At 40.7% G+C, this 60948-nt stretch overlaps 2 protein-coding genes across 8 annotated transcripts; both read right to left on the bottom strand.

Annotated features, from left to right (window-relative positions):
• Positions 1–4314: 4314 nt before the first annotated feature.
• On the bottom strand, positions 4315–44700 carry LOC311102646 (uncharacterized protein; the record flags this gene model as incomplete). The annotated part of the gene is made up of 7 exons (XM_084144009.1): positions 44538–44700; positions 17292–17341; positions 14616–14726; positions 14440–14526; positions 14168–14309; positions 13734–13897; positions 4315–13626 (listed from the first exon to the last, which is right to left on the bottom strand). Exons 4-7 carry the CDS (start codon positions 14452–14454, stop codon positions 4315–4317), a joined length of 9633 nt encoding a protein of 3210 aa, XP_084000135.1. The 5' UTR covers positions 14455–14526; positions 14616–14726; positions 17292–17341; positions 44538–44700.
• Positions 44701–51706: 7006 nt separating this feature from the next.
• LOC311103044 (cell division cycle-associated protein 4-like) lies at positions 51707–57414 on the bottom strand. 7 transcript variants are annotated; one of them, XM_084144543.1, is made up of 3 exons: positions 57314–57414; positions 54410–54546; positions 51707–54101 (listed from the first exon to the last, which is right to left on the bottom strand). In XM_084144543.1, the coding sequence occupies exon 3, from the start codon at positions 54090–54092 to the stop codon at positions 53139–53141; it is 954 nt and encodes a 317-aa protein (XP_084000669.1). In that variant the 5' UTR covers positions 54093–54101; positions 54410–54546; positions 57314–57414; the 3' UTR covers positions 51707–53138. The 7 variants fall into 7 exon arrangements, with proteins under 7 accessions (XP_084000669.1, XP_084000670.1, XP_084000667.1 ...); XM_084144544.1 differs by having other exon boundaries at positions 54410–54549; XM_084144541.1 differs by having other exon boundaries at positions 54410–56012.
• Between the last annotated feature and the right edge of the window lie 3534 nt (positions 57415–60948).

The following is a 60948-nucleotide window of genomic DNA, read 5'->3' on the forward strand; positions in this document are numbered from 1 at the left end:
GGAGTGGCCTAGCCAGTCTCCAGACCTGAACCCAATAGAAAATCTTTGGAGGGAGCTGAAAGTCTGTATTGCCCAGCGACAGCCCCGAAACCTGAAGGATCTGGAGAAGGTCTGTATGGAGGAGTGGGCCAAAATCTCTGCTGCAGTGTGTGCAAACCTAGTCAAGACCTACAGGAAATGTATGATCTCTGTAGTTGCAAACAAAGGTTTCTGTACCAAATATTAAGTCCTGCTTTTCTGATGTATCAAATACTTATGTCATGCAATAAAATGCAAATTAATTACTTAAAAATCATACAATGTGATTTTCTGGATTTTTGTTTTAGATTCCGTCTCTCACAGTTGAAGTGTACCTATGATACAAATTGCAGACCTCTACATGTTTTACATTTACATTACATTTTAGTCATTTAGCAGACGCTCTTATCCAGAGCGACTTACAGTTAGCACATACATTATTTTTATCGAACCCACAACCCTGGCGTTGCAAATGCCATGCTCTACCAACTGAGCTACATCCCCTGCCGGCCATTCCCTCCCCTACCCTGGACGACGCTGGGCCAATTGTGCGCCGCCCCATGGGTCTCCCGGTCGCGGCCGGCTACGACAGAGCCTGGATTCGAACCAGGATCTCTAGTGGTTTTGTAAGTAGGAAAACCTGCAAAATCGGCAGTGTATCAAATACTTGTTCTCCCCACTGTACATAGTAGCCTACACTGTGTTGTACCATTCATATTTGTATTACATTATGAAGCTCACTCATTTTCCCTCAAAGCAGGTGAACAGTTAGCTGACAATCTAGCTCCCTCTTTTTATGCAATATAGAAAGAGTAGGATACAGTAGGCTACTGTAGGCCTACAGTTACAACACTTGGATATAGGTTGTGTTTATGTTGTGTGTAGATAGGGCAATTGGAGTACTGGTTAACAGTCAGTGGTTTGTCTGACTGAATCATTGTGGAGCCGCCGATGTAGCTTCGAGATATCACTGTCATCCCTGCTGCCATCCTCTCAGGCACGGACAACTTCACTGACACTGCTCTTACACAGCTGAGTGCCGAGTTCATTCTGAACTGTGTGAGTAGAACACTACCAACCTCTAGTGACAGCATTCAGGTACTACTGCATCAGTTCATTCCATTGCTGCATGCAACATGACTGCAACACTTCAACGCACTTCCTCAAGCACGTCTCCCAAACATACAGCTTTGCAAATGTTCCTACCATCCACATTAAATGGGAGACATTTAGTCATCTTTATTCATTAATAGTTGCAAACCTCTTCTCTCCTAGACATCAAACTAAGCCTGCCTGAGCAAGAGTCTTATGGTAGTTAAAGCCACACTGTAAAATGTGCACACATACCACCAAGAGTGGGCCTACCAATGAAATTATGTTGAATAACTCATAGTCTGTAGCTAGCCAGCCTGCACAATCTACAATAATGGCCCGTAGTCTGCTATAGAAACTAGCTCAATACTAGGTTGCTGGATATGGCATGTCTGTAGAGAAGAAAGCAGACATCTGAGTGATATTAAATGTAGATACATATTGCAGTAAGGACATGCACTTCTTAATATTTTAGAAGATTTATTATGCATAGTTTTGCAAATACATTGATTACATCAGTGGAAAATAAGAGCAACAATCAAATTAACTCAACAATTTAAATTATTAAAATCAACTATTTACATAGGCATTAACATTTTTCTAATTTAAATTTAATCTATTAGGTTTACATTATGGCAAATCAAATCTAGGCATCATTATAATCCAAATATAGTTGCATCAATATATATTTTCAGCTTTTTACTATGATTACATGCATTCAATTTTAGCAACATGTATTTCATGGTAATAAGTGTACAGATTTTAATAGTTCCTTATATGTGTTCTGTTTTTATTCTATTAATGTTGCATGGTTTGTATGTATATCATTACGTATTCATATTTTCAGACTCATAATCATGTATACCTTATATTTACATATGGCTGCCCAAAAGTGGAATAAAGAGCAGACATCAGAGGTCATTCCTAAATGCATATGGCAGTGGATTAACATTCCTCTCCATTATATGTACAGCATAACAATTAGCAGAGATGTCTAAAACCAGCAATGGTCTTAGTGGTGTGCAGTTTCATGGTAACAGAGTGACACTGAGACTCAGATATTTTACTTTCAAATGTATGTCAAACCAAAATCAATGATTGCAAAGTTAAACAAAACATAGAACTCTACTCTATGCACAACGACTACATTTAAAGCTGCATTATGTAACTTTTTGCGCAACCGGACCAAATGCACATAGATATGTTAGTTGTAGATCTGTCATTGTCATTGAAAGCAATTCTAAGAAGCACTAGATATGTTCTATGTGCACTATTTCTATGCTTCCCGTTCTTACGTTTCGTTTCTTATACTTCCAGTTTTGTACACCAGCTTCAAACAGCTAAAAATGCAATATTTTTTGTTAAGGAAATATATTTCACAGCGGTTTAGATGGTACAATGATTCTCTACACTATACAAGCTTATTTTGTCACATAAACTGAAATTAGTCGAACTTTTAGGATTTTAACAAACCAGGAAACAACCACTGAAAATGTTGGTAACAGAATAAGGCACAAACCCTCATTCTGTTACAAAACTTTACATTTGCACTGTTCTTCAAGTAAATGCGTTTTTGTAAAATGTTCAGATTTTATCCGTGGAAAGTAGCCTACGTCGGACACACAGGCCTGATGGGAACAGACATTTTTCGGTAAACATATAATTTTTTTGACAAAACTAAATATGCTAGACAAGGTGTGATCTTTTTGTGTCGGTATAATTAATTTTGTGAGAAATGGCGGTGGAAACACTTTTATGTGCAAATATTTACTGTATATAATTACCATCATATTGAAGTAAATTGGAGTCACTTGATGCTGCAACCTGGACTCAGGGGTAGACATAACATAGTAAATGTAAATCCGATATTCTCCAATTAGTATGAAATGTTACGGTAAGTATTAATTTGTGGATGTTTATCATCCATTTTAAATGATATGTTATGAATTATAATTCGTATATATGTTACGAATTGCAATACATAAAATATGTTACGAATTGCATTTCGTACAATATGTTACAAATTTGCAAAACGTATGATATGTTAAGAATTCCAATTTGTTGTGGCTAACGTTAGCTAGGTGGCTAATGCTAACGTTAGCTAGGTGGCTAACGTTAGCTAGGCTAGGGGTTAAGGGTAGGAGTTAGGTTAAAGGGTTAAGGTTAGGGGAAGGGTTAGCAACATGCTAAGTAGTAGCAAAGTAGCTAAAAAAGTAGTAAGTAGTTGCAAAGTTGCTAGTTAGCTAAAATGCTAAAGTTGTCCATGATGAGATTTGGGTTGCTAGACGTTCCCGTTATACACCCACCCTGACCAGCCACCTTACTTTTGTTTTTGCCTTAAGTAACCTTCTGTCTTATGTAACCATACCATACGTAACATATCATACTAATTTGAGTGTCCTGTATTTATATTTACTATGTTAGGTCTAGTCTATGAGACCAGGTTGAATGATATTGTGTGGTCCACCCACTATGACTTGGGAACAGACAGGTTAACCCTGATACACATCAGTATTGGATGACCATCCATATCTGAGCAAGTTGGGAGATGATGTGTAAAGCATCTGCCAAAGGTTGCATGTTCAAATCCAGCTATAAAAAGTTGTTTTTGATATTTTTGTTTTATGCCTGTCCCAAACCTTAACCCTTACCTTAACCATTTGGAGTTAATGCCTAAACTTAAAGAAAAATTCCACCCAAAAACGATATTTTGGTATTTGTTTCATTAGTCCATTGTTGACATAGTCCCAAAATGTTTTGCTTGTCAGCAATCAAGATTTCAAGATATGTAACTTTAAAAATATAAAAATCATCCATGTATGCTGCAAAGTGCATCATACGGGGATGATTTATGTATTTTGAAAGTTACATATTTTCTTTATATAGATTTTTGAATATTCACATTAAAATCTGACGCCAATTGGTTGGAAACCTAGCTGCGCTCACTCTGTTACTGTGGAATTGCCCTGGTCTCAGTGGTAGTAATTACATTAAAGTGACGAAGTTGGCTTTTACATCGCTACCTGTATCATGGGCTTGTACACCAATTTGTGTACTTATAGTGTACTAAGTAAACACTCAAAACATTGAACTGTATATATTGAAACTCTGTCATAAATTAAAGCACAATTATTAAGAGCACAATAATAATCTGACTGATATTACTCCTCAATGGAGGGATTTATCATACTGTATTCCTCCCAGTCACTCCAATTCAGCCCCATCAAAAAATTTCATTTTCTCAGAGTGCATAGTGTATTTCATCTGTTTGATAGATGAGGCTGTTTCATCTGAGATGGGCTCAGCCCCAAACACATGTGTAACTTTTTGGGTTATGAAAACCGTTTCCCTGTCAGTGCCTGACATTTCCCTAACTACATGCCTCTCAATAACTGTTTGACCATCACTCTGTGTTTTGTTGGTGTCGTCCACTGACCAAGTTGCAGAAGAAACTCCAGCGGTCCCTGTCTGCAATCCACAATCTGTTAAGAGTGTTGCCTTCTGTGTGTCTGGTATTGCTTGTATATTGGATGTGCTGACATGTGTACCAGTCTCCAATTTTAGGGTGTCCACTGATGAGGAGGAAGCTCCGGAGGACATTGGAATGGTGACTTTCTCTGCCAAGTAGGGTTCAAAGGAGATCATTTTTGTGGAGGTAATGACATCACCCTGTACCTCAGTGGCAATAGGGTCAGAGTATTTCACTGTGACTTTGGTTGGAGAGGCCAATGATGGACCAAATTGTTCGCTTGTGACTGTTGAACTGATATCTGCAAAAGCATCAGATGAGTGTACTGAAAAGGTCAAGCTGACGTCCTGTTCCACAGAGTCAGGGCTTTTCTCACTTCCTTCTTTCTCAGAAGTGACTTTTTCTAAAATCTTGGCAGATTCTGAAGGAGAAGATAGTCCAAATGTGGGAAACTTAAACCACCCAAATGTAGATTTTTCTTTGGCTTCTTCCTCTTTATGCACAGACTGGGTTACAACACTGGTTTGAGCATTTAGTTTGGTTTTTCCTGAGGCTGTTATATCTTCCCTTGAGCCAGTGAGCTTCTCTTCCACTTCCTCTAATGTGGGAACATCAAATTCAACATCAATGCTTCTTAATACCTCCCCAAATGTTGTCAAAGTCAACTTTGGTGATTTCTCTGGTCCTTGTGGTTCCACTTGAATCTCATAATTCTCCAAAATAACATTTGGATTTATATCATCATGTTCATTCTCAGGTTTGGATTTTGAAATGCTCAATCTGGGCATTTTGAAGGTTGGAAGTTTGAATTTACTAGGCGAGCCTTGACCTTTGCTGGGTGAGCCTTGACCTTTGCTGGGTGAGCCATGGCCTTTATCATCAATTGTCAGTTTTGAAATTTCAACATCATGAACATCCACATCGGCTATTGCCATTCCTCCTTCAACTGAGGGCCTTTCAGATCCAGCATCATGTAGCTGTACTTCTCTAGATCCTGTAATGTCAACTGTATCCCCGGGTTCTGGTAAATCAACTTGTAATGAAGCTCCTAGTACTTGATCTGGAATTTCTACCCCAGGCACTTTAATATCCTTCTCTTTATCAGAGACATCGACTACCACCTTTGACGTTGCACCAAATGTAGGGAATTTGAATGTTGCCATTTTTAATTCCATCTCTGATGTTTCTAGTTTTCCATCAACTGATAAACCTTTGTGTTTCATTTTAACTTGACTCTCCAGAGCTTTCATATCCACCTCAGGCTCTTTGACCTCCACATTTCCCTCTGGAAGCGAAATGTCCACCTTTGGAAGACTGACATCAACTTCAGGTGCTTTCACTTCTGGTTTGGAAAACCATCCAAATGAAATCCGTGGCATTTTCATTTTCACATCAATTCCTGTAGCAGCTCCCTCTGGCATTTCAACTTCACCAGAAGGCACTTTGAGTTCAACGCTAGGTGGTTGGACCTCCACGCTGGCCTCTGGTAAGGTGACTTCTATGTCTTTCTTCGATACACTTAAATCAATCTCAGGACCTTTTACCTTTGGCAATGACATTCCAAATGTTGGTAGTTTGAATATACCTCCTTGTCCCTCATGTTCAACATCATGTTTCATTTCAACTTGAATCTCTGAACCTTCAATTTCCACCTCTGGCTCTTTGACCTCCACCTTTCCCTCTGGAAGAGAAATGTCCACCTTTGCAAGACTGACATTAACCTTGGGTGCTTTCACTTCTGGTTTTGAAAATCCAAATTTGGGGAATGACATTCGTGGCTTTTTCATTTTCACATCAATATCTTTAGAAACTGCTTCTGGTATTTCAACTTCAACAGAGGGCACTCCGACTTCAACATCAGGTAGTTGAAAATCTGCTCTTCTCTCTGGTAAGTCGACATCTACATCTGTCTTTGACACACTTAAGTCAATTTCAGGACCTTTAACCTTCGGCAATGAGATTCCAAATGTTGGTAGTTTGAACTTACTTCCTTGTCCCTGAAGCTCAATACCATGTTTCATTTCAACTTGAATTTCTGGAGCTTTAATTTCCACCTCTGGCTCTTTGACCTCCACCTTTCCCTCTGGAAGACAAATGTCCACCTTTGGAAGACTGACATCAACCTCCGGTGCTTTCACTTCTGGTTTTGAAAACCATCCAAATGTCATCCGTGGCTTTTTCATTTTCACAACATTCTCTGTAGCAGCGCCCTCAGACATTTCAACTTCACCAGAAGACACTTTGAGTTCAACTCTAGCTGGTTGGACCTCCACGCTGGCCTCTGTTAAAGTGACAATTTCAAGTTTTTTACTCTTCACATCCACTTCCATAGATAGGCCTTTAAGGTCAACACTTGGCTTTTCAATGTCAAATGCTGACATTGTCAGCTTGGGTTGTGGTATTTCAGATCCATGAACCTTGATGTCCTTGTCCACATCAGGTATCTCTACTGTGATGTTTGGAGCACCTGCTCCAAATTTAGGGAATTTTAAAGTTGGCATTTTGAATCTTGAAGGGGAGCCTACGGTATCTTTCACCTCAACTTGAATCTCTGGAGCTTCAATTTCCACCTCAGGCTCTTTGACTTCCACCTTTTCCACTGGAAGAGAAATATCCACCTCTGGAAGACTGACATCAACCTCAGGTGCTTTCACTTCTGGTTTGGAAAACCATCCAAATGACATCCGTGGCATTTTCATTTTCACATCAATTCCTGTAGCAGCTCCCTCTGGCATTTCAACTTCACCAGAAGGCACTTTGAGTTCAACGCTAGGTGGTTGGACCTCCACGCTGGCCTCTGGTAAGGTGACTTCTATGTCTTTCTTCGATACACTTAAATCAATCTCAGGACCTTTTACCTTTGGCAATGACATTCCAAATGTTGGTAGTTTGAATATACCTCCTTGTCCCTCATGTTCAACATCATGTTTCATTTCAACTTGAATCTCTGAACCTTCAATTTCCACCTCAGGCTCTTTGACCTCCACCTTTCCCTCTGGAAGAGAAATGTCCACCTTTGCAAGACTGACATTAACCTTGGGTGCTTTCACTTCTGGTTTTGAAAATCCAAATTTGGGGAATGACATTCGTGGCTTTTTCATTTTCACATCAATATCTTTAGAAACTGCTTCTGGTATTTCAACTTCAACAGAGGGCACTCCGACTTCAACATCAGGTAGTTGAAAATCTGCTCTTCTCTCTGGTAAGTCGACATCTACATCTGTCTTTGACACACTTAAGTCAATTTCAGGACCTTTAACCTTCGGCAATGAGATTCCAAATTTTGGTAGTTTGAACTTACTTCCTTGTCCCTGAAGCTCAATACCATGTTTCATTTCAACTTGAATTTCTGGAGCTTTAATTTCCACCTCTGGCTCTTTGACCTCCACCTTTCCCTCTGGAAGAGAAATGTCCACCTTTGGAAGACTGGCATCAACCTCCGGTGCTTTCACTTCTGGTTTTGAAAACCATCCAAATGTCATTCGTGGCTTTTTCATTTTCACAACATTCTCTGTAGCAGCGCCCTCAGGCATTTCAACTTCACCAGAAGACACATTGAGTTCAACTCTAGCTGGTTGGACCTCCACGCTGGCCTCTGTTAAAGTGACAATTTCAAGTTTTTTACTCGTCACATCCACATCCATAGATAGGCCTTTAAGGTCAACACTTGGCTTTTCAATGTTAATTTCTGACATTGTCAGCTTGGGTTGTGGTATTTCAGATCGATGAACCTTGATGTCCTTGTCCACATCAGGTATCTCTACTGTGATGTTTGGAGCACCTGCTCCAAATTTAGGGAATTTTAAAGTTGGCATTTTGAATCTTGAAGGGGAGCCTACGGTATCTTTCACCTCAACTTGAATCTCTGGAGCTTCAATTTCCACCTCAGGCTCTTTGACTTCCACCTTTTCCACTGGAAGAGAAATATCCACCTCTGGAAGACTGACATTAACCTCAGGTGCTTTCACTTCTGGTTTTGAAAATCCAAATTTGGGGAATGACATTCGGGGCTTTTTCATTTTCACATCAATATCTTTAGAAACTGCTTCTGGTATTTCAACTTCAACAGAGGGCACTCCGACTTCAACATCAGGTAGTTGAAGGTCTGCTCTTCTCTCTGGTAAGTCGACATCTACATCTGTCTTTGACACACTTAAGTCAATTTCAGGACCTTTAACTTTCGGCAATGAGATTCCAAATGTTGGTAGTTTGAACTTACTTCCTTGTCCCTGAAGCTCAATACCATGTTTCATTTCAACTTGAATTTCTGGAGCTTTAATTTCCACCTCTGACTCTTTGACCTCCACCTTTCCTTCTGGAAGAGAAATGTCCACCTTTGGAAAACTGACATCAACCTCCGGTGCTTTCACTTCTGGTTTTGAAAACCATCCAAATGACATCCGTGGCTTTTTCATTTTTACATCCATTTCTGTAGCAACTCCCTCAGGAATTTCATCTTCACCAGAAGGCACTTTGAGTTCAATGCTAGGTGGTTGGACCTCCACGCTGGCCTCTGGTAAAGTGACAATTTCAAGTATTTTACTCTTCCGATCCACATCTATAGATGGGTCTTTAAGGTCAACACTTGGCCTTTCAAAGTTAATTTCTGCTCCAAATTGAGGGAATTTTAACGTTGGCATTTTGAATCTTGAGGGGGAGCCTATGGTATCTTTCACCTCAACTTGAATCTCTGGAGCTTCAATTTCCACCTCAGGCTCTTTGACTTCCACCTTTTCCTCTGGAAGAGAAATATCCACCTCTGGAAGACTGACATCAACATCAGGTGCTTTCACTTCTGGTTTTGAAAATCCAAATTTGGGGAATGACATTCTGGGCTTTTTCATTTTCACATCCATATCTTTAGAAACTGCTTCTGGTATTTCAACTTCAACATCAGGTAGTTGGAGTTCTGCTCTTCTCTCTGGTAAATCGACATCTACATCTGTCTTTGACACACTTAAGTCAATTTCAGGGCCTTTAACTTTCGGCAATGAGATTCCAAATGTTGGTAGTTTGAACTTACTTCCTTGTCCCTGAAGCTCAATACCATGTTTCATTTCAACTTGAATTTCTGGAGCTTTAATTTCCACCTCTGACTCTTTGACCTCCACCTTTCCCTCTGGAAGAGAAATGTCTACCTTTGGAAGACTGACATCAACCTCAGGTGCTTTCACTTCTGAAAATCCAAATTTGGGGAATGACATTCGTGGCTTTTTCATTTTCTCATTAATGTCTTTTGAAACTGCTTCTGGTATTTCAACATCAACAGAGGGCACTTTGACTTCAATATCAGGTAGTTCGACATCTACATCTGTTTTTGACCAACTTAAGTCCATTTCAGGACCTTTAACGTTTGGCAATGAAATTCCAAATGTTGGCAGTTTGAACTTACTTCCTTGTCCATGAAGCTCAATATCATGTTTCACTTCAACTTGACTCTCTTGAGCTTTAAATTCCACTTTTGGCTCTTTGACCTCCACTTTTCCCTCAGGAAGCGAAATGCCCACCTTTGGAAGACTGACATCAACTTCCGGTGCTTTCACTTCTGGTTTTGAAAACCATCCAAATGACATTCGTGGCTTCTTCATTTTCACATCAATCTCTGTAGCAGCTCCCTCTGGCTTTTGAACTTGACCAGAAGGCACTTCGACTTCAACAACAGGTGGTTGGACCTCCACTTTGGCCTCTGGTAAAGTGACATCTATGACTTTCTTTGATACACTTAAATCAATCTCAGGATCTTTTACCTTTGGCATTGAGATTCCAAATTTGGGTAGTTTGAACTTACTTCCTTGTCCCTCAAACTCAATATCATGTTTCACTTCAACTTGAATCTCTGGAGATGTCATTTCCACCTCTGGCTTTTTGACCTCCACATTTCCTTCTGGAAGAGAAATATCTGCCTTTGGAAGACTGACATCAACCTCACGTGCTTTCACTTCTGGTTTTGAAAATCCAAGCCATGGAAATGAAATCCGTGGCTTTTTCACTTTCACATCAATCTCTGTAGCAGCTCCCTCAGGCATTTCAAATTCATCAGAAGACACTTTGAGTTCAACATCAGGTGGTTGGATCTCCACGTTGGTCTCTGGTAAAGTGACATCTATGTCTTTCTTCGATACACCTAAATCAATCTCAGGACCTTTTACTTTTGGTAATGAAATTCCCTGATTTGGCAGTTTAAAATTGCTTCCTTGTCCCTCCAGTTCAAGTCCTTTACGCTTCACATCCACATCTATAGATGGGATCTTAACACTAGGTTTTTTAAAGTCACTATGTTTTTCAACTGCATGTATTTCTCCTGATATTGAGAGCTTGGGTTCTGGTCTTTCAGTTCCATGAAGTTTGATATCCTTGTCCACATCAGGTACCTCTACTGTGACGATTGGAGCAGCTGCTTCAAATGTAGGGAATTTTAAAGTTGGCATTTTAAATCTTGAGGGGGAGCCTACAGTGTCTTTCACTTCCACTTGAATCTCTGGAGCTTCAATTTCCACCTCAGGCAATTTGACCTCCATGTTTCCCTCTGGGAGAGAGATGTCTGGTTTAGGCACACTAACATCAATCTCTGGGGCTTTAACTCCAGACTTGGGGAATGACATCCGTTGTTTTTTCATTTTCATTTTCACATCAATATCTTTATAAACTGTTTCTGGTATTTCAACTTCAACGGAGGGCACTTTGACTTCAACATCAGGTAGTTGGACGTCTGCTCTCCCAACATCAACAGATTGGACATCAATGTCCATACCTGCTCCTTTAATGTCAGCTGAAGGTACCTCTGGCATTGTTTCTGAGCTTAAAGTTCCTATTGTAGGTGTTTGATGGTTTGTCACATGAGTTTTGATAATGGAATATTCAGAATCTGGTACTTTGCTGAGTTTAATTTCAGCCTCTGACATTTTCATTTCAAGGTGCAATGCACTGCTTTCGTCTTTGACCTCATCCTTCTTTTCCACAGAGGTGTCTCTTTTTGGTAGTCCAATCCCAATGTCTGGGAATCTAATATCCGGTTGTGTTATTCCAAACCCAGGCATTGAAATATTTGCTTTCTTTGACTTCTTATCTAATCCTTTAGTGTAAGTGGCAGGTATACGATTTTTCTGCTCAGCTGTGATGGTTGGCCCCTCAGGTACTGGTACTGCCAACTTAGGTTCCAGAATTTCACCAGTCTCTTTTTCCTTTTCCACTTTGTTGGGAGTTCCTTTTTGTTGTATAGTTTCCATTCCAGCTTTCTCTACGTTCTCTCGTTTATGGAGTTCAATTTTGATTTCATCCTCATTGGTCTTTCCAGCTTCCTGTTTTGTTTTTGTATGGTCTATTTCTGTCATAGTAATAGGTTCATAAGCACCTGGATCAGAAAGTTGGTTATTTGGCAATTTGAATGTGGTAACTGAGCTCCTGCTCAACTTTTCTGGTAAAGCATTTATGTCAGTCTTTTTGACATACGTGTCCAACTGTGCCTTTATGTCTGTGATTTTAGACAGGGTGGCATCTACTGTCACATTTACTCTTTCTGCATTCACGTCTGTCATTGTGATTTCTTGATGAGCAGGCAGGCCTGCAATGTCACCCTTCGGCAGCTTGAACCCTGGCAATTTGGAGACAGCCTCTTTAACTCTGTCAACATCTATAACCATCTGTACAGTCTGGATTTCTTCAACAGGAAGCGTGAATGCTGTTTTAGGCTGTTTTATCACTGGGGTCTTGGTGCTAGTTGACGATGCATCTTCCATGCCTGGGATCTCAATATCCTCACGGCTTGGAAGTATCTTCAACCCCTTATCCTCAACTGTAAGGCCTTTCACGTCCATTTCTACAATCTTCATGTCTGTCATTCTTATGGGTTTGTCAGTAACAATGTCAGCAAGATCCACCCTCGGCAGTTTGAACTTGGGAGCAGATCTTGTACCAATTTGTGCTAAAATATCATCAATGCTTCTCTCTGTAGGTAACTTTGAAGCTTGTATTTCCATCTGCGAGTCAGTTTCCATTGTAATACTGATGACCTTAGCATGTATTTCCTGTGCATTCACATCTGTTTTAACATATGTTTCGTTCAAGTGTTGTTCTTGTCCAATCTGAGGGGATTTCCTGATAAGTCCTATATCTGACATGTCAAGGGAGATGTCTACTTTTGGCATGCTCATTTCCATATCAGTGGAGGGTAGAGTTTTCCCTGAACTCTCATTGCTGATTACTCGAGTGTTGATATCAATTGGGAGTTGACACTCCTCCAGCTCAGTATGTGATACTACAGTTGGGCTCAGCAATGTATTGTCATGTCCAGACAGATCAGATGTTATCATATCTGCTCTTGGTGTCTTAAGGCTTTTTAGGGATGATTTTACAGGTATGTCTTGCTTGTGTTTGTCTTTTTTCTCATTTCCCTTGAATGTAAACTTTAGTTCTGACCTCTCTTTATTCTCTTTCTTATTTTTCTCTGGAGATTTCTTGGTTGAGGGACTTTCTTGATCAGCAAGAGCAACTGTTATGTCTGTGGTTTTCAAAGTTTTGTCCAGACTAATGAGTTCTACCTTGTGTTGTTTGGTTTCAGAGCCTATCAGGTCTGGAAGAATGCATTCATTTCTTATCTTGGTGGATTCCATTTTTTCTGATTCTGATTCTAACACATATACTTGAGATGTTTCTACTGATGCGCTCTCTGGACCATCCGGTGAGTATATGTAATCTTGACTCTGTTGGTTTTCCATACCCTCCACACGTTCTACAGTTAGTATGTCTGTGTCCTGGTCCGGCTGTTCAACAGACATGCTCTTGCGGCCCTTAATGCTTGATAACTTTATCTTATGCTTCTTTGTCTTGCCCTTGACAGCCTCCTGAGATTTGATTGGCGACTCTGTGTCACTTGTTGTTGGGCTAAGCTCCAGCTTCCTCTTATCATCTGCCTCTGAGGTACTGTGAGACCTCTTAAAATGGGACTTTTGACTTTTGCTGAAGGAGGGAAACTTGGGCCAAGAGATTCGGTCACCATGCCTTTTTGTCTTTGAATGTCCCCTCATTTCCGGAGAGGAACCTTCTTCCACCTGTAGGATAACAAAAAGTGAATTGTTGATTGATTGCTTAATGAGAAAAAGAGATAAAGGCATAACACTACTCTACATATCCAGAAAAAGATCATAGTGATAGTTACTTGGATGATTTCAAGGGCTGGTTCACTCTCAAGGGTGGATGTCTTTATTGGTTTGCGTTTCAGAAGTAACTCCATCTTGTAAGGGTGGGCATGTTCCAATATCTGTAGGGCATCTTCGTATGTAACATCATCAAAATACACAGTGGCACTGAGTATCTGATCACCTGAATGAACAAAAGGAAGACATAGAAAGACCAATAAATCACCATTTGAACTGTAGAACTCTAGCATATACGATCATTCAAAGCCATAAATGTGGGCGTCTCTTACCCTGGATAGCAAAAACAATCTTGGCTCCATTACTTCACATTTAACCTATTTCACTCCACATTTCACCGATATGTCCTTTGCTTTCAGGTTAACTGTTTGGTCTATAGGCTACTTTTTTTGTTCAGCTTCTGAAAGAACATGGTATGAGCTGGTTGTCTGCTTACCCTCATGCACACTAAGAAGCTTTGAGGCTGGTGACTCTGGCCTCACTTCCTTGATGAAGATTCCCTCCTTCCCTCCGCTCACAATGAGGCCCTCGGCACATGTCTCTTTTGCCATTTTCACAATCACTCCCGACTCTGGGCTCTGAGTTTTCAGGAAAAAAAGAAGGGGAAAAAAACGAAGACATTTTGAAATACCAACATGTTATGTACCACCAATGAAAACCTGAAGCCATGCTTCTCCATGATTTAAAGATAATGCAGACTTGTCTGACCTCCAGTTGACTCATCTTGGCAGGGGAGCGCTTTTCAAACAGGGATCCAAAACCTCTCTTTCCTTTTTTGCCACTCCCACCTCCACCCTAAAATGAATGTTAAAGAAATCAGAGGGTCTGACAAAATTCACACTACAAGTCAACATGATGGCTGGATGAAATATACAGCATTGTACCTGTTTATCAATGTCCTTGTATTTGTCAGTCTCAGGGTATTCATCTACAGGGGAGGATCCTTGAGGGCGAGGTCTCTCCCCCTCTATAAACTCAGATGGCTCTTCACATATCTAGAACAAAAATATGTTAAAAGTAAGTTCCTTTTGTTGCTATATGGAGATTCATTCAAATGAGTTGTGTGTCTTTCCCATAGTTTTTAGTATTCACATGATGTCCACACATGCAAACAATAGGTTTGCCATATCAGTAGAGCCACTCTGTCACGGTCGTCTATGTCGTCTAAGTATGACCAAGGCGCAGCGTGTCCAAGAAACATGACTTTATTAATTAAACGTTATAGAACTACAAAACAAAAGACGACTCAATGAAGTCCACGGTACACTGACCGAAACGGAACAAAAACCCACAATTCCCACAGGAAAACATTCAGATTAAATATGGCTCCCAATCAGAGATAACGAGCCGACAGCTGACACTCGTTACCTCCGATTGGGAGTCATAGACCAAACCTAGAAATGAAGCCAACAGAAAGGCAAACCTAGAAATACACCCAAACCCAACATAACAAAATACACCCTGGCTCAAATACAAAAGTCCCGGAGCCAGAGTGTCACAGTACCCCCCCCTAAAGGTGCGAACTCCGGGCGCACCAGCATACAGTCTAGGGGAGGGTCTGGGTGGGCGTCTGTCCACGGTGGCGGTTCTGGCCCTGGTCGTGGTCCCCACCCCACCTTAGTCACTATCTGCTTCCGTAGCCTCCTCCACATGACCACCCCCCAACTAAACCCCACTGGATTAAGGGGCGGCACCGGACTAAAGGGCAGCACCGGACTAAGGGGCAGCACCAGGATAAGGGGCAGCACCGGGCTAAGGGACAGCACCGGACTCAATGGCGGATCCTGGCTGGCTGGCTCTGGCGGATCCTGGCTGGACGGCTCATGGCTGGCTGAAGGATCTGGCTGCTCCTGGCTGGCTGACGGATCTGGCTGCTCATGGCTGGCTGACGGATCTGGCTGCTCATGGCTGGCCGACGGATCTGGCTGCTCATGGCTGGCCGACGGATCTGGCTGCTCATGGCTGGCTGAAGGATCTGGCTGCTCATGGCTGGCTGACGGATCTGGCTGCTCATGGCCGGCTGACGGATCTGGCTGCTCATGGCTGGCGGAAGACTCTGGCTGATCCTGTCTGGCGGAAGGCTCTGGCTGATCCTGTCTGGCGGAAGGCTCTAGCGGCTCCGGTCTGGCGGACGGCTCTGAAGGCTCATGGCAGACGGGCGGCTTTGCAGGCTCAGTCCAGACGGCCAGTTCAAGCGCCTTTGGGCAGACGGGCAGTTCAGGCCCCGTTGGGCAGACGGCAGACTCTGGCCGTCTGAGGCGCACCGTAGGCCTGGTGCGTGGTGCCGGAACTGGAGGTACCGGGCTGAGGACACGCATCTCAGAGCTAGTGCGGGGAGAAGCAACAGGGCATGCTGGACCCTGGGAACGCACATAAAGCCTAGTGCGGGGAGAAGGAACAGGGCATGCTGGACCCTGGGGACGCACATAAGGCCTAGTGCGGAGAGCAGCAACAGGACGCACAGGACTCGGGGAACACACAGGAGGCTTGGTGCGTGGTGTAGGCACTGGTGGTACTGGGCTGGAGCGGGGAGGTGGCGCCGGAAATACCGGACCGTGCAGGCTTACTGGCCCCCTTGAGCACTGAGCCTGCCCAACCTTACCCGGGTTGATGCTCCCCGTCGCCCGACCAGTACGGGGAGGTGGAATAACCCGCACCGGCCTATGTGGGCGAACCGGGAACACCATGCGTAAGGCTGGTGCCATGTACGCCGGCCCGAGAAGACGCACTGGTAGCCGGATGCGTTGGGCCGGCTTCATGACATCTGGCTCAACGCTCACTCTAACCCGGCCGATACGTGGAGCTGGAATGTACCGAACCGGGCTATGCCTGCGTACAGGAGACACCATGCGCTCTACTGCGTAACACGGTGTCTGCCCGTACTCTCGCTCTCCACGGTAAGTCCAGGGAGTAGGCGCAGGTCTCCTACCTGACTTCGCCACACTCCCTTTAAGCCCCCCCCCAAGAAATTTTTGGGTAGTACCCACGGGCTTCCAGCCTTGACTCCGTGCTGCCTCCTCATACCGCCTCCTCTCGGCTTTAGCTGCCTCCAGCTCTTCACGAGGGCGGCGATATTCTCCCGGTTGTGCCCAAGGACCCTTTCCAGCCAGTATCTCCCCCCATGTCCATGAATCCTTAGGAGCAGGGTCCTGTTGCCGCTTGACACGCTGCTTGGTCCTATGATGGTGGGTTTTTCTGTCACGGTCGTCTATGTTGTCTAAGTATGACCAAGGCGCAGCGTGTCCAAGAAACATGACTTTATTAATTAAACGTTATAGAACTACAAAACAAAAGACGACTCAATGAAGTCCACGGTACACTGACCGAAACGGAACAAAAACCCACAATTCCCACAGGAAAACATTCAGATTAAATATGGCTCCCAATCAGAGATAACGAGCCGACAGCTGACACTCGTTACCTCCGATTGGGAGTCATAGACCAAACCTAGAAATGAAGCCAACAGAAAGGCAAACCTAGAAATACACCCAAACCCAACATAACAAAATACACCCTGGCTCAAATACAAAAGTCCCGGAGCCAGAGTGTCACACACTCACTGAATTATCCACAGTGTCAGGCTCTGGTCCCTTCAGCCTTCGTCCAGACCCTAAAGAATAAAAAGGGGAAAGCAAGAAGAGCATATTTAGTTCAAAAGGTAAACCACTACAGCTCTCAAAAGGTAAAGCCTCAGAATATCTCTCATTAGGTAATCAGGTATTAGAGAGGATTTCAATGTTTTGTTCACATCTATTGTGAATATTATCGGGATATAACATTAACAAAATATTTCAGATGTACATGCATTTGACAAAACCTTTGCACAGGACTGATCGTCCCTCCCTCCCTGTCTGACCAGGGTATCAGAGTTCTTTAGAGATACTGAAGCCCAGGAGGAGATTATTGGACGTTCTTCCTGACAAGAATTCCCAAAGGAACCAGCTTCCGCAGCTGCCTGTTAAGTGATCCACTCTATCGATCTGGAGATTTGACTCGAAATTTGCCGTGAAGTCTACAGTAGGTAAGGGACTGTAATTTTCAAAATGTATCATCCGGATCAATGTGATTTGTTATTATTATCATCTCTGATACACAATCATACTGTGATCATATTTTCCATTGTAAAGTTACCCCTGCCATGATGCCACTTGAGTATCCATTTCTGATAAATAAAACAATTATTCAAAAACAAATAATGCTGTCAATGTTATCATATTAACTGCTGAGTACCCTCATGGTTGGACTGAAGCTTCATATCACAATAGGCCTACTGTAAGTCACTGGTCAGATCATTGCAGCGGTGAAAAGCAGTGGTGTCTCATAAAATTAGATGTTGCAGTAGGCAGAAGTTGCAGTGGGGTTGAATAGACTCTTTTCATGTTGATGTGAAAATTACAGGCGAGACAAGTTCCCCGCTCAGCATTATCCAATGCTGAGTTTACATTCTGAGATGCTGTATGTGATATCGATTGATTTAGGCAAGTAAACATGTTTGATGTGTTCTGGTCGAAACATTGCAAGCAATAAAGTGTGCAGAGCCCAAAACACGTATGAAAACGTTGCGACAATGACTTATCAATGACCCAAGTCCAGCTCATTTAATCCCTACCATTGTGTCGCTGAGTTGTCATAATGATTCAGCAAATGTACATTATCCTAGGGGCGTTGGAAGACACAATGTAAATAACCTAATTTATGTCCCTCTTACTGCCCGGAATGCCTCTGCAGATCCTACAGCAATTGTATGCAGTAATCATATGCCTATGAACCAGAGTAATACTGTTACCACTGAGGTGGTGTGCCCTAGTAGGAAGTCCACTGTGTGCAGCTCACCCTGCACTAATAAAAATAACCAGAGTAACCTCTGCTAAGCTTCCCAGTAAAGCAATACAAATTATCAAGCAACCCAGAAAAGTGTTAAAAATAGCCCACGTTAACATATCTAGCTTAAGAAACAAGGTCCATGAAATCAATAATTTGCTAGTAACAAATGACATTCATATTCTGACAAACTCTGAAACTCACTTAGATAATACCTTTGATGATACAGTGGTAGCAATACAAGGTTATAATATTTACAGAAAATACAGAAATGCCAATGAGGGCAGTGTTGCGGTCTATATTCAGAACCACGTTCCTGTAAAGCTTAGAGAGGATATCATGTTAAATACTGTTTAAGTAATATGGCTACAAGTTCACCTGCCTCACCTAAAGCCCATTCTGGTGGGAAGCTGCTATAGACCACCAAGTGCTAACAGTCAGTATCTGGATAACATGTGTGAAATGCTTGATAATATACACTGCTCAAAAAAATAAAGGGAACACTAAAATAACACATCCTAGATCTGAATGAATGAAATAATCTTATTAAATAATTTTTTCTTTACATAGTTGAATGTGCTGACAACAAAATCACACAAAAATTATCAATGGAAATCAAATTTATCAACCCATGGAGGTCTGGATTTGGAGTCACTCAGTGTGACCAAAACATCAGCCAGGAAGCATAGGAACTGAGAAGTGGTCTGTGGTCACCACCTGCAAAACCAGTCCTTTATTGGGGGGTGTCTTGCTAATTGCCTATAATTTCCACCTGTTGTCTATTCCATTTGCACAACAGCATGTGAAATGTATTGTCAATCAGTGTTGCTTCCTAAGTGGACAGTTTGATTTCACAGAAGTGTGATTGACTTGGAGTTACATTGTGTTGTTTAAGTGTTCCCTTTATTTATTTGAGCAGTGTATGTGATAGCAATAGAGAGGTGTAATTTCTGGGTGATTTACAGTGAGGGAAAAAAGTATTGAACATGACTTAGTACTTGGTGGCAAAACGCTTGTTGGCAATCACAGAGGTCAGACGTTTCTTGTAGTTGGCCACCAGGTTTGCACACATCTCAGGAGGGATTTTGTTCCACTCCTCTTTGCAGATCTTCTCCAAGTCATTAAGGTTTCGAGCCTGACGTTTGGCAACTCAAACCTTCAGCTCCCTCCACAGATTTTCTATGGGATTAAGGTCTGGAGACTGGCTAGGCCACTCCAGGACCTTAATGTGCTTCTTCTTGAGCCACTCCTTTGTTTGCCTTGGCCGTGTGTTTTGGGTCATTGTCATGCTGGAATACCCATCCACGACCCGTTTTCAATGCCCTGGCTGAGGGAAGGAGGTTCTCACCCAAGATTTGACGGTCCATCGTCCATTTGATGCGGTGAAGTTGTCCTGTCCCCTTAGCAGAAAAACACCCCCAAAGCATAATGTTTCCACCTCCATGTTTGATGGTGGGGATAGTGTTATTGGGGTCATAGGCAGCATTCCTCCTCCTCCAAACACGGTGAGTTGAGTTGATGCCAAAGAGCTCGATTTTGGTCTCATCTGACCACAACACTTCCACCCAGTTCTCCTCTGAATCATTCAGATGTTCATTGGCAAACTTCAGACGGCCCTGTATATGTGCTTTCTTGAGCAGGGGGACATTGCGGGCACTGCAGGATTTCAGTCCTTCACGGCGTAGTGTGTTACCAATTGTTTTCTTGGTGACTATGGTCCCAGCTGCCTTGAGATCATTGACAAGATCCTCCCGTGTAGTTCTGGGCTGATTCCTCACCATTCTCATGATCCTTGCAACTCCACGAGGTGAGATCTTGCATGGAGCCCCAGGCCGAGGGAGATTGACAGTTCTTTAGTGTTTCTTCCATTTGAGAATAATCGCACCAACTGTTGTCACCTTCTCACCAAGCTGCTTGGCGATGGTCTTGTAGCCCATTCCAGCCTTGTGTAGGTCTACAATCTTGTCCCTAATATCCTTGGAGAGCTCTTTGGTCTTGGCCATGGTGGAGAGTTTGGAATCTGATTGATTGATTGCTTCTGTGGACAGGTGTCTTTTATACAGGTAACAAACTGAGATTAGGAGCACTCCCTTTAAGAGTGTGCTCCTAATCTCAGCTCGTTACCTGCATAAAAGACACCTGGGAGCCAGAAATCTTTCTGATTGAGAGGGGGTCAAATACTTATTTCCCTCATTAAAATGCAAATCAATTTTTAACATTTTTGACATGCGTTTTTCTGGATTTTTTTGTTGTTATTCTGTCTCTCACTGTTCAAATAAACCTACCATTAAAATTATAGACTGATCATTTCTTTGTCAGTGGGATCAAATACTTTTTTCCCTCACTGTAAATATTGACTGGCTTTCATCAGGCTGCCCACTCAAGAGAAAGCTTCAAACTGTAACTAGTGCCTGCAACCTGGTTCAAGTTATCAATCAACCTACCAGGGCAGTTACAAACAGTACAGGAATGAAATCATCAACATGTATTGATCATATCTTTACTAATGCTGCAGAAATTAGTTTGAAAGCAGTATCCAAATCCATCGGATGTAGTGATCACAATATAGTAGCCATGTCTAGGAAAACCAAAGTTCCAAAGGCTGGGCCTAATATTGTGTATAAGAGGTCATACAATAAATTCTGTAGCGATTCCTATGTTGTTGATGTGAAGAATATTTGTTGGTCTGTGGTGTGTAATGACGAGCAACCAGATGCTGCACTTGACACATTTATGAAATTGCTTATCCCAGTTACTAATAAGCATGCAGCCATTAAGAAAATGACTGTAAAAACTCTTAAATCCCTATGTATTGATGAGGAATTGAAAAATGGTATGGTTCAGAGGGATGAGGCAAAAGAGATGGCAAATAGGTCTGGCTGTACAACCGATTGGCAAACGTACTGCAAATTGAGAAATCATGTGACTAAACTGAATAAAAAGAAGAAGAAACTACACTATGAAACAAAGACAAATGACATAAAACATGATAGTAAAAAGCTTTGGAGCACCTTCAATTAAATGTTGGGCAAAAAGACAAACTCCGCTCCATCATTAATTGATTCAGATGTCTCATTCATCACAAAACCCACTAATATTGCCAACTACTTTAATGATTTTTTAATTGGCAAGATTAGCAAACTTAGGCATGACATGCCAGCAACAAACACTGACACTACACATCCAAGTATATCTGACCAAATTATGAAAGACAAGCATTGTAATTTTGAATTCCGTAAAGGAAGTGTGGAAGAGGTGAAAAAAATATTATTGTCAATCAGCAATGACAAGCCACCGGGGTCTGACAACTGAGGATAATAGCGGACGATATTGCCACTCCTATTTGCCATATCTTCAATTTAAGCCTACTAGAAAGTGTGTGGCCTCAGGCCTGGAGGGAAGCAAAAGTTTTTCCCTACCTAAGAATAGTAAAAACCCCTTAACTGGCTCAAATAGCCGACCAATCAGCCTGTTACCAACCCTTAGTAAACTTTTGGAAAAAATTGTGTTTGACCAGATAAAATGCTATTTCACAGTAAACAAATTGACAACAGACTTTCAGCATACTTATAGGGAAGGACATTCAACAAGCACAGCACTTACACAAATGACTGAACATTTGCTGTGAGAAATTGATGATTCAAAGATTGTGGGGGCTGTTTTGTTAGACTTCAGCGCGGCTTTTGACATTATCAATCATAGTCTGTTGCTGGAAAAACGTATGTGTTATGGCTTTACACCCCCTGCTATATTGTGGATAAAGAGTTACCTGTCTAACAGAACACAGAGGGTGTTCTTTAATGGAAGCCTCTCCAACAAAATCCAGGTAGAATCAGGAATTCCCCAGGGCAACTGTCTAGGCCCCTTACTTTTTTTCAATCTTTACTAACGACATGCCACTGTCTTTGAGTAAAGCCAGTGTGTCTATGTATGCGGATGACGCAACACTATACACGTCCGCTACCACAGCGACTGAAATGACAGCAACACTTAACAAAGCGCTGCAGTTAGTTTCAGAATGGGTGGCAAGGAATAAGTTAGTCCTAAATATTTCAAAAACTAAAAGCATTGTATTTGGGACAAATAATTTACTAAACCCTAAACCTCAACTAAAACTTGTAATGAATAATGTGGAAATTGAGCAAGTTGAGGAGACTAAATTGCTTGGAGTAACCCTGGATTGTAAACTGTCATGGTCAAAACATATTGCTACAACAGTAGCTAGGATGGGGAGAAGTCTGTCTATAATAAAGCGCTGCCCTGCATTCTTAACAGCACTATCAACAAGGCAGGTCCTACAGCCCCTAGTTTTGTCGCACCTGGTGTTCAGTCGTGTGGTCAGGTGCCACAAAGAGGGACTTAGGAAATTGCAATTGGCTCAGAAAAGGGCAGCATGGCTGGCCCTTGGATGTACACATAGAGCTAACATTAATAATATATGCATGCCAATCTCTCCGGGCTCAAAGTGGAGGAGAGATTGACTTCATCACTACTTGTATTTATGAGAGGACACCCATGCATACCCCACAGGACATGCCACCAGAGGTCTCTACACAGTCCCCAAGTCAAGGACAGACAATGGGAGGCGCACAGTACTACATAGAGCCATGACTACATGGAACTCTATTCCACATCAAGTAACTCATGCCAGCAGTAAAATTAGATTAAAAACCAGATAAAAATACACCTTAAGGAACAGCAGGGACTGTGAAGCAACACAAACATAGACACATGCATACAAACACATGATAACATACGCACTATACACACATGTACACGTGGATTTTGTGTTATAGATATGTGGTAGTAGAGTAGAGGACTGAGGGCACACACTTAATATGTTGTGAAATCTGTTATGAATGTATTGTAATGTTTTTAAAATGTATAACTGCCTTAATTTTGCTGGGCCTCAGGACGAGTAGCTGCTGCCTTGGCAGCCTTGGCAGCAGCTAATGGGGATCCATAAAAATTTAAATTAAAATACAAAACATTCACAAGATTTTAGGATCATAAATGAATTGACATTGTATGCCCCACTTGAAAACATGCTGGTTAGTTTGAGCGATAAGTAATGGGGCATTGCTGTGTATACAATTATTTGTGTGCTTGTGAGTCTGTGTGTATACAGGATGTGTAGGAACTTCCTATTGAAAGGGTGTGTCATTCCCTTACCAAGTACCTTATGAGGATCAAGGCGCAGGTGGTTCAAAGGGAGTCACACTATGCAGTAGCACAACTTTTTCAACCATGTGTCAGTGCTGTGTCAGTGTGTCAGTATTAAACTGCACATACAGTGCCTTCAGAAAGTATTAATTCCCCCTTGACTTCTTCCACATTTTGTTGTGTTACAGACTGAATTCAAAATGGATTAAATTAATAAAAATGCTCACCCATCTACACACAATACCCCATAATGACAAAGTGAAAACATGTTTTAAGAAACTTTTGCAAATGTATTGAAAATGAAATACAGAAATATATGTTTTACATACAGTACCAGTCAAAAGTTTGGACACACCAACTCATTTCAGGGTTTTTCTTTATTTTTACTATTTTCTACATTGTAGAATAATAGTGAACACATCAAAGCTATGAAATAACACATTTGGAATCATGTAGTAACCAAAATGATGTTAAACAAATATTATATTTATATTTGAGATTCTTCAAATAGCCCCCCTTTGCCTTGATGACAGCTTTGCACACTCTTGGCATTCTCTCAACAAGCTTCATGAGGTAATCACCTGGAATGCATTTAAATGAACAGGTGTGCCTTCTTAAAAGTTATTTTGTGGAATTTCTTAATGCGTTTGAGCCAATCAGTTGTGTTATGACAAGGTAAGGGGGTATACAGAAGATAGCCCTATTTATTTCATAGTTTCGATGTCTTTACTATTATTCTACAATGTAGAAAATAATACAAATAAAGAAAAACCCTGGAATTAGTAGGTGTGTCCAAACTTTTGACTGGTACTGTAAGTATTCACACCCCTGAGTCAATACTTTGTAGAAGCACCTTTGGCAGCAATTACAGCTGTGAGTCTTTCTAGGTAAGTCTGTAAGAGCTTTCCATACCTGGATTGTGCAACATTCGCTCTTTATTCTTTACAAAATTCTTCAAGCTCTGTCAAATTGGTTGTTGATCATTGCTAGACAACCATTTTCAGGTCTGGCCAAAGACGTTCAAGTAGATTTAAGTCAAAACTGTAACTCGGCCACTCAGGAACATTCACTCTTCTTGGTAAGCAACTCCAGTGTAGATTTGGTCTTGTATTTTAGGTTATTGTCCTGCTGAAAGGTGAATTCACCTCCCAGTGTCTGATGAAAAGCAGACTGAACCAGGTTTTCCTCTAGGAATTTGCCTGTGCTTATCTCCATTCTGTTTCTTTTTTGTCCTGAAAAACTCCCCAGTCCTTAATGATTACAAGCATACCCATAACATGATGCAGCCACCACTATGCTTGAAAATAGGGAGAGTGGTACTCAGTAATGTGTTGTATTGGATTTGCCCCAAACATAACACTTTGTATTCAGTACAAAAAGTGAATTGCTTTGCCACATTTTTTGCAGTATTACTTTAGTGCCTTGTTTCAAACAGGATGCATGTTTTGGGATATTTGTATTACAGGCTTCCTTATTTTCACTCTGTCATTACTGTAGGTTAGTATTGTGAAGTAACTACAGACATTAAACTCTATAACTGTTTTAAAGTCACCATTGGCCTCATGGTGAAATCCCTGAGCGGTTTCCTTCCTCTTCGGCAACTGAGTTAGGAACGATGCCTGTATCTTTGTAGTGACTGGGTGTATTGATACACCATCCAAAGTGTAATTAATAACTTCAACATGCTCAAAGGGATATGACTGCTTTTTATTTATTTATTTTTTATCTACCAATAGGTGCCCTTCTTTGCGAGACATTGTAAAAGCTCCCTGGTCTTTGTGGTTGAATCTGTGTTTGAAATTCACTGCTCGACTGAGGGACATTTACAGATAATCGTATGTGTGGGGTACAGAGATGAGGTAGTCATGTTAAACACTATTATTGCACACAGAGTGAGTCCATGCAACTTACTATGGGACTTGTTAAGCACATTTTTACTCTTGAACTTATTTATGCTTGACATAACAAAGGGGTTGAATACTTATTGAGTCAAGACATTTCAGCTTTTCATTTTTAATTAATTTGAAAAGCATATTTCCACTTTGACATTATTGGGTATTGTGTGTAGGCCGGTGACAACAAAATCTAAATTTAATTCATTTTAAATTCAGGCTGTAACACAACAAAATGTGGAAAAAGTCAAGAGGTGTGAATACTTGCTGAAGGCACTGTACATACAGTGTCTTGCAAAAGTATTCATCCCCCTTGCCGTTTTTCTTATGTTGTTGCATTACAACCTGTAATTTAAATTGATTTTTATTTTGGATTTCATGTAATGGACATACACAAAATAGTCCAAATTGGTGAAGTGAAATGAAAAAAAGAACTTGTTCCAAAAAATTCTAAAAAATAAATAACGGAAAAGTGGTGCGTGCATATATATTCACCCCCTTTGCTATGAAGCCCCTAAATAAGATCTGGTGCAACCAATTACCTTCAGAAGTCACATAATTAATTAAATAAAGTCCACCTGTGTGCAATCTAAGTGTCACATGATTTCAGTTTATATACACATGTTCTGAAAGGCCCCAGAGTCTGCAACACCACTAAGCAAGGGGCACCACCAAGCAAGCGGCACCATGAAGACCAAGGAGCTCTCCAAACAGGTCAAGGACAAAGTTGTGTAGCTCAGTTGGTAGAGCATGGCGCTTGCAACGCCAGGGTTGTGGGTTCGTTTCCCACGGGGGGGCAGTATGAAAATGTATGCACTCACTAACGGTAAGTCGCTCTGGATAAGAGTGTCTGCTAAATGACTAAAATATAAATGTAAGTACAGATCAGGGTTGGGTTATAAAAAAATATCAGAAACGTTTAACATCCCACGGAGCACCATTAAATCCATTATTAAAAAATTTTAAGAATATGGCACCACAACAAACCTGCCAAGAGAGGGCCACCCACCAAAAGTCACGGACCAGGCAAGGAGGGCATTAATCAGAGAGGCAACAAAGACACCAAAGATAACCCTGAAGGACCTGCAAAGCTCCACAGCGGCGATTGGAGTATCTGTCCATAGGACCACTTTAAGCCGTACACTCCACAGAGCTGGGCTTTACTGAAGAGTGGCCAGAAAAAAAGCCATTGCTTAAAGAAGAAAATAAGCAAACACGTTTGGTGTTCGCCGAAAGGCATGTGGGAGACTCCCCAAACATATGGAAGAAGGTACTCTGGTCAGATGAGACTAAAATTGAACTTTTTGGCCATCAAGGAAAATGTCTGGTGCAAACCCAACACCTCTCCGAGAACACCATCCCCACAGTGAAGCATGGTGGTGGCAGCATCATGCTGTGGGGATGTTTTTCATCGGCAGGGACTGGGAAACTGGTCAAAATTGAAGGAATGATGGATGGCGCTAAATCCAGGGAAATTCTTGAGGGAAACCTGTTTCAGACTTCCAAAGATTTGAGACTGGGACGGAGGTTCACCTTCCAGCAGGACAATGACTATAAGCATACTGCTAAAGCAACACTTGAGTGGTTTAAGGGGAAACATTTAAATGTCTTGGAATGGCCTAGTCGAAGCCCAGACCTCAATCCAATTGAGAATCTGTGGTATGACTTAAAGATTGCTGTACACCAACAGAATCCATCCAACTTGAAGGAGCTGGAGCAGTTTTGCCTTGAAGAATGGGCAAAAATCCCAGTGGCTAGATGTGCCAAGCTTATAGAGACATACCCCAAGAGATTTGCAGCTGTAATCGCTGCAAAAGGTGGCTCTACAAAGTATTGACTTTGGGGGGTGAATAGTTATGCACGCTCAAGTTTTCTGTTTTTTTGTCTTATTTCTTGTTTGTTTCAAAACAAAAAATATTTTGGATCTTCAAAGTGGTAGGCATGTTGTGTAAATCAAATGATACAAACCCTCCAAAAATCCATTTTAATTCCAGGTTGTAAGGCAACAAAATAGGAAAAATGCCAAGTGGGGTGAATCCTTTCGCAAGCCATTGTATAACTAAAACACAAGTGCCTGATAGTATTTGAGAACCAATTTAAGCATTAAGCAAAATTGCCACACTGAAAAAATATTTACTATTCTTGCCTCTGATTGCTCTCTGACATGCCACATAGCGAGTAAAATCATACCGTAAAAAATAAATAATGACCACTGTTGTTGTTCGTTTGACATGGTGGGATATTTTTGTGTCTGTAAAATTAAATATGTGAGAAATGGCGGTGGAAATGCCTTTATGCGCAAATATTGATAAAATAACCATCATATTGAAGTCAACTTGGAGTCACGCAATGATATGGTGTGTGGTCCTCCCACTACGACTTGTGAAACCATGCAGTTTAGGCTGCAGATTAAATAAGTTATGATGATCTTCACAGGGTGGTGAAAGTGCACGGTGATGAGCTTGATGCTCCTTTACAATAGATATCGAGGGTCTTATTCTGGTGACATGATGATCGATGCCTGACTGCCGTTTGACAAATAAAAATATTCTCGCTCTTATCCATAATAATCACATAATTTAGACTAGCCTACCCTGCTAGCTGTTGGCTAGAGCACACGTGCCAAGACCAGAGTAGCTATTTAACGCAACCGTTTTTGTGACAAAACTATTGTGACAATAATCAGTAGAGTTGAATATAGGATGGAAACACATTGATCTTTCGATTTTTATTTAGGTAAATGAAAACGTAAGCAAAAAAGTCGATTTTGTGTGCACTACATCATCACGCACTGATTTTTATCCGAATCACCCCACTGGTGGGAAAATGCGCATATTTTCTTCATGCAGATTTTAGATTATTCAAATGAAAATCTGTCGCCAATTGGATGGAAACCTAGCTAGTGTTGTGAAATGTAAAAATCATAATTAGTCCATAATAATCATGGTGCAAAAACCAGCAGTCAAGACAATAAAATAAGCCATCAAAATGTCTGCTAAATTGCCATCACTACTACTATGTTTGCTTTTCCAACATATGTGCAGCCAAGACTAATCCAACCACATAAGAACACTTTATTATTATATTAAGATGGCTTACCTTAAGGAAATATCTCACCCTTAAAGCTACAGTAGCAACCTGCTTTATCCTTTTAATACTGCCTCACCCAGATTCCACTTAACCATTCCAACCAACAGACTGAATGAAACTGCCAACATAGCTGCTATGTTTTTGCTCCCAAGTGAGTAAGCGGGACCAGCCTCTGATGGACATGTAAGGGTGGATACTTCCCACTTTTTGGGTTCCGGTTCAGATGCAGCTCAGCCTTCTAGATCAATCTTGTAACAGTATGAGTAACACACAGCAGGGGACAGTCTGACAAATCCCAGGATTGGAGTTGCAAATCATATTTTAAGTACTTCTCATGAAGGTGTGGATGTTCTCCAACATACATATCAATTGACCAGATTTCTGTCTGTATATTATAACCCTTTCCACTCCTACAAGGGATGTACACCGCAGCTATAAATATAGAAATATGATGTCAACTTTACAGTATTTAGTCATTTCCACTCTCATCTCACAGGGACTTCTTCACATACTTTCTTCTCCAGATTGACAGATTTTCAGTACATACAGTATACATGGTCAGACAGAAGGGTATTACTGGAGAGGGTCATGACTGTGAAGAGAGACAGTGGACTCGGTGTTCTCTGAGGAACAAGGGAACTCTCCCTGTGTGGGCTGAATGGAACGGGATGCTTCAAATAACCCCCCCCATTCATAACCTGCAAAGTTACGAAAGTGCTAAATACAACATGTAATGGTAGAGAGAAATTGATTTGTACACTATAAAGCCGTGTCCCTCCTAAGAGAATTCCCCTCATAAGATAATTGATATATTGTGGTATGAAGCTGAACAATTCAAAATTGATATCTCAATCAAAAAATAGCCAAAATTGCTGATGTTCATGTTATATTCTATTTTGTTGGCAGGGGCTGGCAAATATTCCTCAAACCAAGACTGGCACTTAGCGTGGAGAAACTCCTTACTCAAATATTTGTCATATGGGTGCAGCAGAAAGGTGACACACTAAATGTATCTATGTTAATTCACTGTCTGCCCTACTTTATATTAGTTGTCCCTACAAACTGTGTTGACATAGTAATTACATACTGTAGGCAGGTGTAATTAGGTAACCAATTTTATAGCTTTCAACAAACTCTCCCTCACTGTACAATATAAAAGGTCCTCTCAATGTTCAAGTTTATTTACAAATCTCTAAAATTGTGCAAGTCACTAACAGTGACTTACCCAATTTACCACAGTTGGGTAAGTAATCTGTAATAATGTCTAACCACATCGTACATGACAATGGAATTACTGTGTAAAACACATTGTTTTAGTGACACTAATATAAAGTGGGACCATATAATGAATTCTGCATTCCATCAGGTAATACCATAAATCAATGGCCATTCATGGACAGGGCCCAACTCACAGACAAGTGCTGTCTGCACATCTCTGCTCTGTTTGTCCTCTGCTGTTCAGGACCCAAAACCCATTAGTCTATGTGACTATTACTTTATAATAGCAAAACCAGTACAGGGAATATGTTGGAACATTTCATTGAGTTAATCTAGCATGACTCACGTCAGGTGCAACTGCACCATTGTCTTTGGGTGTGGTCACCCTCAAGGCTGCGTCTAGCTAGCAATAATGTGGTAGGGAATCGTCCTCAGTCTCCTCCTTGAACAACGTGTTAGGCTGGAAAACCAAATGTTACTCTTAGTCTTAAACACAGAGCCAACATCAAATAGTAAATAGTCATGTGCAATTTCCTGTTAACTAACGTAGGCCTCCTGTAGCTCAGTTGGTAGAGCATGGCGCTTGTAACGTCAGGGTTGTGGGTTCGATTCCCACGGGGGGCCAGTATGAAAAATGTATGCACTCACTCTGGATAAGAGCATCTGCTAAATGACTAAAATGTAAATGGGATTTCACCTTAATATGTGGAAGGCCATTCAAAATCTTGTCTATGAAGGCATTTGTATCAACAGTGGCTACATAACTATTTTGTAATTATATATACTCAAATAAATTATGTCATAATAAAAACCTGGAGCATAGTTTTTTCCTCTAACAAATTTATCAAACAACTTCTCTGAACATAACCAGCTGACCCATGACCCTTATTACAGCCATTAGAGTTTGTTTTCATGCTCATAGACCCTGCACCTGGGAGGACCCTGAGCTCTGCTCATTAGCCAAATGAATTACATGTCCCTCATTTACAGGGAAGCAGGGCATGATTCCTTTCCAATTTTATAAGAGACACAAGCTCCTTTCTCTGGGGGGTGGCTTGTTTGCATTCAAAGTATAATCAGATTTCTGACAGTCCCATGTCCCACAATTATGTGGACATGGGACTGTGATCCCGCATGCCTTCAATCTAGCAGGCCACAACATGATTTGATACTCACCTAACATGGCAGGAGTTTCATAATGGTTTGGGAATTCAACGATCAGAATTAGCCCCTATTCTCTGATGCCCTTCCAATACTAGTACAAAAAACAGCCCCACTGGGAGACAGTACAAGCCCATGCATATATTACATTTAGAAGCAAACAATAAGTGAACACCCATCCTCTAATGGGACCGGTACTGCTGAATACTTCTATGCAGGTGGGCAAAGTACAATAATATGTCTATAAAAGTCAGCAATCTGTAAGAGATTACCAATGTCTATGGTGTATAATTGATGATATCTTAAATGGACTTTCAATGGGCTCTAATGCTGAGTAGACCACCTATTACAGTAATTCTGGGCCAGTATTTGGCACAGGTCTCTGCTCAGGGGAGAGGGCACTTATATCTCATTAGATCATCCCCATCCCTGCCCCACCTTGGCTTCAGTCCCTCCCAGACCTAGGAATTCACTTTCCTCCATAACCTTGAACCTGTACCTAAGTAAAGCACTTTTTGTACAAAAGTATTATACTCTAAATACTGCATTGTAAATGGGGTGCTTATATTTGTCCTGTTACACACAAGTGTGTAATGGAAATTAGTTTTTTTGCATATCCCAACACCCCCCGAGACACCCGCAGGGCGTGGGGTCATAGCCACGGTCACCATTGTACAGCACCCCTGGAGCAATTAGGGTTAAGTGCCTTGTTCAACGGCACAGCAACAGAGTTTTTCACCTTGTAGGCTCCGGTATTCAAACCAGCAACCTTGCGTTTACTGGCCCAACGCTCTAACCTCGAGGCTACCTGCCGCACAATGCATACAAAATCAATCAGAAAGCAATGCGAAATTCAAGATATTGTGTTGTATATTAAAAGATCACAAATGCATTTTTTCCAATAAATGAAGCAAGTTCTTTCAGGACAGTTATGTCCACCCAGTGTGCATTATAAAGTGGTGTAAGGTAGCTAAAGCTTACAGATACTCTGATTAAAAACAGATAAGTGTACAAAAAACCTTGAGTCAACATAGATTCATCAAACAAAGGCAATCTTCTCCACCATTTTTGGGAAAGTAAGATAGGGTTGAAGTCACTTAGAGTTGTTTTGTTTAGAGCCCAATTGCATTCACGCATCCTATCTACACTGTTTTTGTGAGGGCAGTTCATGTTGTAGTATCCCACTGGGCACAGACGTCAGTTCAACGTCTAGTTTTGATTAACATTTGGTTGAGTTGTCAACTAACATGATTTCAAAGTGAAATCAACAAAAAATGTCACCCTGTCATTGGATTTAGGCTAAAAGTTGGGTTAAAAAAAGACACAATTCCCTTACGTTGATGACTTTTTGCAAATCCAATCAGTTTTCCACGTTGATTCAATGTCATCACATAGATTTTCTTTGTTGAAATGGCATGGAAACGATGTTGATTCAATCAGTTTTTGCCCAGTGGGATGGACCCTGACAGATTATGTTAGAGAATAACATTGAGATTATATGGATTGCATCAAAGTCAAGAAGATGTAATTATGTAAGTCAACATAATATGCAAAAATAAACATTATTTGAACATGTCAATGACCCAAGAATTTAGATTGTCAAAATCTAAGAACAATGTCCACAAATCTAGCATCTAAAGAAAATAAAAACATTGGAAAGGCACAACATATTCTTAGTGACCATAAGGAAAGTTTTACTATCACAATTTCAACTAAAGATCAATTACTTCTTAACCTTCAACGAAATGCTTGCAAAACTGAATTCATTTTAAATGGTTCAAGCAAATATGGGCTGTTACAAACTTTCAATGAGTTCATCCTCCAGAATTTGTGTCTATATGAAACTTAAATGAGTTATGTTTACATTGTGAATGACAGATTGTGAACTGTGCACTCATCATTTGATACATTCTGCCTGGGCTCTTGGATAATGTCTATACACCAGGAAAAAAGTACTTCAACTCATGTAAACACATCAAGCGCATCCCTACGCAGCAGGCACACCCATCCACACACTGCAGACACACCCAGGCAGCACACTGCAGGCAGGCAGACAAGCAGCAGGTCAGCAAAACAACTCAGCACTCTGCTCTTAGCAGCAGCAGCCTCCCAACACACTCACTCACACAGCCATGCTGAGCTCTAGTGCTGAATTAGGGAATAGTTGAGGACAACAATAGAAACAAAGATAGGAGAGAGAGGGATGCCCACCCGTGCCCGGCGAGCCATGCCAGTTGGGGAAGCCCAGGTTGAAACAGTCACACATGTTGTCGGTCCACCGGGGTCCTGGGAGAGAGAGGGGGTTCTGTCCTGGGACTGGCAGTCAGCAGCACAGCGGCTCTGCCCTGGCTGCTGATGAGCTCTGGCAGTTTCTCTGCCCTGGCGGGGCTGGAAGTGCAGCCTCTGCCTCAAACTGCCTCCTCTCAGTCAGTCACAGCAGGAAGGGACGAGTCGCAGGACCAGAGAGAGCACGAGAGAGGAGAGTGAGTGAGCGAACGAACAAGCGGCCGGCGAGAGAGGGATTACTGCAGCATCCACGCTCAGAGCAGTCCACACTGGAGTGACGCAGGGCTCTTCTAATCTCTCCTGTAAACATAGACCCAATTATGGGAGGGGCTGCCCCCCCCCCACACCCACACTCCCTCTGGTCAGCCCCCCCTCTGGTCAGCCCCCCCTCACCAGCAGCATAGATCAGACTAATCTCTCACAGGACAAGATGCTACATATTACAGTTGTTGGGAAACGTGTATAAGAGGGAAAGGCATTAGAGGAGCTAAACACAGACTTTAGAGAGTGTATGTAGGGTTTGATCAGAGAGAGGGACGAAAAATCTGAGGTGCCGCAGTGGTGCCTAGTCAGCCTTGTCTGAGTCTGGCTGTGTTTTCAAAGGGATGCTTCCTGTTAAATGATTTAAGAGCCTGGGCTAAAATAAAGTATGAGCTCACAGCAAGACAGAGCAAGTAGGGCTGCTGCATACACCTGTTGTATTCAGCGCATGTAACAAATACAATTTGATTTGATTTGAAATAGGACAAATATAAGCACCCACCTAATAATTATACTGTATTAGTTCGATTCTAATAAATGTCATATTTCTAACTCGATGGCTTGGTCACTTCAGGACAGTTGCATATAGATTACCGCCAGTCTTCTTCAGATCTTTTTTTAGAGCTGCAAGATGATACTGCATTAGCTTTTGGCACATGATCAAACAACAACTCCAAACCAGAATCAATGCTAGGCCAAGAGAAACAAGAAAATGCTGTATCCCCATTCATCCTGTGCTCATTCAAAATAATCTGGCTATACCTATTCTTCTTTATGGATCTCTTGCTCCTGAAATGACATCATCAAAAGTGAAAACATTTTTAAAAAACAGTGATTTTCAAACACTATGACATTCGCAGCGACGTGGGGAGCAAGAAAATGCCCTCCCTCTGCCTAGAAACACGTTGCAGGTTTTGAAAATCATGTCACAGAGAAGCATTTTTTAGGACCTTTCTTCTTATCTTGTTAACCACATATCATAGAAACGCGCCATTTTCACATATGTAGAGAATAAATACTCTATGCAGCTATGCAAAGTGTATGTTTCTTTAGCTCCATCCAGCAACATATGATGTTACCTAGATCAGTTCCAGATAACCTCCTTGTGATGAGTGTGATGAAAGGAGGCAGGCGCAGGAGGGTAATCACCGAATACGGAGTTTATTCCTTCGTTGACACATAACTGCGCTCAAATAGCGATCAACGAAACAGGCACAGGGGTAACTATCATCCCTGGCAAATACCCTGTAACGGAAATCCAATAATACATAGGCACAGGGGAAAATCTACCCTGGCAACAAAATGTACGAGTAGCTCCACCAAGCTATAATACTCTCACAAATAACAATCACCCACAAGGACAAGGGGGCAGAGGGAACACTATTACACAGACTAATGAGGGGATTAGAACCAGGTGTGTGTGATTGACAAGACAAGACAAATGTGATGATGATTGGGGCGGCAGTGGTGACGACGAACGCCGAAGCCTGCCCGAACAAGGAGGGGAGGCAGCCTCTGCCGAAGTCGTGACACTCCATTAAAAAGGTTGAAGAGTGCATGGCTCAGAGAAAGGTCACACAGGAGGATGAGGGGTGATATTTAGGCATCGGCTCCAGTAAACACACTGCAAACAACAAACCTAAGGTTCCCAGACATCTAGGCATCACATGACATCTGTAGCCTACAAAACACACAAACACAGCTCATATACACAGATACATACCTATATCCTTGTACAAACAACTTCCATCCATGAACAACCAAATGGCTCCCTATGTAGTGCACTACTTTCGGTCAAAATTTGTGCACTACATACGGAATAAGGTGCCATTAGGGACGCATCTTTGATGTGTTTTACATATTTGTGTTCATATTCAAGGTCAACTAGTCCAGTCTCATTTTACAGACTTGACTGAAATCCTCAGAAGACCTACTTTCTGAGGCATTTCACCACCCATAGTAATTTATCGAAACTAGATTACCTTTTTGCCAACATGGAACACTTTATCTCGTTATAACACCAGCATATGAGGAAAATATGTTTATTTGCATACTGGTTTTGATCGTTATTACAAGTACTTCTAGTTGTTGGTGGTTTTAAGAGCGCCTTCGACTTTCTTTATCTAGTATTTCTTGTGGTAAATATTGTCCAATGCAGGAGTCTGTTTCCTAGTCGTATAAAGCACATTGTTAGTTAGTCCTCATTGAGAGGCACTATCAGGGTCAGTAGAAATCTACATGTATTTTGATCTCGGAAATAGCAGATGAGGGTCATTCCACCAATTCGGTGCCTTTTGAGATGTGTAACTTGGTCCAATTACATTTTGTTCACCTAATTTTTACTTTGTCATAAAGAGCACGTAAAACTTCATGAACACTTTTTCCCATCTCAACATGTTAAATCAAAAATATGGTGCCAAATTAAGTAACAGGATTGACTGTCGCAGGGTTGACAATTACATTTTAGATCAGCCATAAATCCAATTTTTAAAGGGTAATGGAAGCTTGTTGTGTGCAACAGGGAGTGGCAATTGATTGCAAGCTTCACAAACATTTTTAAGTTAACATTTCTAGCCTGTCTATCTATGGGTAACCGGGTTGACGTGTTGTGCTCGACTCGCTCAGTTTTCCAACACAAAACACTAGTAAATGGCCAAAAAGAATAGAACCAGCTCACCTGCTTTTACACTATATGATTTGACTATTAGATGTTCAATGTTTAGTTTGGAAAAAATATATTTAAAAAGGAATAGTTTTACTCTATTAAAATTATAGTTCAGTTCACGTAACAGGGTTGACCTTAAATTGAGGGACAGGCTAAATGAATCACTAATCACAACAAATTAAAAATAATCTTCAGATATGACAAGCAACAAATTAACTAGGTCTTTACAATGATGGGTTGAAATTATCCTTGAAGTCACGGAGGGATTTTGAATTTAGGCACTTTAAGCAAGTCTTCATTCATATTAAAAATTAGATTTATTGAATTCTCCATGTGGTCTATATTAAAGGGCACTTCATTTAATATAACATATTTTTTAAATTCAATATTGATGCACCATTTATACTTTAAATATCAAAGGGACGCAAAAGGCAATCATTTCGTGGAACGACCCATAAATTCATCACATGGTGTCGATTGGTGCCTCTTGTAGACTATTTTGCTGTGAAACAAGCATGTCAAAGACTAGTTCAGCGGGCAAATGGATAGGCTAGGCTGCTGAGGGGAGGACGACTTGTGATAATGGCTGGAACGGAGCAAATGGAATGGCATCAAACACATGGAAACCATGGAAACCATGTGTTTGATGTATTTGATATCATTCCACTCACTCCGCTCCAGTCATTACCACGAGCCCGTTCTCACCAATTAAGGTGCAACCAACCTCCTGTGCTCAGCTACCATTAGGAGTCGGCAGTAGGGTTTTGGCAGGGTGCAGTGACTTCATTCAAACAGTGGGATGGTTTATTTTAGATAGCTATGGTGCTAGCTAGAGGATGATCCTGGAACTTGCTACTTCAATTAATCTGGTACTGTACTTAGATAATAATACTTGATACACGTTGTCAACTAAACTTTGCACTTTATTTTGTTTCTGGATTAATTGTTAAGAAATCCATATTTTACCTACATACAGAAGCAAAAGGGAACCTAACATGTAAAGACAAATATGGAAAGGTCTGATGGCCACATAAGCCCTTAAAAATGTCAGTTATACAACAAATTTAGTTTTTTTCCATAAAGGATTTGAACTGTCTTCTTGCCATTTGACTTGTGCATTATTATTAAATGTTGTGTCAGGATAATCAGCTTTCAGAATCTCTGAAATGTTGAATAATTGTATTAACCTCTATGAGGATAAATTCACACAACTTTTTTTGTTTACTGCCATGTAAATGCCGACTAGACATACTTCCGAAGCATGCTGAGAATAACAACTTTAGTCTTGGTATAGATAGTAGTTATTTTCTTTTGTGCACACAACCTATGGAGTCCCACTAACCATGACATCTTTTTGGAGTGGCATTTTATTTTATTGTTTTGCTTTTGAGGTAGTCATTTGTGAAACCACTGGTGCGTGGTGTCTTTGAAGCTGTTTCAGCTTCTTATTCAGTATTATAGTAGCTAATTGTAATGTGGGTTTACACGTTAGAGAATGTGTACACCTGGTGGCTCAAATGGAAAAATGAAGTGGAATTGGTTAAAAGAAAGAAGTGTGATATTCTTTCCACTACAAATGTTATATATGAAGGTAAACCATGAGGCAGCCATTTTAGAAAGAAGGTATTGCTTTGGTCATTGGGTGACAGTCAGAAGAGTAGTAAACTGGACCCTGTGAGCATGCAGTGAATGACCTTTGACCTGTTTGGATACTGAACCTGAGCAGCTTATAGATGAGTCCTTTCAGTTTGGACTAGAAGATGTTGGGCAGAGGAGGCAGCATTCTTGGGTCGTTCCAACTCCTTCCCCCCCTCACATTCAGTAGAAGTGCCCCGGATCACTGCAGGATGTCACTCAATATTTCTTTTTAGCATGCTTTTTCTCTTTTTAGAATGCCTTCTGTAGATTTATCCTGGCTCTCCATACAACAACCATATAGCTTCCAAATTCCCCTCTGTACTCTGCATAAATGTGGAAGTAGACAAAAATAACCCATACATACAACGTGGAACTTGTGCACTTCTTTAGTGTCTCATTGAGGTCTTCCTGCAACAAGGAGCTACCATTGACTACTCTGCTTAGAAAAGAGGAGAGAGGAGACATTGCCTAACTCACAGAATGGCGTGTACTGATAGTCATTGCTGCTTTTGATTTTGGTTGCAAAAACATTATTTGATTCTGAAGGACTGGGATGCACTTGGGTGGGTCTTTAAATTGCAGAGTTTTTATTTTGTTTTTGAGTTTTTTTCTGAGATGGTATCAAAGACATGATTCACCATATCTGCTTATTTATAAACCAATGCTGTTTATTCCATGAGAGATCATAAAAACATTTTATTTTAAAGAAAAAATAAGTCGCTCTGGATAAGAGCGTCTGCTAAACGACTTAAATGTAATGTAAATGTAAACATGACAACACCATTGGAATCTAGACATCATGAGGTCCTAAGTCATGCATATTTTAGCTTTTTCCATCGGTATCATATAGGACAGGACCCCTTTTGTCTGCCATTTAAGTATAAAATCAATGTTATGCATACTTTCCGGCATCTCCAGTCTCCACCTGAAATGCTGATGAAGCCGAAAGTCCTTCATGAACCATCTCCACAATAATGCCCTCTGTGCCCACAAAAGAAAGAGCTGCACAAAATGGTGTTAGTCAAAGAAATGTGCTTTCCAGAAAGACTGCATGCATTCCTCAACGGAACCTGTTTCTGTGTACTTTTTTTTTGTGTCCATGTGATATACAGTGAGGGGAAAAAAGTATTTGATCCCCTGCTGACTTTGTACGTTTGCCCACTGACAAAGACATGATCAGTCTATAATTTTAATGGCAGGTTTATTTGAACAGTGAGAGACAGAATAACAACAAAAAAATCCAGAAAAACGCATGTCAAAAGTGTTATAAATTGATTTCCATTTTAATGAGGGAAATAAGTATTTGACCCCTCTGCAAAACATGACTTAGTACTTGGTGGCAAAACCCTTGTTGGCAATCACAGAGGTCAATGCTCAGGCTGAGGGAAGGAGGTTCTCACCCAAGATTTTACGGTACATGGCCCCGTCCATCGTCCCTTTGATGCGGTGAAGTTGTCCTGTCCCCTTAGCAGAAAAACACCCCCAAAGCATAATGTTTCCACCTCCATGTTTGATGGTGGGGATGGTGTTATTGGGGTCATAGGCAGCTTTCCTCCTCCTCCAAACACGGTGAGTTGAGTTGATGCCAAAGAGCTCGATTTTGGTCTCATCTGACCACAACACTTCCACCCAGTTCTCCTCTGAATCATTCAGGCATGTTCATTGGCAAACTTCAGACGGGCCTGTATATGTGCTTTCTTGAGCAGGGGAACCTTGCGGACGCTGCAGGATTTCAGTCCTTCACGGCATAGTGTGTTACCAATTGCTTTCTTGGTGACTATGGTCCCAGCTGCCTTGAGATCATTGACAAGATCCTCCCGTGTAGTTCTTGGCTGATTCCTCACCGTTCTCATGATCATTGCAACTCCACGAGGTGAGATCTCGCATGGAGCCCCAGGCCGAGGGAGATTGACAGTTCTTTTGTGTTTCTGAGGCAGAGAAAGATCAAATCAGTTCTATCTCTCATTCCTCCATTTCCAAGCTTTGTCTCCACATCAAACTGAGAGAGATTTGAGATTTGCTCTCTGCACTGACACAATGTAACCCCTGTCCTGTGACTTACGAAGGAATTGCAAAAGGGGAAAAAGTCAAGAAATGAATAAATCCACTGTAGTATTTTTTTCCCCCTGGGACTTTGAAAGGGCAATGTTCCATTACATGGCCATGCCTCAAGTACTCTGTTTGTTTAGGAAATTAAAGAGAAATAAAGCATTGTTTATGGTGATTTAGTGTAATGAAAAACATCTTAATCTTATAATGAATACTAAACATTTAACTGATTTTCCATGAACCACATTAGGACTACTAATGTGGATTTGGGTTGACTCCCTCTGATATGATAAAATACAGGTAACTGCCAAAATAAAGGAAACACTTGTAAAAATGAAGGATACAAAGTATATTAAAAGCAGGTGCTTCCACACAGGTGTGGTTCCTGAGTTAATTAAGCAATTAAAACATCCTATCATGCTTTGGGTCATGTATAAAAATACCCAGTTGCCCATTATTTCGGCTACCTTGGCTAGAAGAAGAGATTTCAGTGACTTTGAAAGACGGGTCTCAAAGGAGCATAGGGTGTTTAAAGGGCGCACGTGTGTGTGTGTCTCAGTCACCAGATCTCAACCCAATTGAAACTTATGGGAGATTCTGGAGTGGCGCCTGAGACAGTGTTTTCTACCACCATCAACAAAATACCAAATTATGGAATTTTCTCGTGGACGAATAGTATCGCATCCTTCCAATAGAGTTCCAGACACTTGTAGAATCTATGCCAAGACATTTTTACATTTACATTTTAGTCATTTAGCAGACGCTCTTATCCAGAGCGACTTACAGTTAGTGAATGCATAAAAGGGAATATATATTTTTTTTTTTCATACTGGCCCCCCGTGGGAAACGAACCCACATCCCTGCCGGCCAAACCCTCCCCTACCTTGGACGACGCTGGACCAATTGTGCGCCGCCCATGGGTCGCATTGAAGCTCTTCTGGGGGCCCTGGGGGATCATGGTGACTCAACGCCCTATTAAGACGCTTTATGTTAGTGATTCCTTTATTTTGGCAGTTACCTGTATTTTTGCCTGTATAGATATCCAAATGTTCATGAATGAGTGAAGACCTATAATGGTTAAAGGTGCAAATAAATAGGCAACATATAGATCGTCTCAGCTCCTACCATGGATTTTGGTTAGCTCTGATGGACATGTGGACATTAGGTCTAGTAAACCTTTACACATTACATGGCAAATTTCATCAGCTTCAAAATCCACCTCCCTATTGGCTCTATATGACTGAGGGCCATGTTATAATAAGAGAAAAACGTGTTTTATCATCACACGATGGAGACTCCTGCACCAATACAAGACCTGTCAAATGTTGATGTTTAACAGCCGAGTATGAAAAAAATCCCCAGGTTGGCTTGGTAACGTGAGAACAGTGCAGAGCGGACTAATGACTTATACTCTGCCTTTAATTACCCATCTTCATCATTCATTTTGAGTAAATTCAATTGAGCAGTGTAACCTGCATAACCTCGTGGCATAGTATGACTCTACTTCTGCATAAACAGCAGAGGACGTGCTCTGGTTCCAGACAAAGTGACAGACAAATGTGGGACTGTGTGTGTTTGCATGAATTGAAGCATTATTAGTACTGTGACATTATATTGGTTTAGACCAGACAAGGCAATACAAGATAGTTGCTATTAGGTAATATAGGGTTGTTCATTTGAAATGATATCGCAGGGCTCCTCAAGGTAGTTTAGTGAAGACTTTAGGGTTAAAAAAAACATAGTTTCAGAGAACATGGCCTCGGTTTTGCATCACTTCCCACTGGGCACAAACTGGTTAAAACAACGTTGTTTCAACGTAATTTGTCAAAAGTATTGTGATGTAGAATCTACGTGGAATATACATTGGATTTGAAAAAAGTAATCAACATAAACTGTTTTGAGGGTGAAATTTCAGGATTATGTCATCATTGTAACACATTTTCAAGATAGACACTCCTTGTATAAAATACGTTGAATTTGTACCTTTGAAACAACGTCAGATCTTAAACGTTATATCCACTATTTTTTCAACAATAGGCTGGGCAGCACCGCCTACTGGAGAGTTGATCTACAGCTATTAATTTGGTCTACCATCCAGGCTTTTAACCAGCTTTTATATTTCTCACTGACTACAACCAATGTGCTATCGTGAGAATGATTATTGAGAGACCTCTTAATAACTAAATATATTCACTGTTGCTATCGAAGTCATTCCAAAGGGTAGGTTTAACAGAGGAAATGAAATGTAACCATATATAAGTCATATTTCATCAATGATACTATTTAGGCCTATATAGCGTTTGCAAATTCATCAACAGCTATTGTTTCAATTCAACCCAGGGTTCAACTAAAAATAGACAATACATATAGGCCTAGGGTTTCAAGTTTTGGTTGATAAAAAAAAAAAGATACGTGATATCCAATTTGGATCTTGTCTCATCGCTGCAATTTCCCAACGGCCTCAGGAGAGGCGAAGGTCGAGTCATGCGTCCTCCGAAACATGACCCGTCAAACCACGCTTCCTAACACCCATCCGCTTAACCCGGAAGCCAGCTACACCAATGTGTCGGAGGAAACACCATTCAACTGATGACCGAAGTCAGCCTGCAGGCACCTGGCCCGCCACAAGGATTCGCTAGAGCGCGATGAGCCAAGTAAAGCCCCCCGGCCAAAACCAGACAATTGTGCACCGCCTTATGGCTGGTTGTGACACAGCCTGGGATCGAACCCCGGTCTGTAGTGATGCCTCAAGCATTGCGATGCAGTGCCTTAGACCACTGCACCACTCGAGAGGCCTGGTTGAGTTCAAATGTAATCTTCAAGTTAATCCTTAATATGTTGGCTTCATCTCTCCAGCTCAACAAAAAATCTAAGTTAAAGAATAGGACTAAATCAAATCATGCTTTATTTAAAGTTTGATTAGATTTAGTCCTATTCTTTAACTTAGATTTTTGGTTGAGATGGAGACGTGGTCCAAAATATAAATTATTAATTTGTAGACAAACTGGGTATTGAATTGTGTTTGGTTGTCAACATAACCATATATCAACATTTCAAGCAGATGTATCTTCTGCTTGGATAGTTCCATCTGTGCCAATGACAGTCTGGCTTTAATTCCAGTTTGTCTACAAATTAATAATTGATATCTTGGATTCACGTCTCCATCTCAACCAGAAATCTAAGTTAAAGAATAGGACTAAAACAACTCAAATCAAACATTAAATGCACTTTAAATAAAGTTTGATTTGATTTAGTCCTATTCTTTAACTTTGATTATTGGTTGAGATGGAGACGTGAATCCAACATATCAATTATTAATTTGTAGACTAACTGGAATTTGTTGACAAGCACACACAATTCAATATCACTTTTGCAATACAGTAAATGATAGCCTATTTACTTGTTGACAAATGATATGTTGGATTCACGTCTCCAACTAAACCAAAAATAAAAGTTAAGGAATAGGATTAAGCCAGTGGTTCAGATGAAACTATATCCAAGCATACGGTATCCTTTAAATGTTGATATTTGGGTGAGTTGTCAAACAAATTCAAGAATATTTTTGTAATACAGTAAATAGCCTTAAGTTACAAACTAATATAACAGTATTTATTCAACCTTAAAATGAGTAACACATCCATGGCCACATTTTGAGGTTAGCCTACTGTAACTATAAATGTCTTCTTATGTAATCATAGAAAGTATGAATGTTCAAGATAGCATGCAAAGGTCGTAGGTCTGTGGAGATCTTCACAATTGCTGTAATAATCTGTGCAGAATCTTGAATAGCATTGATCACTTACACTATGTACTTTTAACGTAATCTCAACTGCAATCCAGGTCATTTGGATGTGCAATTAGATGAAGCACAGTGATAACCCATTAAGTTGTTGTATAAATACAAAATATCTGACATTGTATTCCCATCTGAACTTTGTTGTGCTTTTAAATAGTTGAAAGCGCAGTGATAACACATTTAGATGACAACTAAACCAAAAATCAGTTTTTCCATTGGAATTTGGTTGAAATGGGGAATTCAACAAACTTCTGGCTGTCTTTTTGAGTGGGTGAATAAAGGTTGAACTCTCATTGATCAACGTCTCAACCAAACATTACCCAAATGTCCACGTTGAAATGACTGGTTTGCCCAGTGGGTTTTGGCATGAATGCCTTGGCAATAACTTGCTGTTACATATTTACCACCAGTCACTTCCTATTCCAATTACTGTTCTGAGTTCACATGGCATGCCTTGAGTAAGATGGGGTTGAGGAATGCCCAAAATAGTTTTCGTTATATTGTCTGTCAACTTCGAGAAAAAAAAGCCTAATAACATGAGTCTTGTCAGATACTGTCTGTGAGGAACAGTGTGTACTATTACTACTAATTGAGTCTATGGTTTTGATTTTAACCATGTGGATGGATATAAATATTTCCTCCCATGTAATTGTTCTCATTATGTAAAACCATAAGAGTCAGAGTCAGGCTGTGAATTTATTTCCCAATGTCTCAGGAAGCAAAGAGGCAAACAGAATGAATTGAAAGAAAATAAATGTTTACTCACAGTAATAGTCCTTGATTGCTTGACTGGAGTGGTATGGAAGAGCTCTTCAGAGGATATAAGTGAAAGGACAGCCACGTCATTAACAGTTAACGATAGCCACCAAAAACATGCACTGCCTAGTAATGTCTTGACAATCGACTCTTTGTCACCTACAGATATTAGTACATTTTGATTGACCGCAACTGTGGCTAAAACACACATCTTAGAACCTAGGGCGCCCTCTGTCGGTTTTAATTGGGTGTAGATCTCCGCTGTCAATTACCTGCGTCAGGTAAGGTTTGGCTCCTACGCAACCTTTTCGTCATCGGGGCGGCTCCAAAACATTAGGAAGTAGGCTACTGTATTTTATCATCTTCCGGATTCTTTAAAACTTCATCTGTTATAGAGACGCGCCACCAGTAAGGAATATTGGCCTATTTAGCTATCTCTAAACTAAATGCTTCGTAAGATCTAACAGTGTATCGTGAGTTTAATGCATACAGTCAAAGATTTAATGTAATAATAATGAATGTAATAGGGTTATTTCAAATTAGTTCAGTCACAGTCTAGCAACAGCTTAACATTATGTGTAGGTTATGGACCGTGTTTGTTGTTTTATTAATCAGGTGGGTATAATTCTCTTTATATGCATATATTGCTGTTTTTGTGGCTATCTTTAACTGTTACACCTAATATACAGTATAAGTCACAGGGAATCATAACAATAGAGAGAGTGAAGTCACTGAAGCTACTTCCGATCATCACAGCATTGCCTGATCTGTCCAGAAGTTGGGAGCATCTGTGGATGTGGATGGACGGATACATTACAATTTCCTCCATTATCTGATCCTTGTCCAAAAACAGACTCTTATCCGTTCAATGGAGGAACCATTGGTTTTTGCTTGCGGGGATTTTGTCGACAGGTCTGTCCAAACGGCTTGGGAAGATAATGACACCGAGGTGGACAGTGCATTTGGGGACTGGAGTTCTGCCAAGTCGGATACAGTTGAAAGATCTTCATCTTTGTCTTCACCATGGTCTTCACCCATGGAAATGAACATCTCTAATCTTTCAACAAAGATGAGAGTGCACCCATCTTTTTGTTCATTCAAAGTTTACCCAGTTAAGAGGAAATTATTACATGCACATTTATGTGTCCTATGGAGGGTCTGTCTTGATTGCCAATTTTCTATTTTCCTATATGAGAATGTAACATTTAAACAATATAATAATGTCATATGATAGGTAATATTTGTCTATGCAGTTGGAGAATGGTGATGTGAAGAAACCATGTGTAGTTTTCCAGGAGTGCTTCCAGATCTTGGGTGAATCTGAAAAAGCCAATTGTACTGTAAGATCTCTGACCCAGCTGCTAGAAAACACACCCCCAAGCACTTCTCAAACATCAGCCACAACATGGTATCTAATTTATCATTCTTTTCAACTGTTGTGGTGGATGGGACCATGTACATCCATGTAAGGTCAAAAGTATATTGTAATTGTAAAGGTGTGTGTGTCTTACCTTGGGAGGAAGAAATTAATAGGCACAAATTTGGAGATCAATGTGTCTTTTTGAATGAGTCATTCAATATGTTTTACAGTAATTTCAATGAAGATTTTGAAGAAAATGCCATTAACACATTAATAAGTATAACTGTCTCACTTCATCATAACTAAAATCGACGTACCTAATTCCTCCATTGTTTATATTTTTGTTGTCATGAACTCAGTCAACAAAGTCACCTCTGGCCTTCCTCTCATTTCCCGCCACCTAGCTGCTGGCCCCCTCCTCCTGCCATGGTGACACCCCAGCGTTCCTCTACCAGGTCTCCCAGCAGTGGCTGACTCAGTGCAGCATTTGGCTGCAGCCTCAGCACCACAAGAAGGCCCTTGCACTGAACTATGGAGAAGGATAAGATGAAGATGCTGCATAGTATAGCCCTACAGTACTGTTGTTGACGGGTGAAACAGGTTAGGTTGTTACCCGGGTGAGAACAAAGTATTACTTTTCGCAAAGTTATATTTACAGATTGTAAACAAAATACTTTTCTATGATATTGTGTAATTGGTTTGCAGGTGTGTTCCTGGTTTTATATACACTACCGGTCAAAAGTTTTAGAACACCTACTCATTCAAGGGTTTTTCTTTATTTTTACTATTTTCTACATTGTAGAATAATTGTGAAAACATCAAAACTATGAAATAACACATATGGAATCATGTAGTAACCAAGAAAGTGTTAAACAAATTAAAATATATTTTATATTTGAGATTCTTCAAATAGCCACCATTTGCCTTGATGACAGCTTTACACACTCTTGGCATTCTCTCAACCAGCTTCACCTGGAATGCTTTTCCAACTGTCATGAAGGAGTTCCCACATATGCTGAGCACTTGTTGGCTGCTTTTCCTTCACTCTGTGGTCCGACTCATCCCAAACCATCTCAATTGGGTTGAGGTCGGGGGATTGTGGAGGCCAGGTCATCTGATGCAGCACTCCATCACTCTCCTTCTTGGTAAAATAGCCCTTACACAGCCTGGAGGTGTGTTGGGTCATTGTCCTGTTGAAAAACAAATGATAGTCCCACAAAGCCCAAACTAGATGGTATGGCGTATCGCTGCAGAATGCTGTGGTAGCCATGCTGGTTAAGTGTGCCTTGAATTCTAAATAAATCACAGTGTCACCAGCAAAGCACCCCCACACCATAACACCTCCTCCTCCATGCTTTACGGTGGGAAATACACATGCAGAGATCATCCGTTCACCCACACCGCGTCTCACAAAGACACTGCGGTTGGAACCAAAAACCTCCAATTTGGACTCCAGACCAAAGGACACATTTCCACCGGTCTAATGTCAATTGCTCGTGTTTCTTGGCCCAAGCAAGTCTCTTCTTCTTATTGGTGTCCTTTAGTAGTGGTTTCTTTGCAGCAATTCGACCATGAAGGCCTGATTCACACAGTCCCCTCTGAACAGTTGATGTCGAGATGTGTCTGTTACTTGAACTCTGTGAAGCATTTATTTGGGCTGCAATTTCTGAGGCTGGTAACTTTTATGAACTTATCCTCTGCAGCAGAGGTAACTCTGGGTCTTCCATTCCTTTGGCAGTCCTCATGAGAGCCAGTTTCATCATAGCGCTTGATGGTTTTTGCGACTACACTTGAAGAAACTTTAAAAGTTCTTGAAATTTTCCAGATTGACTGACCTTCATGTCTTAAAGTAATGATGGACTGTCGTTTCTCTTTGCTTATTTGAGCTGTTCTTGCCATAATATGGACTTGGTATTTTACCAAATAGGGCTATCTTCTGTATACAACTCTCTGGAAAGACTTTGGAAGTCAGTCACAGCACTCCACTAGAGGGCAGACTGGTCTCAAATCCTGAACCCCATTTTGCAGACATACTAAACTGTCTGCTGGCAATATTCACAAGCAGTCAGCACTGTGTGCGCTAGACATAAAATGGTATATTTATTATTTATTACTTTTTAGGTTTGTAATTGACTTGTGTTTTTACTTAACTTTACAAAAACGTCTTAATATACTGTACATTTGACATTAACCTATATTTTAATTGAAGATATTTAATATTCATTAACAAAAATCAAGAGGCAAGTCTCTGTATTACTTTTTCAATATTGGTGGGTCAGATCTATGGCATAGTATGTGATAGAATTAAAACAAAAGTATACACAGAAATTATAATGGGAAGAGAACCATTGACGCAAAGCATCGTATACAGTTTAAAATGTTATTAAACATAATTAAATTTCAATGTCCGTATAAAACAAATACTGATATCTGACTACATGAACCAGGATAATGGCAGTAGCTTTTGCAAGAGTTGATTCGTTCCATTTTATAATGATCTACAAACCTAAAAAGTCTATATTGCACTTAAAAGCCATTGAACACATTGAACTAGTAGTATTTGATACAGCAGATGTACAAGCCAAAGTTACTATCAGCCTCCTAACAAAACATGAATGAGCTGGAGGAAGACATGTAACTTGCTAATAACAGGAGTCATTCTCATGACCAAATGTTCTATGATGCTACACCTCAAAACAATTAACATCTCGAGAAACAGAAAAGCTTACAAAAATGTATGACTGTCCCATTTGTCCATATATTTTGTAAAATACCCATCTCTAAGGCTGTGTTTACATAGGCAGCCCAATTCTGATATTTTTTCCACTAATTGGTCTTTTAACCAATCACATCAGAGCTTTTCACATCAGATATTTTTCAGAGCTTTGATCTGATTGGTCAAAAGACCAATTAGTGAAAAAAAGATCAGAATTGGGCTGCCTGTGTAAACGCAGCCTTAGTCTCATTGTAGAAACCTGGCTTGACATCTAGAGGAGTGCATGGTCCAAATAGGAAAATAAGTAATGATTGGGTGTGTCTTCTTACTGTGGATAGATTTTATGGAAAATTGGATTGCTTGTGCTTTAACTATTTATGTAATCACATTATTGGTGTCTTCCACCTCTATCTTTCCCCTCCACCTCTATCTTTCCCCTCCACCTCTATCTTTCCCCATTGTGTTCCTCTGTGTTTTGTTAACCTGCCTAAATACTCTAAACCACAGACATTGGGATATGATGGAGCTAATCAGCACAAAGCAGCGTAACAGAGGTTATTACATGTGTACAACTCTATCTGAGCCAGTTCTCTTCCATTTCAACCACCAGGATTTGCTTTTCCAGACAGAGAAAACAGGGGGTTGGTGGAAGAGAACACTCCTCCCACGTCATTTGATTGGCTAGCGGGTTGAGTCTATGAATAGAAATATAATACTGAGAGCAAAACAATCACCTTTTCACAAGTAGGCCCCTCCTACATGACAAGAGATGTAGTCCTACATTTCCCACCCCCTCTTATTTCCCTCTCTCTGTCTCATCTCCTCCCAGCTAGTGCACTGGTGGGATGTCAAGTGAATTAAGATTACATCCCGTTGCATTGCAGTGGCTAAAGACAGGCAAAGGGACACGGAGGAAGGGAGGATGATCCTGGGTTGTATTGAGCCTTTACATAACACTCACGGAGGAAGGCGCTCACTGCTCAGCTCTCCACTGGATATATTTCTTAGCTTTACTCATTGAAACTCAAATACTACATTTCTACAGAATTATTTTAAGTCTTTAAGGCACTGTTTTTTAAAGGGAAAAGTGGCTGCTATAATTTGATTAAATGCTAAAATAATGTACAATTTCAAGAAGATACATTATATAATAAGACAAGCACTAAAAGTAAAAGTACTGCATATTTTTCTCGCATTCTGCTGACTCCCTCAAAAACGGAACATTATGTTCTCAGTAGATACACCGTCAAGTCTCCGTCACCTTAATAAAACAGTTATAGTATGACAAAAATACTATCCACATGTATGGACTAGGCCAGGTCACCCTGAACCTGGATCTCAGCCTTCTCTGGCAAATAGACCTTGAGCCCCTCTGCCTCCTCATTACAACTCTGTTTCCGCTTCACGCCACGACCCAACATGGATCTAGACAGGAAAGACATTTATCACTTTCATTGATCAACATTTGAGTGTGAAATATACACATAATTTGAGTCTTGCCTTCATATGGTTTTAAATCTAGTTTGTAATGTAAGGCTCTTGTTCAGTGGGTTGATAGGCTACTGTATTGGCCTACATGTGCAACTTGTGTACTAGCTGTTACTGTATTGGCCAGGCCTACACATGCAACTTTAGCCCAGGCAGCAGATAGTGGGCGCTAATGGAGGATGCTTTATGTACAAGCAGGTCCAATGGGGACACTTCAGTGTATTACCGGCTGGGCACATCAATCCTAGACGATAGCGCTAGATCCCAATATCGGCTGCCTAGGCTAGTGCAACTTGTGACTCGCTGTTGACAGGGATCTAATTAACTACTGTATTTATGCATATTTTCATGTGTAAGAAAGTACTAAATGTGAGCTTGAGTTCAGGATGAATGATGCATCTTTAAAAAATATATATTTACAATTTATTAAGTGCTGTTGAGACACGACTATCTACAAAACTCACAAACACTAATCACAGAGGCTCCTCTACCTGTATTATGGAGCTACTGGATTTGATTCCAACTCCTCTGTTTATAAAAGATCCTGCGCATTGTTGAGTCGTTGCTCTCTCAGAAGACCGTCATTCACACAGTTGAGTTTTCACTGCATCTTACTGAAATGTGAGGAAGGAAAGAAATCGTGCAAAGGCCGTGTCTTTTTCGTTATGGCTATCCCCCTTCACTGACAGCTGAAAAACGTGTCTGTTTTGCTTAGAGGGCTGACGTCGACAGAAGGGGGGCGGGACTACAGCGTAAAAGGAAACAGGGAATAGAAGAGACACTCGGCCGGGTAGACCCATTAGGAAAGCAATTGGTCCACGAGACCGCAGACCAAGCCTCCACCTAATTGTCAATGGGCGGTCTTTACCACTCACGGGGCTGGGAAATGTGCAACACATTTTCGAGGCTTGTTAACTTTTTACATGCATTGAAATACACTGTATCCAGTTTACATTGCAGTGCATCTCTGATGCCAAATCAGTTATGTTACTGTTAAAACCATCCAAACACGGTTACAGACGCATGGAGTACGAACAGTTATATTCATACAATGTAACATTTACATTTTCTTTTATGAGAAAATAACTATTGTGGTGGACCATGTACACTCACGTAACGTCAAAAGTCTATTGTAATTGTAAAGGTGTGTGTGTCTTACCTTAGGAGGAAGAAATTAATAGGCACAAATTTGGAGATCAATGTGTCTTTTTGAATGAGTCATTCAATACGTGTTACAGTCATTTCAATGAAGATTTGGAAGAATATGACATTAACACATTAATAAGTATAACTATCTCACTTCATCAAAACTAAAATCGAATTACTCCATTGTTTATATTTTTGTTGTCATGAACTTAGTCATCAAATGATGTACCGTTTCAAATCATGTGTTAAGAAATGCAGTGTTAGTGTCATTGGAATATAATTTCTTGAGCACTACAGAAATCAATTGACATTGTGCATTTTCTCTATTGTGTACGTTTTTGTTGGTTGTCAACTCTGATTGGTATGCACATGACACATCTTACACTACAAATCAACCACAATACTTTAACTTACCTTTATACTAACAGATTCATTTGATTAAATTAATTAGATGAAAAAATTGCACACAAACGTTGCACCTTTTATTATAAAAAATATTTACAAAGATGCTACAATGTTTTTTCTTAATATAAAAATGCATATACTTTACAATTGTTAAGGTCTTTGAAATTCGAGCTCCTGTTTGAAGCAGTGACATCATTCAGAGGAGTGTTGTGGTAGTAATGACCAGAGTAATACTGTCAGATTTTACTGGTACGGTTTGCCTGAGTAATCTTTTCATCATGATAAGGAGACATTATGAAAAGAAATCTTTATAGAGAAAGAGCTGCTTGTAAAAATAAATAAAAGAAATAATAGTTGAATTCTGTACAAAATATATTTTCGCAAATGAAATGCATAGTGAATAGGGGGAGTATTGAGTTGTAACTAAGCAATAAGGCCCGAAGGGGTGTGGTATATGGCCAATATACAACAGCTAAGGTGTGCCTGGATACAGCCCTTAGCCGTGGTATATTGGCCATATACCACAAGCCCCCGAGGTGCATTATTTCTATTATAAACTGGTTACCAATGTAATTTGAGCAGTAAAAATAAATGTTTTGTCATCCCCGTGGTATATGGTCTGATATACCACGGCTTTCAGCCAATCAGCATTCAGGGCTCGAACCACCCGGTTTATAATATAAAATATATCACATGGGTCTACACGGTTCAGTTGAAAAATCTACGTGGCATGTTTGTCTGTATTTAATAAATTAAATAAATAATAACTTAATGGTCAACCAATAATTCTTAAATTTGTAGTAATACAAATATCAGAAAATATGGCTTCTTAATGCTGATATCAAGCAAGAGTTTCTCTAAATACTTTAACAAATCTACTCTAGGTGTAAGGGATGGATTCAAATCAAGTGGGAAAAACAGCGCCCGTCTTGAGACTTAAATGCTTAAACCCAAACCATAGGAAGACATTGGGTGAATCTGGCTACATTAAAATCTCTGTCAGATTAAAAATAGGGGGAGAAATTATATTAAATCATACTGGTAAATTTCTCAAACTGTATGTTGCTAAAAATATATTTATATATACATACGTACGTACATATACATATATTTCACAAATATTTGTTTTACTCTTTAGGAAAATATGCATTGCTTCAGAGGTTTGGATGTTCCGGTCTCTATTTGTGTGTAGTGTAATGACATTGTTCTTCAGTCTATACATATAACAATAAATAAAAACAAAACTGGAAAAATAGATTGTATGACAAAAGGAAATATAGAAAAGTATGTAAAATAAGAAAAATCATAAATGGTATAGGTTGTAATGTCTGCCCATTTAGAGATGCACAGCTGCATGTGGTAACACTGAATAAGTTCTTGATTTCATAAACCCTCAACATCTGAACGTATAATAATAACACCATATCCATGTACGCACCATGTGCACAGTCTGTAAAGAGTCTGCAAAGTCAGTATGCATGGGAATGTGTTGTTTCTCAGGAGCCCACTATGATCTCCATGATGTGGTCCAGTTCATTGAGGTCTGATCGGCAGCTGGTGCTGGAGCTGAGGGGTGAGGGCCCATGGGAGGACAGGCTCTCCAGGAGGTCGTAGGGCCCCATTTTAGGCACACTCTGCATGCCTGTCAGCACTGTATCAAGGTCGTAGTAAGACGCATCCACGTCTGAAAACAGTTCCTCCAGGGCAGGGTCGGGGCTGGGCGCAGGGTTTTTGATCTCGAACGTGCCAAAGACCTGCTCTGCTGTCCTGGAGTCCTCCACCAGTCTGTCACGCTCCCTCTCCTCCCTCTCCTCCCTCTCCTCCCCCTCCGATCCAGACCCACACTCCTCACTGTCCTCCTCATCATCATCATCTTCACCCGTCCCCTCCTCTTCCCAGCAGGGGTCCATGCTAAAGGTGCCTGGCAGGTAGGAGGTTGGGGCTTGGGGGGAGACCGTGGACATGGTCATCCCCCCCTCTGCCGCCTCCTCCTCCTCCTCCTCCTCCACCACCACCTCCTCCTCCTCCTCCGCAGGGCAGCCCTCTGACCCCACCGCTGGGAAGGGCTTGGGGACCTGCTCCCCCTGGGCTACCTCTGTCTGCCGACACAGCACCTCAGTGGCCACTAGGCGGTCTGCAGAGCACTGGGCAGCAGCGTTGGCAGCACTCAGGGCCTGGGTCATGATCTGCCAGGTGCCGTCCTGAGTCATCTCCTCCTGGATCTGCCTCACCGTGTTGGCAATCAGCACTGAACGGCACAGATTAGGCTCCACCAGCATGTGGCACAGCTGCAGTTTTATCAGGGACATGTCCAGCAGGGACTGTCGCTGCAGGCTGTAGGACGACAGCATCCTCACAGCCGCCGAACTCGACTGATTCACATCCTCACCGCCTGCCACAGGTTCCTCCCTGGAGTCGGAAAACTTGCGCTTCGTGCCCTTCGGGAACATTTTGGCTCTCTGGGGTGAAGGGAAATGGAAAGAGTGTTATTGGTGACAAACCTGTCACAAAAACGTAACATTCTAACACAAACACACATGATATCATGAAATACTGTGTTGTCTTGATGAATTTTAGTTATCAAAACTACATAAAAAAAATCTATGAACTTATAATTTGTGGTGTTATGTTTGAAGTGTGTGGCATAAGGACAAACTATTCATTGGCAAGAGAATTTCGTGATGAAGAATCTCTACAGGTTAGCTAAATATTAATGTAATGTGCTACAGTATAAATAGCTGGTTGTTTTTCTGAAAGTTTGCTATACCTTTCCTGTTGAGAGGCACAGGCATTAGCATAGCAGCTTGGTCCCGGCTGCAGCGCTTCAGTACTTTTGTACAAGCAACAAGCAGCTTTTGTTCTGCACCCTTTCTGCCCATTTTAGGCCAGTCTGAAGCAAGGCTCCTGCTGGGCGGAACAACCACACTTTTAACAGACCCACTGAACCACCGAAAATACAGCATGTTACCAACCAACTACCATCACTGCGGTCAAAGTCAGGACAGGTCAGGCTTTTCTCAACAACAAAAAACACAATCAGCTCATGTACATACACCATCCCACCCCACTGCCACCTGTCGTCAGACATCTCCTATTTATGGGCAAAAGTGAGTTAACAACTTCACTCCGGTAGTACAAAAGTGAATAGGACACACACTGGGTGAGAAAAGTCAAAGGAATACCACACAGGTTTAAATTTTATATGTTTGAGATATACACACCATGCTCCAAAAAATAGAACTGCTAGAATGTCATTACAAGGAAAGCATGAAAAGTGAAAATTAACCTTCCTGAAGCAGTATCTCTGTCTGAATGAGAAGATATCAGAAGACTTGCCTCAAAACTGAAAAAAACACACAAAAAACATGTATGCACTCACTAACTGTAAGTCGCTCTGGATAAGAGCATCTGCTAAATGACTAAAATGTAAATGTAAAACTCCAAGGGAACAACAAGCAGGGAAGAGCAGAGTAGGGAGAGAACACAGGACAGGAGCCTGTGTGACTTCACACTACAGACTAAAACAAAGGAACTTCTGTCAGGGTGTGCATCTCCTCAGAGAGAGCAGTGGGTGGGGCAGTAATTGAAGTTACTACTCTGCTACATGGATCAACCATCTACGAAGCAAGAAATTATATCAAACAGGAGGCAAGTATGCAATAAAGGAAACTAAAAAAGACAAGACACATTTGGTTCAAAACAGCAAACATTTGCAGTTAATAGATTATTTTAACACTATACTAGCTTATGGCAAAAAAGCACACAGTTGATAATAGCAACTTATGCAATGTTCCTAATAAGCAATGTCTTGTATCTATCTATTCTTGGGCTGCAGGGGCACAATCTATCAGTCTGCCAAGCGAAGAATATTGAGCTTCGGTCCTACCTGAGTGGACATCTCCGTACTGGAGCAACAAATGCTATCACAAGTGACACTGTCGCATTTACTGTATGTTTTCACCATTGGAAGTAATCAGGAGAGTGCTTTGAGTGTGTTAATGAACCTAACTTGAATGCAGACTTTATGGCCCACCACTTAGCCTAACCATTGCTTTCACTAGAGGGTGATAATGTGTTTCTAATGTCATTAGCCATCAATAAACCATGATGAAAAACGATCTGTCACATAATTGGACTGGTGCCCTTACTGAAATCTAAGATCATGTTAGCTGCAACAACTGAACACTGCAAATGGCCCTGCGTCAGACCACAGATAGAATGGACAAACAGTCTGTTTTTGATACAAACCTCTGGAGTACAAGAAAACTGTCAAATTCAGCAAATGTTGATGTGTTCCAAGTTGCTAGAACCCAAATAATAATTTTCTGCATATGTTCTAGTCCAATTCATGAGCAGCGTTGCCAGGTACCCTATTCAAAATACAAAATGTGAGGCAGACACATGAATGTACTTTCTCTGTTTCTCTTTTGTTACCTTAGTGGTGCCTGTCAAAAATAATGGAGAATTTCTAGCTAAGAAGCAAAATACTACACAAGTAACAACAACACATGCTTCATGCTAATGCTTCAATCCACCCCCAAACAATAGGTTTCTACTAAGGGAGTCTAGCTGATTGGATATCTGAAAACAAGGAAAAAAGAGGTGCAATCATTTTGATGAGACAAAAACGAGTTACTGGTGCCAGGAGGGGGCCTTATTGCTCTTTATGAACACTGCAAACCTAAAAAGGACTGTTCAATACAAATCTGTTAGGCTGAAATCCATTGACAAATAGGATTTAATAGATTAATGTGGCTATAATAAAAACAAAACATAGGTCAAGCCAACATACAACACTTCAAGCTGAATCAATGTTTTGATGAATCAAGGTTTACTCCAATCAATTAATCTGTCAGTACCAAATGTAAGGAGGGAACCTCATTCCTGTATGCTGTGCTTGTTGTACTCTGTGGCCTCAGTTACATTACACCGTTCTAAACGTCAAAGAGCTACAAGGCTTAATACATAAAAGAGCATTAACCCCCACAGCGCCACCAGAGATCCTCCTCCTCGTCTCTGGCTCCACCTAGGAGTTGTCTCCCCTCCCCCACAGTACTGACGTTGACAGTATTTCCACTGCCGCTTATGCTTATTTGAATGGAGAAATTAGCTGACTACCCAAAAGTGCGAGTGTGTATCCTGCAATTCATAATAGGTTAATACACAAATATGTACATAATGAAATTAGTTATTTATATTGCACTCACTGCAATAGCTCGTGTCCTTCTCTGGTAGCTGTACCGCATGCTTTGTCTAGCTCGAGCAACAGCGACTATGGGGCGACAACGGAGATGAGGCCATTTTGAAATAACTAGCTACCTACTGTAGCTAGCTGATTCCCACTCTTGAGATATAATCATTGAACTATAAAATAACGGATATCATTGGGGTAGATTATTACAACACCGTTTTAAAATGACAAACTTCCCTTTTCCAACTACATAATTTATCCACTCTGCCGAACTGGCGTGGATACCTCCGCATGAAAATGGTTTAGCTACCTAACCCTCGTTAGCTACCTAGCTAAATGTGTAGCTAACACTCCCCCCGCCTTCCCCTCCCCTCCCTCACCAGACTAACATTTGACAAGAGTTTCGGAGATAAACATTTCAATAAAAACCCCATATCAATCCTAACAAATAAATAGAGTCGGTTAATTCATTTAGCGTACCTTTATTTTACTTTATTCCGGTGTTGGTCATAGGGTCCTCTGTAGAAAGCGGAGATCGGGCTGAGATGAGATCATTTATGCCACGGCTTCAAAACTAGCTACCTCGTCTTCACTGCTCTCAGCTTGCTACGGCCAGGGAGCAGGAGGGGTGAAGGGGGCGGGTTCCATGCATCTTGATCGACAGGCTGTCATTGTCACTTGAATGAGAGCACCAGAACAAAAGGTACACTCCACACTCTCAAAAAGCAAAGAAATGGCACAAAAACAATCAAAGGTCGCGTGCGTTTTCCCCCACAACTGCACAGACTGTAATCAGTGTATAGCGAGGAAATTGTTATTTCTAAGCCAAACATAAAAAAAAAAAATCAACAATAAATAAAATACAACTACAATGAGGTATACAGAATATAATGACATTGGAGCTTTTGACTTTTAAAACATGTATTTCATTGTTCAAATTTGGCTTACCAATGATTTTTTTATCCTCTCTTTTGACAAATTACTCTTTCATTCTTACTCTGAGTTTGCAGTAGTGCGGACGAAATGGAGGAAACTTGGAAAAAGTTGGTGAAGCAACAGCTGTGCTGGAATGCGAACAATATGGGTGTCAGTTCTGAGTGTATGGAGCAGGAGGATGAGGATCAAGGATCGGAATGGTCGGTAGTGGAAAGACATAGGAAGAAGAGAGATCATGATACAGAAAGCATAAAGAGGGCCAAGGTAGGAAGCAAGAGTAGTGATGTGTTGGATTGGAAAGTGGTGATAGTGTTTGATGAGACCACAGGGCCTCACTTACACCCTATCCGACTAACTAATGCCGTAAAGAAAGAGGTAAGTGAAGTGAAATTAGCTCGCTTCATTGGAAATGGTAGATTGTTAATATTGTGTGGTAGCCAGGCTCAGCAAGAGAAGATTCTGAAAATGGAAAAGCTTAATGGGAAGAAGATTAAAAGCCATGTCCCTGGTGCTTATGCTATATTGGGGGGCGTCATCACTGGGGTCCCAATATCTATGTCCACAGATGATATTAAAGAAAATGTGAAGGGAGGCAGAGTGATTGAGGCCAAAAGGTTGATCAGTAGGAAAGAGGGTCAAATAAGTGAACGTTTATCAGTGATGCTGAGGTTTGAGAAAGTCTTGCCGGGGAAAGTACAGATAGGATTCCTTAGTTTCAATGTTAGAGAATTTGTACCATATGCACTGCAGTGTTTTAAATGCCAAAGAATGGGACATGTAGCTGCTCAGTGTAAAGGAAAGAAAAGATGTTCCAAGTGTGGAGGGGCACATGATTATGGTGAATGTGGAAGCAATGTGAAGGTTAATTGCTGTAATTGTGGGGGAGAACACAGTGTGCATTTGGTGGATGCCAGGGACCGAGAGAGGCTCAGAGGATCAGTCATGATGTATCGTATGCAGAGGCCAAAAAACAGATTGGTAGAACTACAGTGCTGACTGATGGAGCTTACATGGATGTACCTGTAGTAAGTGTACTGTACTGTCGGGGGTGGTGCTTCTGATGGTCCATGGTTTCGAGGCCTGTTCAAAAACTTGTGCTCATGAATGTGCGGTGTCAAAGGACACTTTGATAATTAATAAAGTTGACTTCATAGCTTTTCTTGGTAAGGTTATCAATACGACTCGGGTTGTGGAAAGCAGAAATGTCAGGTTGAAGGTTATTGTGGAGACGGCAAAAGAGATATTGAGGGTAACAGATGTTACTGTTGAAATGGTTGTTAACATGCTGAACAATCCAAAGGGTGGAGTGTTTCAGCATGATATAGATAAAGTGTAATGGTTTTGGGGGGGAGGGGAGAGGGTGTGGTAGAAGTTAGGGATTTATTTGGTTTAGAATTTTATTTTCATGGTAGTACAGAATTGTGCAGATCATGATTGATCATACATTCCAGCACAGTAGGTGGCGGCATGCACTTAAACGATTGTTTGCGGACCGCCATGATATTATAGAAGAAGAAGAAGAAGAAGAAGAAGAAGAAGAAGAAGAAGAAGAACACTGTAACACATTTGTCAAGCGTCTGTCCAGCAGGGAGAGCTGTTGCCAGTTCAAATAACGACTGGCAGATGTTATAATGTTTTGTATGGCTGTTAAAATAACCTTTTGTCATTGGTTTCAGGTAAGTGTATGTACTTATGTAATGTTTGCATTTGTGAGTACCAGTTAGACCAGTTAGATGAGTACCAGGTAGCTCAGTGGTTAAGAGCGTTGTGCCAGTAACCGAAAGGTCGCTGGTTCTAATCCCTGAGCCGACTAGGTGAAAAATCTGTCGATGTGCCCTTGAGCAAGGCACTTAACCCTAATTGCTCCTGTAAGTCGCTCTGGATAAGAGCGTCTGCTAAATGACAAAAATATATATATTATTTTAATGAAAGAAAATACACACATCTAATTTCAGAATAAATATTTTAGTCAAATGTGCTTCAAGTAATCACAAAAACAAGGGGCTTTACTGAGAGCAAAGGCTCCATACAAGTTAGAACAACTTTGAAAATTAAATCAATAAATAATTATAGTAACATTCTTACTATTAACACCCATCTTATCTTTGACTTTTCTTATTATTATTCAATATATTACTGCAATCAAATAAATACAACTATATACAAATAAATCCAATACAATTATATACATCAAAAACATTCAAATAATTACCAGAATCCTATTCAAAAAGAGTTAAACACAGTTTGGAATTCCATAACATGTTGACAAATAGGTTTTCTTCCTAGGAATTCATGTCATTTTATTGATCCAAATTATAGATCAAACTTAATACAACTTTCTTTTTTTGTAATTACTACAGTATACTAATTTAGTTTTATCAAAACAGACATTTAACCCCAGTAAAATAGTCAAACAGATGTGAAGTAAAGTGCAGTACTTACAGAAAAATAAAAAAAATAAAAACATACTTAGCCAGTTGCAACACATTGTTGCAGGTCCCATGTGAAACCACTACTAAATCTTTGTCGGATCTGACATTTTATTTGGTTATTTTACACTACATCAGGAGTTAGAAATTGTGAAAAATAATTGGGATATAATTGTATTAAATATCTAAAAGGAAACTAATTAACTAACATGAAACAAACTAAGTCATTAATTATGATTGAACCAGTACATCCATGTTATTAAGCATATAATAGTACATTTTAAACATTCAACAAAAATGCTGCATAAAGTCATGCATCCCTGAAAGTGTAAGGAACCAAACAATCAACAGCTCATCGTTTTTAAATAACAGATCAATGTCGTTAGCAAAACGTCTGCATATAAAACTCTAAAAGCATTAATACCAAGTAGAAAACAATTATTAGGTGCTTTTAACACTGCACCTTAGCCCAGGGCTAAGAGCCTCCTTAGCCCTGGTCTAAGGGAGATGTTATCCCGGGACTAAGCGAGTGTTCACACTTGCACATTTTAAAGTGGGCTAGCACCAACCTTAGCGCAGCCTGGGCTAGCTGGCCCTGATCAGGAGCAGGGTTAGCACCGACTTTTCGGGGCTAGCCCCAAACACGTGCCAAAATAGCCAGTGTGAAAAGAGGACAGGAACAACACAGCATTTTCATTGTTCAATCACAAAAGATGCACTTTCAATTAATTTGCATATGCTTGTGATGCG

Source organism: Coregonus lavaretus (assembly GCF_964263955.1).
Source record: "Coregonus lavaretus genome assembly, chromosome: 27".
NCBI classification, from domain to species: domain Eukaryota; kingdom Metazoa; phylum Chordata; class Actinopteri; order Salmoniformes; family Salmonidae; genus Coregonus; species Coregonus lavaretus.

Bases quoted from the DNA above. Each gene is read 5' to 3' on its own strand.
- LOC311103044 (XM_084144539.1), bottom strand. From the start codon at position 56,888: ATGCGGTACAGCTACCAGAGAAGGACACGAGCTATTGCA. The intron at 54,102-56,849 runs GTGAGTGCAATA...CCTTCACCCCAG, and splicing joins GAAGGACACGAGCTATTGCA to AGAGCCAAAATGTTCCCGAA.